The 70,908-nt window shown below is 35.3% G+C and overlaps 6 protein-coding genes and 1 long non-coding RNA gene across 13 annotated transcripts; 3 read left to right on the top strand and 4 right to left on the bottom strand.

Moving 5' to 3' along the window:
* The first annotated feature begins 19 nt into the window (after positions 1-19).
* Positions 20-352, top strand: LOC148853853 (uncharacterized). Its single transcript, XR_016112491.1, has 2 exons — positions 20-97; positions 323-352. It is a non-coding gene; the product is annotated as an uncharacterized LOC148853853 (long non-coding RNA).
* A 2,217-nt stretch (positions 353-2,569) lies between these two features.
* On the bottom strand, positions 2,570-6,186 carry LOC148853854 (large ribosomal subunit protein uL29). Its single transcript, XM_088984501.1, has 4 exons — positions 6,131-6,186; positions 5,637-5,772; positions 5,332-5,488; positions 2,570-2,878 (listed from the first exon to the last, which is right to left on the bottom strand). The coding sequence occupies exons 1-4, from the start codon at positions 6,132-6,134 to the stop codon at positions 2,804-2,806; spliced, it is 372 nt and encodes a 123-aa protein (XP_088840627.1). The 5' UTR covers positions 6,135-6,186; the 3' UTR covers positions 2,570-2,803.
* A 3,109-nt stretch (positions 6,187-9,295) lies between these two features.
* LOC148853855 (U3 small nucleolar ribonucleoprotein) lies at positions 9,296-17,506 on the bottom strand. 2 transcript variants are annotated; one of them, XM_088984664.1, is made up of 13 exons: positions 16,746-17,506; positions 16,438-16,499; positions 15,490-15,613; positions 15,137-15,247; positions 14,873-15,010; positions 14,100-14,168; positions 13,944-13,985; positions 13,716-13,784; positions 10,510-10,581; positions 10,363-10,416; positions 10,086-10,227; positions 9,815-9,877; positions 9,296-9,717 (listed from the first exon to the last, which is right to left on the bottom strand). In XM_088984664.1, the coding sequence occupies exons 1-13, from the start codon at positions 17,436-17,438 to the stop codon at positions 9,701-9,703; spliced, it is 1,656 nt and encodes a 551-aa protein (XP_088840790.1). In that variant the 5' UTR covers positions 17,439-17,506; the 3' UTR covers positions 9,296-9,700. The 2 variants fall into 2 exon arrangements, with proteins under 2 accessions (XP_088840790.1, XP_088840791.1); XM_088984665.1 differs by having other exon boundaries at positions 15,137-15,244; positions 16,746-17,491.
* An 8,731-nt stretch (positions 17,507-26,237) lies between these two features.
* On the top strand, positions 26,238-35,472 carry LOC148853856 (Phox (PX) domain-containing protein). Of its 2 annotated transcripts, none has more exons than XM_088982295.1 (6): positions 26,238-26,497; positions 26,830-28,683; positions 32,324-33,295; positions 33,890-34,115; positions 34,303-34,445; positions 34,889-35,472. In XM_088982295.1, exons 2-6 carry the CDS (start codon positions 26,830-26,832, stop codon positions 35,198-35,200), a joined length of 3,507 nt encoding a protein of 1,168 aa, XP_088838421.1. In that variant the 5' UTR covers positions 26,238-26,497; the 3' UTR covers positions 35,201-35,472. The 2 variants fall into 2 exon arrangements, with proteins under 2 accessions (XP_088838421.1, XP_088838420.1); XM_088982294.1 differs by having other exon boundaries at positions 26,242-26,497; positions 34,886-35,472.
* Positions 35,473-38,459: 2,987 nt separating this feature from the next.
* Positions 38,460-46,509, bottom strand: LOC148853857 (uncharacterized). 4 transcript variants are annotated; one of them, XM_088981988.1, is made up of 9 exons: positions 46,323-46,509; positions 42,743-43,097; positions 41,972-42,005; positions 41,360-41,587; positions 40,735-40,824; positions 39,667-39,732; positions 39,474-39,565; positions 39,343-39,390; positions 38,460-38,982 (listed from the first exon to the last, which is right to left on the bottom strand). In XM_088981988.1, exons 1-9 carry the CDS (start codon positions 46,327-46,329, stop codon positions 38,865-38,867), a joined length of 1,038 nt encoding a protein of 345 aa, XP_088838114.1. In that variant the 5' UTR covers positions 46,330-46,509; the 3' UTR covers positions 38,460-38,864. The 4 variants fall into 4 exon arrangements, with proteins under 4 accessions (XP_088838114.1, XP_088838117.1, XP_088838115.1 ...); XM_088981991.1 differs by lacking the exon at positions 46,323-46,509 and adding an exon at positions 45,348-46,167; XM_088981989.1 differs by lacking the exon at positions 46,323-46,509 and adding an exon at positions 44,255-45,049.
* Positions 46,510-47,373: 864 nt separating this feature from the next.
* On the bottom strand, positions 47,374-56,961 carry LOC148853858 (uncharacterized). 2 transcript variants are annotated; one of them, XM_088985265.1, is made up of 6 exons: positions 56,481-56,961; positions 54,372-54,485; positions 53,884-53,964; positions 48,634-48,806; positions 48,397-48,493; positions 47,374-47,992 (listed from the first exon to the last, which is right to left on the bottom strand). In XM_088985265.1, the coding sequence occupies exons 1-6, from the start codon at positions 56,709-56,711 to the stop codon at positions 47,882-47,884; spliced, it is 807 nt and encodes a 268-aa protein (XP_088841391.1). In that variant the 5' UTR covers positions 56,712-56,961; the 3' UTR covers positions 47,374-47,881. The 2 variants fall into 2 exon arrangements, with proteins under 2 accessions (XP_088841391.1, XP_088841392.1); XM_088985266.1 differs by having other exon boundaries at positions 48,639-48,806; positions 56,481-56,936.
* Positions 56,962-61,633: 4,672 nt separating this feature from the next.
* LOC148853859 (ubiquitin-ribosomal protein eS31 fusion protein) lies at positions 61,634-62,456 on the top strand. The gene has a single exon (XM_088941457.1). It carries the CDS (start codon positions 61,788-61,790, stop codon positions 62,256-62,258), a length of 471 nt encoding a protein of 156 aa, XP_088797583.1. The 5' UTR covers positions 61,634-61,787; the 3' UTR covers positions 62,259-62,456.
* The last annotated feature ends 8,452 nt before the right edge of the window (positions 62,457-70,908 follow it).

Consider the following 70,908-nt stretch of genomic DNA (forward strand, 5'->3'; position numbering starts at 1 on the left):
ATTTAAGTTTAAGTTGAAGCGAAGGGGAAGTGAAGAAAAGATTGCGGGGTTGAAGATGGACCAAATGAGAGAGAGAGTCAGTGGACTGGATGCAGAGGTAGGTACTAGGTAGTGTATGTGGTTTCTTTATTCATTATTCCTTGCTTGCTTGTGATGGTTAAGAAGTAGGGATTTTTGCTTTTGGTTTTGGAGCTTTATTCACATGCTATGTTCAGGAATCTGGTTCGTTCCCGTTATTTTTTTAGGTTTGCTTCTTTTATTATACATTACATTGTGTATGTATTTATTTATTTTTTTTCTATTATTCTCTTTTTCTTTTCAGGTTTGGTGCTTTAGTTGCTTTTGACATTGATTGAACTCAATTTTAGTATAATTGGAATTGATTGCTTTACATTCAAGCAATCAACCGTCGAGTTGGAGGCTTTCAAGTTTCAACGGAGTCTCCCTGTCAAAGCAGAAATATGAAATGCATAATGCAACTATCACCACCACTGTTCTTAGAATTATAGAGCTGCAAACGGATTGGGTTCTATCGATCCATCTGATAAGAGTCTGGAAATTATTAAGATCGAGGGAAGCATTCAAATCTAGCTCTTATCAAATCGAATTATTGGATCTGACCCGATTTATTAGCGGCACTATTCTCGTTTGGCCCAGCTTCCCTGCACCAGCTGCAAGCAATGTGACTTGGTGTATTCAATTCCTATTAATTAAATCGCGCACTCATCTGTGTACTAATGAAATTTGGAACACCTATTGGATATCCTATATCGAATTCCTTGATCACAATTCACTCGTATTAATTCTTGTGGGTCTGGCCCACAGTACACTTTTTTAGTGCGCATTTGGGGTTGGGGGCTTTCAGGCAATAGCTTCTGGTCTGCAATTTATGTTTGGTTCAAAATCATGAAAAGCCCAACTACAGATAGATGAAGATTCTTTTAGCATCTTCAAGACAGATAGGAGAAAACAATTCAATCAGGCCTTTAATCCTCCCAAACGGGCCTTTAGTTCATTTTACATGCAAAATGTTCAGATGTTGAAATATTTGTTTAGTGCTTCCAATGTGTTTATACTTAACTTGTAGCCATTAAGCTTTAGATTTACTGTTAATGATAATAATACATTTTTTGGGGATTCCCCTACGGCCATGCCCATGAGCAAAACATGTACTGATTCCTCCAATGTGTTTCGAACATTTTTTGGGATTCCATTTTTTATGGGGAACAATGCTTACACGTTAGATGTGAAATCAAATCCCACAACCAGCACTTAAGGGAGAAAGGGGTCAGAGGAAAATTATACTTAATACCCAAAAACAAACACCTACGTGATACAGATTATTCCAAGACCCCTCTGACACACCCCTATAGTGGGTGTATTGGTGGTCTGACTGGTTCAGGGGGTGGCAGAACCATAAACCAGCTCCCTGAACCGGTTTCAAAAAATATTAAAAAAAAAAAACAGCATTAATTCACTCAATATGCCCCTGAGCATATCAATATTTTGAACCTTTCTCACGACTGACCTAGTATTACAAATACAATGGCAAACAGTTCCCACTGTTTTTTGGATGCAGAGGATTCCAACATGTTAATTTATGTCGACCTCGCCATGCATTACATTGTATGTTTTTGGTATAATTTCCAATTTAATAAACATTTATATTTTATTTATCTTCAAAACCAAGAAAAATACTTTATAAACAGTTTATTGACACCTAAACAACTTTAAGGACCCCATCAGTGGAATATTAAATAAACACAACCTTTAGGGGAAGTAGTATTAAAATGAAGGTTCATCCAACAGATGCCGCACACATAAATCAGCACAATGGGATAAATGCTGATTTAGCAATGACATAACACCCTTTATCAAATAAGGCTGCGTTTGGTTTGAAGGAAAAAGTAGGAAAAGGAAAAGAAATGAAGGGAAACCTTTACAAACCTTGTATGAGTTTCCCTTCCTTTCCTTTCCCCACTTTTTCCTTAAAACCAAACATAAGATAAAGGGAAATCATACAAAACACCGCCATTATAAAACCTGAAAAAGACCCTCAGCTTTACCCAGATACAGCTATAAAACCTCTATTTCTTTTGATGAATTATAAAACCTCATTTTAATTAAACCAATCTCCAACCAAGACGGTTTACCTACGGGCTACAGAAAATAACAGTGATAAGATTAGCTGAGGCTATAGCTGTTATGGAATCCACACCAGTCACAAGGGCCCACAACCATTCGACCTCAGTGTGGTCCCATGTATATTATCAATATCAGTTAAAGCGTTCAGCCAATGATAATTCATTGTGGAGAATGACCACGCAAAATTGAGGCTCAGTTCGAGAGTGTACAATTCATAAAATTAGACCCTGAATGGAAACTGCACATGCAGGTGGAGGTTGATGGCTCCAATCCATTAGCTGCGCCTAACAGCTATTGACGTGTTAATACACAATAATTGCTTTGTACCCAGTTAGGCATCCATTCCTTGGAGTGCACCCTTGGATGAGAAAAGTTGGAAAAAAAAAAGTAGTTCATACAAAAAAAACGAAAAATAAGGTTCAACTTGATAAAAAGAAATGATCTTAACTGAAATAACTTCATAAAATGTAAAATTTTCTACCCATGAACATAAAGCCCTGGGTTCCTTGTTTTAACTCCAATACTCATCTAGCTACAAAATATGAAATAGAAACTAACAAGACATCATGGACGGTTACATTAGGGCCAAAACCAAAATGCAAACAAAAATGCAATTACCCAAACAGCACTATTACCTACCATCGCTTCAATGTCCATATTAGACCTTGATGGCATACTTCCTCATTGGAAAATACATCTCCCTCTTTTTCTCCCTCTCGGTCTTCAATGAAGCCTGCAAAAGCAGTTCACTATCAGCATCAGAACCTAATGCAAACTATAGTTACAAAACAATTGTAATGCATTCTATGTGCACCTAAAGTATAACAAAATCGTGTCCTCTATGTCCTTGAATAGCGTGTAATTATCAACCTTTTTTTTCTGAAAACAATGTAATTACCAACCATTTTATTATCCACATCAATACGGAACATAAATGTGCTCAAAGCTCTTTAACTCGTTATAATGCATTGGTATCGGTTTTCCATTATTAATTTGCTACTTTACATCTTTCCCATCTTTCACCTCATCTCACACTTCCTATCATTGTTGCACCAATACACACGATAACTGAAAGTGTTTTCCTTCTCATTAGCTAGTATTCATCAAGAAAGGTAAAAACACCATGAAATGCTATCCACCATAAAAGATGTTTCTATGTGCATGGATAAATATGTGTACATGAAATGCTATCCACCATAAAAGATGTATCTTTGTAAAAGCACGAATAAATGTGTGTACATGTGTACATGTATATGCTTAGGTTAATTGCATGCATATTATAATTATCCCCTAGAGTTTACACAATCTTGGAAATATGGACATGAATAAGCAACAAAAACACATATTGTTAGATACACGAGTATGGACATGAATAATCTTGTAAATATGAAGATGAATAAGCAACAAAAACACAAATTGTTAGATACACATAGAATAGGTTTATTATATTGGTCTAGAAGGTTTGAGTTAGGCTGGGGATTGGTCAATCCTTGGGCTACCAAGAGCATTAACCCAGGTCTAACTAAATTGAGAATAAAACCCAAGTTTCAAGGCTCATGTCCATTCCAGAACCAAAAATCCAAGCACAACCTGTGCAATAGGTTGGGTTGGGTTAGGCTATGCCGATCTCAAATTAAGCCCACCCAAGTCCCAACCTGCTTTGAACTTTGACACTTTGAAAAATAGCCATGCTAATGCCTGAAGAAACTTCCTGTATTCAGATCAACTTTTCCAAAATCAGGAAAAAATGTAAGTACTCCACAGCTTGAATGTTTCCATCTTTTTCTTCTGATCAACATGTTAATTCTAGATGAAGTTTCCCTCCCTTCCAAGCTTCTGTGGTTCTGCCATCACGCATCCAATTGACTACTCCATAGACATCCAACGAATCCAGATTTCGTCCCTGTAAAATTGGTATTCACACAATCCTCGCAAAACTTGCAGACGTGCATTCGGAACATCTTCTCATGAATGAAAACATACAAGTATGGAGGTGTTCCCAATGCCAAATGCTGTGAGGACAGTTTGAGGAACAATTTTGTGAGGACAAAATCCAATCTCAGATCCAACACCTTTCTATACGCAACAGCAATAACCATAACCACTAAAACTGTACCAAAGTCAACTTTAAAACAACAAAAATCCTAAAACCAGCACCACAGGTAAGCACCTATCTCCCAATGCAAAAACCATCATCTAGTACAAAACATAGTTGAAATTTCAGTTTTGCAGTTTGGCTAGGGGTTGGAAAAGAAAACAAGTTTGTCGATGTGATAAAGTACACCATTGTTAAAATGTAAAATCTTCTAATATATAAGCAATGAGATCTCTTTACTAATGTAAAGAGAAATAAACAAGACGAAAAAGGAAAATTAAATTAGGGAATATATATAACTGATCATTTTAAATTCGTTTTGAAGTGTACAAATTGCAATGGCATCCAAGTTTTAAATATTGGTTATCTGATTTTCTTGAGAAGAGCATCCTAAAAAAGGAAGTGACATCCATATAAGATTCTATTAAAAAGGTGAATCTTGAGAAAGGGAAAGCATCCCATAAAAGGAAAGCATTTTACACTACACCCTAAAAAAGGATTGCCTTGTTAGAAATATATGCTTACAAACACAAGACATAGTTGCCCCCATGGAGAACGCTTGATGTATGATAAATAACAAACAACAGCTAAAAGAAGCATTACATTTTTTTTGTGTGATTTCCAACATTATTCCATTAGTTTTGCGATCTTATTAAATACTTCATCTTACCCTATGCACCTTCGTGTAAGTGGCTAAGTGTTGTCAATTATTTCAAATAATTAACCACCCTAATCAGTCATGGTTCAGGTCTCAAAACCATCTAGGATATTAGCAAGTTTACAGCTACTTGGACATTTAGCCTCATCTGCTTGCAAAATACACCACAGTAAAAACCTTGACATTGTAAACTTGCAACCCCAATCACACAATCCCTCCCGATAAAATGCCTTAAGTCTACCCAGTGCAGTTAACCTGCCATCATGCAATTATGTGCAAATTATCTACAAACATGTCTAATCTTCTGGGGCCTATACATACAGTTCCATTAGTTTAGAGAAGAATGCAGACATCGTCCAATACATACAGTTCCCGTGCTGTCAACAGAGACCTTAGGAGAAGATAAACACAAGAGTGTGAAGCAACCAAGTACCTGATGCTTTGTGAGACGGCGCCTGATTGCCCGAGTCTTCTTTGGTCGGAGATCCAATGGCACAAACTTCTTCTTCTTGTATGCGTCCCTTAATGCGGCTTTCTGCTTCTGGGAAATAACGGTAAGCACACGAGCAATGGACAACCTAACAACCTTACTGCAGCATCATGGAAACATATACAATATTAAAAAATAAACATTTTGAAAGATGGAATGTATCACCTAAGAAGTTCTACGACAAAAATGCAAAAGGAAAGGATGATTCAAATGGGAAAAAAAAAAAAACTGAGGGAGAAAACACTCACATTTTAGAAAGCTTGTTAGGTGCACCTCCAGTGACCTTAGCCACTCGGAGCAATGCAAGCTCAGCCTTGAGCTCATTGAGCTGGTTTAGAAGCTCAGTTTTCGACTTGGTTCGGAGTTCGTGAACCTTAATCCTCGCTGAAAAAAGAGAAATTATAAACAATATTGAGTATGAAAATAAACAACGACAAATAATCAGTAAGGGTAACATACTTTTTCAGCTTATTTAAACGATAAAGCATGAAGATTGCACAAGGAATCACATAAGAACAATTCAAATACAAAATCCGAAGCAAAAAACGAAACCACCGGAACAAAAAGATACAATATCCTTAATAAAAGTACGAAATAAAAAAAAAAAAAAACTCAGAAATCGCAAGTAATCTGAGTTAAACGCTAAAATCATAGAATGAAGAACCCTAGAAACAAAGTTGTGGTAAGAGTACAAGGTGAAGAACCCTAGAAAACATAGTTATTGCAGCGAATTGGAAGTTACCCATTTGATGCAATCTGTAATGAAGAAGAAAGCCTCCCCCGCTCTGCTCTTTCGGCAAAATGAAACAGCTCGATTTCAGAGATCTATTTATAGTCTGGAAGATTGTTAGGGTTCATAGTTCTAAATGACGAAATTACCCACTATATAAGATATCATATGCTTCTTAACGTCTGCGAATAGGACTTATTGGGCATTTTGAAAGAAAATCAGATGATACTCCGGTAATTTTGAAACTGGTAATGAAATTTTTAGGGTTATTATCTAAAACCTCCTTTACTTTTCCCCTTTTCTCTTCTAATTTACCCCGACTTCTCAAAACCTCGAGAGATGTTACCATCCGTCATCGGTCAGGGGTGCAAATGGATCCGATCCTATTTGGTCAAATGCGGATTAATTCTTTCGGATTTTCGAGTTTGAATTCTCTTTTTTTATTCGAGAAAATCCAATCTGATATATTATATATTTATAAATATAAAAATATAATATATATATATATTATTTATTTATTTATAAATATATTTTTTATATCATAATTTTATAACTTTATTATATTATTTATTTTTTTATAAAAATGTATATATATGATGAAAGTAATTAAAAATATTTATATTTTTTGTTTTTACTTTATTTAAATTAGTAAATTTATTTTTCTTATAATAATTTATTAATTTTTTAAGAAAACAAGTCGGGTCGGAATATGAAGATCCGATTTATCCATAGGATTCGAATTCAAATCGAGTCTTATCAGATCTGATAAACATTGTCAGATTATATTTAAATATACCCTATTTTGAATCCAATCCAATCCATTTGCATCCCTATCATTTGTGATCCATGAAATAACGAAGATAATTAATTTTAATGACTAAACTAACTCAGCTTCTCTGGTAAATAATTGTTTAAAAAAATAAAATAGGTGAAATTTTTTCTTTTTATCATCCTCCAAACCAAAAAGGTTCGAAGCTTATTTCAATAAACAGATGACCCCCAAATCTTGAGGGTTAATATATAATAAATTTCATTATAGTATAAAAAAGTTAAATCATTCATGCTCTCATTACACTTGGTCCTCTTCACCTCCTTTAGTTGTGGAATGTTTTAGGTTTTCTTCTTTTTTTGTTAAATACTATCTATTGTTTTAGCTGGATCTTTTGGTTGTGTATATGTTTTTTGTTTTCAAAATTAAAACCAAAAACATGTTCTCGATTTTGGTTTCAAAAACATGTTTTTATCTAATTATTCAACATCATGTTCTACAAATCATATAATTTCTATATTAGAATATTTGTGTTTATTTTTAAAAACCAATATTTTGTTAATTCCAAAAACATGTATTATTTTTCAAAACAAAACCAACTTGTTTTTTTTTCCACTTTGAAAACATTGTTTTTTTTCTAAAACATCCATGTCGTGGAACACCCCCTTAATCTTTCTTTGTTGATCGATATTGTCTTCTTGCCAATTGGTATCAAACAAACGAGAAAAGGGAGGAGAAAGGCTTGATGACAATGTAAGACCTACGCTAGCTATTGAAAATGAACCTCTAGTCAAGGTTTAAATTATACATATAAAAGAAAATAAAGGTTTAAAGTATCAATACATATCATATTAGTATGGAGGGTCGGGCATTTTAATAATTTCAAATTTGAATACCTATCCTAACATACCCATATGTTAAATATTAAAATATATATATGTATCACTGAATGAAGGTTTTGTTTAATACTGTGGTCATTTATTTTAATAAATGTTTTATACTTTTTTATCTTGAAAAACAAAAAAAAAAGTGGGTGATAAACATTTATTTAGTGTTGTTTGACAGGTGGGCACCATTATAGGCTGGGTAGTATTAGGTTGGGTATCGGGGGAAACATAAAAATGTATTTCTCCCAATAGTTGACTCTAAAAAAAAATTATTTAATTAATGGTTTTAACAATTGATGGTATTTTCCCCAATGCGTATGTGATAATGATCTAACCAAGGTTCAAAGTATCAACTCGTATAGGCCAATACATATCGTGTCGGTGGCTTCCCGATATGCCCCTACAAGGATTGTATTGGGTCAACCAAGGTAGTCAGGCCTTAAGTCGGCCCCTCTGAACCAATTTCGAAAAAAGTAAGTAAAACATAAAAATAAATAAACACCGACACAAGCCGATACGCTGGTAGGGCATATCGGTTGTGTGAACCTTGAATCCAACACTGTTTTTCAAATAAACAACCAAATAATCAAACACCATCTAAAACTCACCATACATAACTTTTGCATATTGCTAGGATTAATACTTTAAACATTGCTCTTAATTGATATATAACTTTGGGATGTTGTGTTGCCATTTTTGGCTGAATTTGGAAGAAGAACAAATACAAATAAAATCTTTTATTTTATATTATTTTATATGTATTTATACTGTACATATTTACATTTGTACTGCTTCCAAACTGAGCCTAATTCTGTTAACAAAATAAAGGCGGATAACAATTTACAAACAACGAGCAAAAGTGAAAACTGTGCTAATAAGGTAATATTATCGGTGGCAATTCCACTTTTGCACTAGCCTTTCCACCAATTCCCAACAAAATGTCAATCCAATTCGCAAGCATGGTTTTAAGTAACCATACTATCCACTTATAAAAAAAAAAGTAATCATCCAATTTTTACACATGATTATGCCCAAAAAACGTAATCATACTATGAAGCATCCAATTTTTACACATGACCATGCCCAAAACTCCACGGTCCAATCTGACATGATGGTGTGGATTCAGATTCGATTTAATCCAATCAGATTATATTTTAATATTTATTAATTTTAATATATATATATATATATATATAATTTATATTATTATATTTAAAATTATAAAAAATATATTTCATATATTATATTATATATATATATATATATATATATATAATAAATTCAATATGCTACATTACATTAATTTATTATATATAAAAATTGAAAATTAACTTTGCCTTATGCCACCATAGAGGTCGTAATTAATTTTTTTCTTGACATAATACAACACCTGTTCAACAACCATCTAATAACTCTTCTCTAAATGGTGGGATCCAATAGCAGGACTTGAAACCGCATCTATTCTTAAACTACCCAATTTACGTACCAACAAAACCACCAATCAGTTAGTCAAGAGTCCAATTAAAAGAATAAAGTAGTAATCCCCTCTCTTTTATCATTTCCTCATAAAGATATATGCGAAAAAAAATAGAAAATGAATTTGGTAATTGAATTCATAACTACGGGATTGCCTCCGGACCTTTAAAGGGGAGAAAAAGGAAAAAAAAAAAAACACGGAATACCTAGAAATTACAACGAACCCCAAAAAAGAAAAAAGACATCGTAGACAACTAGCTTCAAAATTTTCTTGCTAATTTCAAGATTACATCCGCAAACCAGACAATTCTTCAGGCTTCAAGCTGCCTTAAAGATCCCCTTCTCTCCTTGGGGTCCTCTAGTCCCCCTCATCCTTTTCCCACTCTGCTATTTCAAGTAGGCCAATGGGATGTGGAGAATATCTCTGTTAACTGAAATCCCACCAGGAATTCATGATGCTTCCTCATCTGCAGTTTAATGAAGTTTTAAGCCAAAGATATTGCATACAGGAAAATTTATGAGAATTAGAAATGACGAGATGAATGGCAAATAATTCAAAGTTACCATGGGAATGCTTCAATACTGTGTCATTGCGTGCCTTCTTTGCCAGCTTTTTAGCTGTCTTAGCTGCAGCCATGTTGAAAATAGCTAATGATGAGATGCAAACAGGTAACCCCAAATGTTCAAGGGATTTGATCACAAACCAACCATTCAAATATTCCATATTACCACCAGGTTGCAATTAATAGAACAGATTGCCCATGTGACACGTTGCCACGAGTATGGTACAATATAGACGAATGATTGAATGAAGCTACAAGTTATAAGAACTTACCCTTAAATTTTCTTTTTTTATTAGCTCTCCTCCTCTTTCTCTCCGCTTGTGTAAGTTCTGTTTCTTCCTTAATATCACCATTGCCAGCAAACACCTCCTCGGGGGCCAGCATAGCTGCATCTGACACTGCAACAGGTGCAATCTGCTCGGAGAAGACAAAAATAATACATTGGATTATGATTAAAAATAGGGCCAAAATTAATTAATTCCTGATTTGTAACATATTGGGCAAAAATATCCTGAATTTTCCAAATAAAGAGGAGAAATGCCTTTTTACCTCTTCCATTGCCAGGGCAGGGACATTTGCTTGTACAGACATGTCCTCAATGACCTGTCCAAAGTCAGCAAGGTAGATAAATATCAAGAAAACTCTTCAAAAAAAACAGGAGCTAATGTTACCAAAAATACTTAAATTAGAACATACAGGCTTTGGTGTGAAGTGGAAATGAGACAGGGCATCCAACTTCAAGCAGAGTTTCTTGAATAGAAGACTTGCCTGATCAAAGAGGAACATCATTAGGTATAGAAATTCAATCCCCTCAGGAAAGGGAGATCCAAAAAATACAAATGTAGAATATATGTACATAAACGTTCAAAATGAACATCAGAAAGAATGCAAGTTAAGCCATCCACTAAGGAACCGTTAAATAACAGTTCAGGTGGCCGAAGTTAAAAGCTTATTGTTTTCATTATAAAAAAAAACAAAAAAAAAAAACAGAAAAGCTTATTGCTTTGTCTTTTAGTGAACAAGTTTTTTAGGAGGTTGTGCTCCTGAATGGCTGAAACTGGATAAATTACTACAACGTTCAACATTTCATTCTTTAATTATTTTGTTTTCTAAAATGCACAAGCCATTCAGTTCAGCAACTTCAGCTCTTATCAAACAGTCCCCAAGACATTTTATACTAGGAAATAGGAATCAACCTCAAGATGGTACAAGACCCCAAAAGCAGTTCGATCTCACTAGAGCATGAAAGAAAGCCTCCAGGACCCTCTTTCCCTGTGATTTTGAGTACTATAACAAGACAATAAGAAATATTGCTGCTTAAATTTGAAGGAAGCCATTGGGCATGACTCCCCCAAATCATGTTAAGCAGGCTTCTGTTTAGGCACTATGCAAAAGGTGGCTTGTTATTGATCAACAAAGCACCCGTGTCTGACTAGAGCCAAAATAAAAGGGTTAACTTTGCAAGCAATAAGGTTTGAGCCTAGGATCTCTTATTAGACAAGGAAACACAAATCCATTAAACCCAGTGCAAGTTGTTAACGGCTCTCTTCCTTAAGAATGATTAATTTATATCATTAACAAAAAAACATTTCTTCCCAAGGCAGACATGAACATAAAAGTGGCTCCACTCTTTCAGCTGGACCTTTGCGAATATGGAAACAATCTTTGTACAGTGGCAAGGTCCAAATCTAGGCTGAATTCAAATGAGTTTTGACAGCTCAGTTAGAAGTGACACTCACAGATGATCAATTGGGGTTGCCTTCTGCAAGGCTATGGCCTAGGGTTGGCTTTATCGCCATTAGCATATAATCACTGAATCAAATAGAAGCATGGGTCATAAGTTGGCCTCAAATGGGCCTTATTACCTTAACCCAGTTTCTATAGGGTAGAAGTCCAAGGAAATTCTAAGAAACATGATTGATACACAAACACTTGCAGAGATCCAAGAATCTTTCAGAGATTATTTTAGAGATTTTGCTACAGATCCACATGATGTCAGTCTTGGCTTGATACCTTAATAATGTGGTCTTCCCCACCAAAATAGGTTTAAAAAAGACTAAAAATATCATTTTTACTTTCATAAGCTATTAAGTTTCAGTCATGATATACATGTAAAAGGTGAGTCATATAATGCATGGCTGATCTTAGAATGAAAATAGGTTCTAGTGTAAAATATGAAGTGAATACATGCATGAATTACCTAGTAATAAGGCAAGTCTTATATGAACTTTTTTGCAGCAGCATAAAGGGAGACCTCCTGTTTGTAAACTTACACATATATAAATAAGCTATAAAGTGTTGGTCATAGAAATTTGTATCACCTAAAAATCTGAGGCTCCTTGATGCTCATAAAACCAGAATGACTGGAAACTCCTTAAAAGAGGGAGGGGATTAGAAAGATAATATACGAGTCTTGTCAACCCCCACCCCCATCCACCCGCCCAAAAATAATAATAATAAATAATAGTAATAGCAAAATAATACTGTCCTCCTCTTATTTCATTGTAACATCATGAAAAAGGAAAAGATGGATATAAAAATAAAAAAAGGACAGCCCAATGCACAAGGCTCCCACCAATGTGGGGTTGGGGGAGGGAAAGATGTACACAGCCTTACCCCCACACATAGAGAGAGGCTTAAACAAAAAGAGGGATTAAAAAAAAAAAAAAAAAAAAAAACTCTTCTTTCATTGTGGCATCATAAAAGAAGCCTTTCAGTTCAACCCTACTTAGAAAGTTTTCTTCCAAATAGCACATTTATTTTATAAATGAATTAGATTTTATTATCAAAGGATAAAAACTGATATGATCATCCCAAGGGGGGCACAAGATGCAGCCACACCCTTGTACAAATAAAGCTGAAAACTGAAAATTACACACAGCCCAAAAAAGAGAATCCCTAGCAGCCCCTTGTCTAGCTAACAAATCTGCCATTGCATTAGCTGACTTGTTCACCCATTGTATCCTAATTTTCATATGCAATGCCTACCACTTGATTTTCTTTAGCAGACCCCTGCACTTGCAAGTAATAGAACCCGGATCCTGCAACCACCTCACAACCACCTGAGAATCACCCCTCTATGACTAAGTTGTTCATCCCAAGTTGATTTGTGATCTGAATGCCTTGTACAGCAGCAAGCTAATGGAATCTCTTATACCCACAGGCCCTGAAAACAAAGATAAGACAGACCCATCCTCATTTCTCAAGGTTCCACCTACTCCTGACAAGCCAGGATTACCCTGACTGCTCTCATCAAAATCCAGTTTTATAAACCCTTCCAAAGGAGGAAACCAAGCTGTAATGGACCTGCTTCTTCCTGTACAACTATTTGCCACTTCCAACCAGTTCCTCCAGAGGTCATCAAAGGTAAAAAAACTGAAAGGAGTTCAGGGTTTTTAACCAATGTATTACCCTTGTTAGGATGCACTCCTTCAGTTCCAAAAATTTCTTTCAAATAGCACACGTTAATGGATGAAATAGCTTATCTCAGCATGAATGCATAAATTAATAATTTTATACTCAACCACTAAATAGAAATTACGAAAGACATGCTATAGAAGGAAATATATAACACCATCAAGGACTCACCATCATTTGCTTGGGGCCATTAAGGAAAATGAATTTTTCAATGGTCTCTCTTAAGAAATATCATACCATTACTTAGCTCATATTAGAGGTTATTGTAATTTGTAAACCCTCAGCTATGAACTTGTTGCCCTCCTTCACCAGAGATTGGCTAAGATAGTTTCCTTAGCTAGAGTTAAAGAAGGTGTATTTTGGGTGATCTCACATTTTGGGGAAGGCTCATGATTACAAGATTATTAATTGCAAAAAGGAGACGGAACAGAAGGAGAACAAAAGAACTAAAGCAAACATGGAAGCTAAATAATAAGCATTCATACCTCTTTCTTCTGTTCATCTGAGGTAGACAATGGGGCAGAAGCTAGCTCAGTCTTTTGTACATACTCCTCCTGCAAGAAGAAATAAACCAATTTTTCTCTCATGATTACCAAAAGGAGAAACGAAAACAAAAGGCTATCACAATGTGACACCATGCAATTAATAGATCAAAACTACACAGAAAAAGGCAACAATAGAAACAAATAACGATCTAATTAAAATGTACTGACCTCATAAATTTCAGCTAGACCCTTCTTGCTCTTATTGTCATCCTGTAGATGGATATTTATGAGTTAACAAAAGATAAAACTGCCAATTGTCTTCATAGCTAAGAACTTTAGAAATCCATACTCCAAGAACCACTATCTCACAGAAAAAGAACATACCAGCTCTTTATGTTCTTTTGGTGCTTTTGATGACAAACTAGGTGCTCTTTGAACATCATCAAAATGCCCCTGAAATATTACAATATTTTCAAAGACCAAGAAGAAGAAGAAAAGGAACCAGCTAGTGTAATCAGCAACCTGAACCATATTCACAAGCATGACAGTAAAAACCACATATTTAAATAAAGAGGATGGTGCAAGAAATGAGTGAAAATAGCACCTATTTTTGTTGATAAGTGGTAAAAATTTATAAAGGCAAAGAGGTAAGAACCAAGAATACAAGGAAGCAGCAAAGGAGAAAGAAGACAACCAAATCAACCAGAATAAAAAGATAACAAAGAGAAATCCTGGCATATCTAAAGTCATGATGATCAAGTGAAAAGGACCACTTAATCAAAATGGCATAACAAAGAGTACCAGGGGAATCAACTAACAAATTAACCAGTGAGATTAGAAACCTTGTAGTTTGATAATGTGCATGACTTGTTAGAATATTGAGAAATTACTCATCTAGTTTGTTGTTTGCATAATCATCCAAATGGACCTGATTTACAGAGTATAAATTTCAAGTTTAAATTAGATGATGACTCCTAATACGATGGTGCAATAATCTGACTGGAGGACTTCAAACAGCAAACTGATATATTATAGAAGATATACTTCACCTCCATCAAGATATTTGAGGGGATGGTTGCATGTCTTGGAGGTGGAGAAAATATTATTTATCCACAGGTATGCACTTAACTTGATATCTATTGGGAGATACAACTTACCTCAAGAATCCTTTTTTTAATTAAATCTTCAAGGGATGCAGTGACCTCCTCTGTGATCACTGGCACAGGTCTTACATTATGCTCAAAATCTAGATCAACTTCTAAAGCACTGTTCTTTGGTCTTTTAGCAGCAGTTACCTGTTACAAATACCAGATGAAATGAGGACAAGTCCAGCTAAATGATTTAAAGCCAAAATCATATCACATGCAACCCCAAATGATTTCATAAGCTAGCTCCAAGATAACAGCAAGAACAAAGATTACCTCTCCCTGCATAGTCCATGTCTTGGGCTCCAAGTTCGCTTTCTCCATTTGCTGTATTTTGGAGTGAAGCTTCTCAAGCTCCTTTTCATGGGTAGAAAGATTTTCTTTCTTCTGTCAAATAAACAACATGGATATGGTTAGTGGTTTGAATATACCAACAATGAAACAATGGCAATGGCAAAGCCATAATGATAATGACAATATCATAGTAGTAATAGCAATTAGCAACAAGTTTGGTGAAAGAAACTAATTGAATTGGATTCCATGTTAGGGAGAAAACAAGATTTTCCTGCCACTGCACCCGGGCACATGGATTTTACTAAAGCAAGTATCATGATTGAAAATAAGCATACCTGATTCTCAAGAAACATTTCATTCTCTTGCCTATCATCCGAATCAGAATCTTCTAATCCATCAAGAGGTTCAGACCTTCTTTTTGGACCTTTTTTCTTTTTATGTGCGAAGAAGTCCTCATATCTGAAAATAAAAGATGCTTTAGACCAAGTAAATCCTATGAAGGTAAATGTAAAAAACGCATCAAGAAAACATAGATAGAACTTGGAAGCAATGTACCAAGTCCAGATAATGGGAACTGATCTAATGAATAAAAGGGCACCTGAGGTGGAATATTTTGCATCAAGTATACTTAGAGATCAAAATAAACTTTATAACAAATCTCCCATCTGCACATTATTTTGTTCCCTCCTGCTTAGTTGTCCAGAATGACAAGATTTTGCAAAATAAGATCTTTTATTATACAGAACAAGAAAAAGACACCATCCAGTTTGTCTATTCACCTGTTTTTCCTACCTTGTGACAATCACTATTGTTCTATTAATATCCAAATGATGAAAGAACCTGTTTCAAAACTCGAATGTAATCTTTCTACATGGCACAGGTTCCAAGTATTCCGGTTCCTATTGCTGTCTGGCACGTCAACTTCCAAGTTCCAAAGTTCAAAATTCATGGTGTGGGGAGTGCTAAATTCTGGTTCCTATGTCCTTTCTTGTAATACCATGTTTAGGAGTGCTAAATGCTGATATTTTCATCACTTCAGCTTGAAACATCATTAGGATTTTACGTCAAATGTTCTGCTAAGTGTCAAGCATGGGCAAGACCCCTTAGTTTTAAGGTACCCTGTAACAATGCTACAAGATTGGACATATTCTGTTTTATCAAGTCAATAATAGAGCAATCTAAAGAATGACAGTAGCAACAAAAACAAGCTTCAACACCCTACATATCGTCAGAATAGAGAAATAGATTAAGTGGCGACAGTAGAATAAGGGTAGTATAAGTACCTGGCATCTTCCATTTTATCTGTGCCTTCATCTTCAAAACCATCAACACCAAGACCCCCAAGCTGCAACAACAGAACGCCATGAGAAAATACTGAGAGAAGCAACTCAACACGGATCCAGTAAAAAATAACATGGAAATGTTTTTTCACAAAAATGTCTCTATTCTTAATTCCCCGCCAAAATGTCACCGCAATTCACCTAGACAACTACTATATAGTTAAATGTATTACTAAAATAGACATAACTCAGAAAATTTCATACCCCCTAGCACTATCGAATAACAAGATAAGCTAGATAAACCTTCTGACCTCATCATCGTCTTCTTCGTCTTCCTCTTCATCACTGCCCTTTTCCTCTTCATCGCCATCATCAGCCTCACGATCATTATGCTGTTTCTTCTTGGAAACTCCATACTCCCTCTCCTCGTCCTTTTCCATAAACTCCTCCAACTCCTTAATCTTCAGAAACTGATCCTCAATGCCGCCGCCACCATTACCGGCATCACCACCTTCCTCTTCCTCTTCTTCCTCTTCTTCCTCTTCATCTTCCTCATCCAAACTACCCAGCTCTTCATCTCCAATGTCTTCAAAATCCTCCGAACCATCGTTTCCTCCATTTTCTTCCTCGAAGCCCTCGGCTTCCTTATCAGAAACTTCCTCAGTTTTCTCCTTCGCAGCTTTCTTCACGAGCTCTTCACCAAGAAGCTTAAAAATTTCTTCGGGATTCTTCTCGAATCGCTTCAGCTCTCTTTTAATATTCGATACCAGAGGCTGTGTTAGAAGGTCGATCTGCTGCCATATCTGCTCGGCATCGAACCCTTCGACGAGGAGGCTATCGAAGGGCGATTTGGGGCAGAAAGGCTGCAGAGAAGAAAAGAGATACTGAGAAGCTATTCGAGCAGCTTGGGATAGTTCAGAAGACGGGGAGAGCCATTGAGGAGGCTCTGTCGATTTCAGTCGGTGCAAAGCCTCCAAGCCTCCTCCATCGATAGGGCGCGCCATCTTCCAATTCCCTCACTCTCTGCGTGAGTGCCTTCATTCTCTTATTCACTAGTAGCGGCGACCCGTGCGATATACGGATTTGTTAAAAGAGTATATAATTATTTTAAATTTTTTATTTTTAAATAATTAATAATTATTTAAATTTTATATGTTATTTTTAATATTTTTTACAATACAAAAAATAACAATAATTTATTTTAATAAGGTTTTTTCATCAAACTAATGAAATTAATCAATCTGATCAATTTGACGTGAATTGATTGACTTTGGATCAATTTCACTTTGGCTATTTGTACATCAACCAAAATCAAACGATCCAATCAAATTACATACATACATACATACATAATCTTTTTAATATGGAAAAATGGGAAAATTCTCATATTTCTTATTCTAAAATATTTTATATCATAAATCTGATTTTAAAATCTATTTTTTAATAATGTCACTATAATTTTTTAATTCAAATTTATTTTCTTAAGTTTAAATCTTTTTAACCAACTAAACAAACCAAACATCAACCCAAACCAATATAACCCGAGTTTGTCAGTATTCACTAATGGTTAGTCGGTTTCGGGGTGACCAACTTCCTAACTTGACCAGGTCGATTTGGTTGGCCAAACAGCTTGCAACTGAACCGAACCAACCTATGAACACTTATAATTTCAACTAAATTAATAGTACAATCTCTAATAAAACAACAATTTAATCTCCAGTAATTATTGAAATTTTGTAGTGAAAATACACAATTGTTGAAAATATATTGATAATGAAAACACATTAAATAACCAATAAAATACAACAATTACAAATATACAATAAATACTAAAAAAATATTAAATTAGTCAATATATCGTGTAATCTCAAATAATATTTTTACGTCTAATAAATATTGATCACTAAATTATAACAAAAATATAATAAGTACAATAAATTAAATTTAAAAAGTTAAATAATGATAGTTTAATCTCCAATAATTATTGAAAACTTTATATTAAATAACAAAACAAAAAAAAAGATTTATACATAATTATTAAAGATATATTTATCACAAAAAATATAAATAATTGTGGAAAATACAATAAATATTAATTTTAGTTTATAAATATATAATAAATATAGATTAAGATTTTAAAATAATTCTTAATAAATATTAATTTTTTGAAAGTTATTTTCTAGAACTATTAATTGATATAAGTGAAATTAGTTATTTACAATATTATTTAGTTATTTAAATAATACCATTATTTAAATTTTAACATATTAATTAATTATTGAATTTAATAATCCATTAAATTATAATTTGTGATATTATTACATAATTTCATTAATATTTTTTAAAATATTAATTTATTATTAATTTCAATATTATGTTATAATTATTTTTCTATTTCTAAGAAAAATTTTAGATTGATTACAAAATTTTGTTACTTTAAATATTTTGTTATATAATTATTTAGCTATTTTTAATATTTTTTATTTAAGATATTTAGTTATTGAAATATTTAAATAATACTTTGTTTTTTAATGTTAAATTTTTATTATTTGAATAACATTTAAATTGAATAATCGGGAAAAACCTTATTTATATCTTAGCACATAATTACGTATTGAATTTTGTAATTGTATATATATATATATATATATATATTTCATTATAATATTTAAATGAGTCATAAATTTTGTTATTCAAACTTTCTTTAGATAAATATAGGTAAAAGTGGGGGGTAGGATAAATATGAATTAGAGATAATTTAAGAGAAAGTGGAGGATAGTGGGTAAGGTAGTTTAGGATAAATTTTAGGAGAGGAGGCTAGCGGGGCCCGTGCAGAGCGCAGGATGGGGCAGGTTTAAGGTGAGGCACCCATTCCCTATCGGGGATGGGGAATTCCCAATTTTTTCGCACCCCAAGGCAACCACCTAAAAATAATATAATTTGTAGATATTTTGCAAATAGAATTATGAGAATTTTTGGGTATTTTAAGAATTGGATTATAACAAATTTGAGGTATTTTATAAATAGAACTGTGGGATCCTAGGATTATAAGAATATGAGAAAAATTTAGATATATTTTAAAATTCAATGTTAAATCTATTGATATTTTACTAATTTACCTGCCTTGTTCCTGATTTGGAGCAAAAATATTTTCCTCGTCCCCACCATCTCTCTTCCTCACCCTATTTAAAATTCGAGAAAACTTGCCCGTTCGGGGTGGAGCAGGGTAAGGCCCTAGTTTTATATAGAAATTTTCCACCCCTACAATTTTAATAAATTTTATATAATTAACTAAAGTAAATTAAATAACAATAAATTACAATATTTTATCATAATTTTCAAAAATTATTGAAATTGTTGTTGATTAGCAAAATTGTATAGTATATTAGTTATTTACAATAACAATAAATTAATGTAAATTATTTACTATTAATCAAAGTGATGTAATTATAGTAAATTAACGTAATTATGGTAAATTATATTAATTTTAATTAAAAGTAAATCATTTGTTGTTAATTAATGTAAAGCCAAGTATGATTGAAGTCAACCAAGTGGTTTAGATTCTAAACCGATGTGGATAGACTTAATTATTTTCCTAAATTATTTCATCATTATATGTTAAAATAATATAATGGATTGTTATTTAAATAAATATGAAACAATTTCTGATAGGTTAATGTCCTAATTTAAGTTTTCTAGAAATTTTAATAATTATTTAGTTGAATAGTAATAATGGACTATTATTTAAATAGTTTTTAAATAATTTGTTCTTAGATTAATTTCCTATTTTTGATTATTAATTATTTTAAAAATTATGGATCATTAGTTACAGATTTTCTTTATCTATTAACTATAATTATTGGTTTTATAGAAATTAGTAAATTACACCAATTAGTAATATCTTTTGTGAATAAATAGTTGTAAATATTTAATGAAAATTTATTAAATTACAATGATTAATGTAAATTATGTTAAACATTGAAATTTTGAATATTTATTAATTAACCAATGATTAGTTTTCACTAATGGTTGGTTAGTTTCGAATGACCAACTCCCTAACTCGACTAGATAAATTTGGCTAGCCAAACAATCTCCAATCGAATAGAATTGAGTAGTGAACAATCCCAATTTCAGCTAAATTAATAGTATAACGTCTAACAAATAACAATAGTTTAATCCCTAATAATTATTGAAATTTTATAGCGGAAATACACAATTGCTAAAAATATATGTATAACAAAAATACAATAAATAACTAATAAAAAGCTTTAATACCTCTAATTGATTTAATCTAGTTCCACCTTGCCCACCCCGAATAAGGAAAGTTTTCTCGAATATTGAATAAGGATGGGGAAGAGACAGGGTTGGGATGGGGGAAATATTTTTGCTCTAAATTAGGGGTGGGGTTTGCACATAATTCCCCAAACTTGATGATAAATTAATAAAATATTACTAGATTTAATATTGTCTTTTAACATATCTCTAATTTTTTTTCTCATATTCTTATAATCCTAGAATCCCATAATTCCATTTATAAAATACCCCAAAATTGTCATAATCCAATTCCTAAAATACCCTAAATTAATTTCCTAATCCTATTTGTAAAATATTCACAAATTAGATTATTTTTAGGCGGTTGCCTAAGGGTGGGGAAAATATGGGGAATTGGTGCCTCGCCTCCAACCCGCCCTGCCATCGAGGAGGGGACGGGGATGGGGTAGAGTGTTTTGACCACAGGGGCGAGGGATAAGGAGAGGTGCCACATCATGCATCTAATGGGGCCCGCTAGTTATAATTACTTTATTTTGTGCTTTTGATATTTTTTAACACAATCATGTTATTTAATCTATTTTTTTGTTTATGAATTAATATATAAGATATGATTTAGTTGTTTATAATACCATTTAATTATTTAAAATGTTAAAACAATAATTATTTATGAAATTTAATAATTCATGAAATTCTATTTTATATTGTTATTACATAATTTCGTTTTTAATTTTGTAAAATATAAAATTATTATTAATTCAAAAGTTATGAAATCTATTATAATTATTGTTCTACTCTTAAGATTTTTTTATTTATTACATAATTTTGTTATTTTAACTATTTAAAATTTGAAAATCTAGTTATGTTAAATATTTCATTATTTAAATATTTAAATAATATGTAAAATATTTAACCTTTTTTGTTATTCAAGTTTTATTTCTTTAATGTTATTATGTAATTTTAATTATTTTGTTACATAATTATTTATATGTTTTTAATATATTGTTATTTATGTTTTAAAATATTATGTAGCTATTAAATTGAATAATCCATAAAATTATAATTTATATTGTTATTTTCTAATTTCATTATGAATTTCATAAAAATATAAAATTATTAATAATATGCATATTATTAAACCTATTATAATTATTTTTTGTATTTTCAATAAATATTTGAAAATTATTACATAATTTCATTATAATATTTAAATAAATTTTAAATGTTTTGATTTAAACTTTGTTTAGATAGATATAGATGAAAAGTGAGATAGAGGATAAATAGGAATTAGGGAGAGATAGAGATAATTTAGTAGAATGCGGGGGCTAGTTAGTTTCCTAATAAAAAGGAGAAGAAGAAAAATGAGATAAGCCATGTTAGGTGGCAACTCTTAGTACTTCTAGAGGGAATCCTGCATCCCCTATAGAATTGTTCCGTTTGGGTAATAGAGCAAGGAGAGGAGTGCTGACATGGCAAGTTCTACTTTAGTATATATATATATATATATTATTTAAATTGTTGGAATGTGTATGTGTGAGAGAGAGATTTATGTAAATTTTTATGGAGAATGAGAGCATCTCATTGGTTGTTTCAAAATGACATGAAATAAAAAATATATATATATAAAAGGGAATGTATGTTAGATTACTTGAATTGTTTAAAAGGTGTGTGCATTGCACATTAGGACCTATACTTCAATACACTGTTGTAAGAACCACAATAACAAACAATTTGACCTTCTTCACTCTCTTTATAAACTTTTTTTTTTTTGGTAAATGAGTAGTAGATTTCTATTAAAGAAAATAAACATGGGAATACAAAATAAACAGTCTGATTCGACCACACAGTTGGAGAACACCGCCAAACTCACCAAGTCCAGGCCCTGCCTTAACGCAATGGCTTCAGCCTTAAGGGCTAAGGCCACAAAAACAGGTCCAAAACAAGCTGCCAAACAAAAACCTTCGTGATTTCTGAATAATTATTTAGTTTGAAACCTCCATCAACATTAACTTTAACTTGACCTTGGAGGAAACAAAAAAGGGGTTTGGGTCGGAAGGATCTAAGATCCAATTATAGCTTATGAGGAGCTCATCCAAGTCCCTGTTAGTGTTTTCAAAAAGAATTTTGATTCTAGCTTTCCAAATTAACCAATGTAAATAAGCAGCGTTTTGTGTTTCAGCTGAATTACCACACAGTCGATAGACATCAGAGAACTCTCCTTAATTATATACTATGACCACTGATTGATCATTGATCAATGACTGATCCAGGGATGAATTAACGTTGTACTTTAGTGGGCTTGACTCACTATTTCTTGTGAGAAGCCAAAACAAAAAGAAGGGATATTAATCTATTAGAAGTACCCCTAAGTTCCATGAAATTGATTTATTCATCTATATTATTTAGAAATTGTTTTAAATTACCTTCAAGTTTTTTTAATAATTGATTAAATCATCTCCAGTCGTAAATATTTGTTAACGAAGAGATGAAAAGAGCAAGAAAAAACTATTTTACCATCATTCTTTTTTTTTTTAATCCTTAAAACGCAACATTTAAATAACACCCTGTTGGTCTTCTTGTCACAACAAACATTCTCCATTGGCAAAGCTTTCCAACAGATAGAAATATCCAATGAAACTATTTGCAACCCAAAAATTAGATGGGGTGATGTCTCTCTTGTGTGTTGCTACTTGCTACAAATATCTTTGAACAAGTGAGCGGGAGGAATCATCTCCCACCCAAAAACTAGATTGAGGATGCCATCTTAACTCTATCTAGCTCCATGTCCTTGTGTATGGATCGAAGGCTATATTATTGTTTGCAATGTGAATGTTGAGTTTTCAATGGGTTGAAGGCTATATCATTGTTTGCAATGTCAATATTGAGTTTTATTTTGAAATTTTAAAGAATAATGGAGGGAAAAAACATCAAAACATTATAATATTGGAATATTGGGTTTTTTAAAAATATTTTGTACGTTGTATGGTGTCACATGTGAATAGATTGTGGTAGAACATTAATGGAAGGGGAGGATTTAGTCAATTATCATAAAACTTTTGATATCTTAATACATATCTAATTAAACAGTAGTGGCTTTCCTAAAACTTAAGGGTATTTCGAGAAATTTGCACTTATTTTAAAATTTCCATGACCTATTCTTAAAATTACTTAAACCACCCCTAAAGTTTCAAAAAACTTTTTTTTTAATGTTCAATAAATTAATTAAAGATCCCTAAAACATGACATATTACATTTTCTTAATGGACCCCATGATACTTTTAACATGACATATTACATGTTATATGTGACATCACATGATACTTTTAATTTTTCAAAAATCTAATTTTGCCCTCACCTACCATCCATAGAATGGATTTGAGGGTCCACTAATAAACAAGTTACTTTACTTCCATCAAGATGATGATTGAGTTTTGCATCATTGCATGTTGAGGAAATAGCACATGGATTACAACTCATACAAAGAAACATGTAGACAATTTTTTGGTTGTATATGGCCACTTCTAATTTCACATTATGTGTTGGTCAAAACAAATTGTTGAGGAATTTTATTATCACATTACATATGACCACTTCCACTAGGGGTTGACATTCATGGTAGAAATATCAAATTTGAAGTTTCATGAAGAAGCAGCAATAGTATCCACAACTTAAAACATTGGAAATAACTCAAAGCATCTGTGGTCATAAAATTTGTATCCACAACTTAAAACATTGGAAATAGAAGTGGCAGTGATATCAAATGTTTTTGAAAATTGCTACATCTTCAGCCTAATGCTTGGGCATTGTCCTTTTGTTTTATTTTCAACAATATCACATTTCTTAAAAGTAAAAATTTCCAGATATCACTCCGTTCTTTTAGTATATGTTTGGCATTGATGCTGCTGATATAGCAATGTTTTCTTGTTGAACAGGTGTGTCACCGTTTTCTAGAACAATGGCAACGATGCCAAACAGATGCTTAATATCTCTTATTTTTCATACTTTAGACATCATAGTTGCAATATTTTTATTATTTGTCTTCAAAACACACTTTGTACATTTTATTAAGGGAGAATGATGTATCAGCCCAGGGGCAGAATTTGTAGGCACTGTTGGGGTAGGTGCCAGCTCGGAATTGATGCCAATTCACCGGCGGGCATTGATGCATAGAATGAGGGTTGTTACCATTTTGAATGTTTATAACTCTGCAATGAAAATCATAAATCTGAATTGGGCTGTCCATACTTTTCTGTTTTATTAATTATTTATTAGTAACACATAAATGTCCACAATATCCATCATTACCATTTAGAGAACAAGGCCTAAATGTTTCAATTGACCTTTGGACTCTGTTTGGTTACAATGCAAATTTATTTGCACTGATGCAAAATCATGGTAGTATAAATGATCTTGATGTAAAGTATGGTTTATTTTTGTTTCAAAATTTATCACATTTAGTTTGATTGTAGCACAAATGAAGTAAAATAAGACTTGAAGCACAATAAAATAAGATTCAAAACAAAATTAAACCAGAATTTGCATTTTTTTCATTTGCATTCCCATACATTTGTATTAGTACAAATAAAATGCACTGCAATCAAACACAACCTTTGGGTTTTCAAGGATTCAACTTTTATTTTTTTTTGTTTTCCAAAAATTGCCCCCAAAAGGTTCATCCTCTTACGTATGCTATAAATTGAGAACCCTACGACGGTGACAACAACAATAATAATAATAATGAAATATTGATAATGAAGTAATATTTATAAATTATTATTATTGTTTATCAATGTATTATCTATTTACATATTTATTTACTTTATTATTTAGCAATGGTTATTTCTATTATTTGTTTAATGTCCAATTGTTCAATAATTCATTATTTCAATTAATTATAAAAGATATCTAATAAGTATTATTTTAAATAATAATAATATTAATAATTAATATTCAATTTGTAGTTAATTATTTAATTAATAATTATGTACTTATATATTTTAAATATTTGTTAAAATTTTAACTCTTTAAAAGTATTTAATTATTTATAACTTTTTTTTATCAATTATGTTGTTTATTAATTAGTTTATATTCATTTAATTAATTGTTAATGTTAATTAGTATAACAAATATTTTCATATTCAGGGTTAAAATGATCAATTGTTATTTTTCAGAATTTGACATTCAGATTTAATCTTACCAAGGAAAGTTAGTGTGAATGAACATGCCCTTATCATAGGCATTCAAATGTCAAGACGCCGATGCAGATGAACAGGCCCTTAAGTTATGTTTGGTTTGAAGGAAAATGTATGAAAAGAAAAAAAACGGTAAAAAAATCTTTACAAACATTGTATAGATTTTCCTATCATTCCTTTCTTTTCCTACCTTTTTCCTTCAAATTAATTCAAGATTCGTAAAGGACATAAAGATTTCTAGATTTTTCCCTTCTTTTTTTTCATTAAAACCAAATACTGCCTTAAGTAATTATCAGATAATTCAGGGCGGTTTAAATAATTAACCCACAGAAGCAGAAGAATGAATGGACTCTCTTTCCTTATAGTGATTCACTGATTAAGGTTTGGTGAGTCGCTTATGTATATCGTTTGATCCACCATCAATTCAATTCTTTTAAACGCCCTGATCGTGATTGGATTATTGATTATTCGTTCTCATGGCGGATTTTAGACTTTTATTACATTCGGGACGACGAGAACGTGGAGTTGCATAAATCAGAGCAAATTCATCCGACGAACTGTGCAAAGTTGCAGACCTTTAGAAAATAGAAACGATTACGAAAGTCAGTTTCTCTCTCTATTTACTTATTTATCTTCGTTATCCTTTCCCTCTTTCTACTTGTCTCTCATTATCTCTAAAATTCGGTCTCTGGTTCTTTGCTCATGAACTTCATGATCTTTGTATGGTTATCTATTGCGAAGAAACAATATTGGAATAAACCCCATCTTAGAAGGAATTTCGTCAGCGGTTTTCGTGGTTTGGTTATTAAGTGGTGAATGATCAATCGAGAAAACGATTTTAGTTGAATCAAGTGCTACTTGTGTTTTTAATCGCTTAAATTTTCTATGAATTTTATTTTATTTGGACTAAAGACCGGATATTTTTGAGTGTCAGATGATTAATGGAGAGGGAACTCGGGAGAAATCATCGGATGCCGCCTCTCCAGATCTGTTTGATGAGCTTCCGCCCTGGATGGATCAGAATTTAGAAGCTGATTCGCCAGCTTCATCAGAGTATTCTTCTTGTGGAGAGTCGGAATTTGAGAGATATTGCAGTGCGAATTCAGTTATGGGGACAACGAGTTTGTGTAGTTCCCTTGGAACTTGTAATGAGTTTCTTGATTCTGATTCGGGCTCCACGAGAAGTTTGGGGCACGGGGAGGATCGTCTTTTGGAGAGTTTTGGTTTCGGAGGAAGGTTTGGGAGGAATTCTAGGGACAGGGGGTGTGCCTCTTTGGGAGATTTTGATTGTTTACCAGATGGATCCATTGAAATTTGCAAAGGAAAAATGGGTATCGAGAATGGGGTTTCCGTAGAAGGGAAGGTGTTATCGAGGAACAAAAATCAATCAAAGTCTTTGCTTACTTATCAGGAAGGTGCCACGGAAGTAGGAGATTTTTGTTCAGAAGTTAAGAATGAAAATTTAGCAATGCTGAAGGTGGGCAGTGCATCGAAATCACTCAGGAACCTAGGTGTTGATGCTTCATCGAACATGGGTACCTCTAATGGGAATAATAGTGAAGGTTTGGTTTTGTCAAATGGTCCCAGTGAAGTGGGATCCTTGCAAAGCTTTGCTGAAAATAATACCTCCAAACAGATTATTAGTGTGGAAAATAATGAGTACTTAAATAAGTTCAGAATTGTAAATGAATCACATTCTTTGCTGGGATCAAGTGAGGAAATCCCATCTTATCCTTCCCCTTGTGAAGATAATTCTACTGAGCAAATCCACACTGACATGGATCATTTCCACAGCTTAACTTCAGCATTTGATGTTCCAATTGGTGAAAGGGAAATTGACAGACTACCAGAAGAAGAGGACACCTCATCCCGATATGAACCTTCAGAAGATGATAGTTCAATGTTGGACTCTGGAACGGATGACGAACAGAGTGCCAGTTGTAGAAGAAACTTACAATTTAGGCTGGAAACCAAAGCTGAGAATGAAAATCCATTGCTTATGAACTCAGCTGTGGCTTTTGGTTCAGATGATTGGGATGACTTTACACAAGAAATGAACCTTATGAATGAGATCAATTTAGTGCCTTTATTGCCGGATAGGCCTCAGGAAGTGCAACAACTGCATCAAGAAACTGAAGGAAATCTTTTAAATTCCACTCTTCTTGGTGACATTGGCTCTCCAATTTTTGGTAGATCACAGATAGAAGAAAATGTCAGACATATAGCTATGGCTAGTCATCAAGTCGAAGATATGCATGAGTCAACAGGGTATGCAAAATGCAAGAGTTCAACTCCAGCCAGGAATGTCTTAACTTCTGAGAAGGATCTTCCATTGCAAAAGGCTCCAATAGAAACAGGTTCAACTCTCATGGATGATGGTGCAGAAAGGAATCTTCAATGTATAAATAGTGGCGAAGTCAGCAGCCATGATGAGGTTGGAATTTCAGAAAGTGTGTCAGTTGGGAAATCAAAAATTCAACTCCAACTGGCACCTCTTTCTGATGCTTCTGTTAGCAAACTTTGTTCCACTGAAAATGAAGCACCTCAAGGTAAAGAGTCAGGATTTTTGGAAGACCAGCTGGACCTTCTTTTTGATGTTTCATATAACCAACTTTGTTCCTCTTCAACTGAGGCACCTCAGGAGAAAGATGCGGGAATTTCGGAAGACCATGAACCAAATGCTCACTCCCCTATGGTTGATATTAATCAGGAAACCTGCCTAAATAGAATACTTACAGATTCTTCTATTTCAAAAGATCAGGTTGAAGACCATCTGACATCTGTTGAGGTCAGTTAATTTGCTTCTTATATATTCAAAGAAAAATCTCCATACTTATGTTTTCATATACCAAATAATTTGTGGTTTGGTTCTCTAGCTTCTATCTTTTGGTTCCTTGACAATTAGCATTACCAATTTTTTATAATTTTGAGCCTTTATTCCCTTCCACCCTGCAGTTGCACTGTAAATCAAGACTAGGAAGTATGTTTTTGTAAATACACTAAAATAAATATCTAAATCTACTGTCCTTTTACTGGTGTCCAACAAAATGTGTACCCGGAACGGAAGTGGATATTTCACGGACACTTATAGATTATTGTTTATAGCATCAACACGTTTAGAATATGCAATATGGTTTTTTTTATCAAATCATCATACTATAAAATATTTGTATGTGTTAGTTTAAGTAAATTTGGCAAGATGTAAGCATTGAAAAATGACATTTAGCGTTAAAAGGTAGATAACAAAGGCATGATATAATCATATGATTCAGATAGTTGGCCATGATATAAGCATAAAATGGGATAGCTGTACCTGTGTCCATGTTTGGGATCTTAAGAAATGGAGAATTGTCATCCTATTTCCCGTATCAGTGCCCACTGTAGGGTCCTTATATGGGAATCAATACATTTGTGCCGGAGGGTTCAATAGCTCTCTAACAGATTATATGCAGAAAATAAATCCATATAGATTTGAGATCTAAGAAAATAATAGAAACAGAAGCATGATTTCAAAGATTGAAATTACCAACCAAAAAAAAATCGAAGGATATAAATAGATAGGAGACTAAGAACAGAGAATTTAAGACAATAAGATACAAAAGATAGAAAACTAAGATCTTTACTGTTGTCATTTGATCATTCATCCTAAACTAAAGTAAGCCTTAACTAAACTTTTTGTAAATGAAATGTACAGGGGTAAGATACTTTTTGACAAATACATTTGTACTTTTTCTATTAAAAAATATTCATCTTGCTCTTCTGTATTGTTTTATACATGTTAACATTGGCGGTCTGATAGCCCTTATTTGCCTCTTTTTTTTTTTTTTTTTTAACAATTGTTTATTTGACTCATTTTTGCACCTAAAACAATTTAAAGAACTCTTACTTATTGGAACAGAAAACCAGGTGGACCCCACTAAGATAGTTCCGAGACTAATGACAGAAACTCCTTTCAATTAGTCAAACATATTATTTACAAGTAAAACCTGGAATTTAACTCGAAATAAAATAGGTCTTATTCATAAATAATAATATGTGTATATGCCATTGTGCTGATTATATTTAATTGTTACCTATTTTTCAATAATATTTGTATATCCTGATAGCTTCTAAATTGACATGCAATGCTAGATTTTGGTCTCACCAGTGTACCCTTAGTGTTGCTTAGGAAATACATCTCTTAGGGAGCCTTGTTGCTTGGAAGAGAATGAAATCAGGACTCTTCAAACTTTTGGCTCCTTGCCAGGAAAAAGGGGTCAAAACTTCTGGTTTTTAGTCATGAAACATCATTTTGCTTTAGAGCATTAGAGTCCATATTAGTTGGGCAAGGGTGATAAATTGCATTTTCAAGAGGACAAATAATGTGTGAAAGTAGAATGCCTGACAATTCCAACGAAGGAGTACCCATAGCAAGCCAAGGCTCTGAAACAGAAGGGAAATCTACTAATAATGAGAAAAAAAGATAGATGCTGAAATACATCACATCAACACTATGCCTGTGACGATGATCTCCATCTCCTATACAAGATATTATGCCTTGGCTCTAGCCAGACTATTGACCATCAAGTTTGCTGATTCACAGCCTAGCAGAATGAAGGATGGAAGCTGAAGATTTTACCTATTGGGGTGAATGATTCTCTAAGAACCCATTTAACTATCACTTGTAGAGCAAATAATAATCTGAGGCTCAACATTAATGATAATAGGATATCATGAGGCCTTGGTGGAGTAAAAGAGGGTTAACCTTCACAAAATTGCCAATCACTAGAAACCAAAAGTGAGCTAAGTCTACCATGCCCCTCATTCTTCAGCTGGTTCGTCTTTAGTCAAATGATGTTTATAATTTATAACTTATTGTGTCCTTGTTAGTTCAGGGTTTGTTTTGACTCTAAATAGTTCTAATACTAAATGTGGCCCCAGTCATCAGACTTTTTCTCTTGTCTTTCATTTCTTTGGCTTTATCTCCTTATCATCCCTCAGTGGTGTTCCCAGTTAAAGCAACTTGGTAGGATCCAATATGGACTTGTCAGGCCTTTCCTCTTGTGTTTACCTTTTGCTTTATCTCCTTATTATCCCTTTAAAGTATTTACAGTGAAAGCAATTTGGTTGGGCCCAGCACCCCCACAGAAAATCAGGGCTTTTTATTGGGAGGTTTTTTACCAGTAACAAGAGAAATTTTTAATAAAATCAATGAAAGAATACTTTTAATACATTCTTGTGCCAAGCTATGATAGCCAAATACCTCTACAAAGGTGCAATATTATGTTGTTGGATACTTCAATATTTTAGCGTAAAGTCACTGTAAACTACGTATCAACACTGACCAACCATGTCTTTATTGTTTCTAGGTAACGTAGGTGCCAAGCACCCCAAACTGTTGGCCTAGCACATGCTAGCCACCCCTTTTAAGTACTTCTACATTGACCCTTCACCATTCTTGAGAGAGTACCCCCTCCCTCCCCCCAATACATTTGATTGTGATTTCACTTACCCCTTGTCTTGCTAAGCATTTGCTAGTCCATTAACTGATCTTGAAATCTAGTTCTACCTTGTTCTCAATTCCACAGTCAACTGCTTCACCTCCTTCATAATATCTCTATTTTCTAGAGCTGGTGCTGTTTTCCTTTAGCCTGCCCACGACCACACGGAAGTCATCTTTCACTAATGAATTTCTGTACTCAAGGGCCTCAGCCAGCCTTATACCTTCTAGGACTGCCGTTAGTTCAGCCCTAGTTGAGTCTCCATGTCCAATGAGTCCTGAATGTTTACTGCAAGACGTCTCACTGCTTGATTTGTTTATATTGCACTTGAGTGTTACAATTTCTACAGAAAACCAACTGGCGTTGCAAATATTTCTAATTCAAGAAGCAAGATTTTCTCCTGCTACTGTTAACAGATATCAATTTGTAGGTAGTGGCATATTGAGTTTAAAGTTGTTTTGCAGACAGCCAAACTCGTTATACTTGTTATCATTTGGAAAATTGATTAAATCAAACTCTCCTAGGGGAAGTTTTATTGGCTAGAAAATATGAATGGTGATTATGTTCTACATGAATATAGTTATAAACAGAATACCCATCATACTTGTAGGATTACTTGGTCTAAATATATATACTTCTATTAGACTTGACATGGGGACCTAACTATGATGATCAACCTTTTAACATTTTACTTAATCAGGTATTTCATTTAAATTTTAAAGTAATAAATTTGTGCCAGTATTTTTTGGAAACTAACTTTATTTCATTTTTTACCCTTTTTTTCTTTGTTCTTAGATATCCATGCAAGCTATTGTGTTCTTCATATTTTTAACTGTTTCTTGCATCGCGGAACCCCAAGTATCTTTGTTTTTCCTCAACTCAAACATATATTTGTTAAACCTCTATAGTACTTTAGCTGATAATGTTCTAATATGTCCTTTGACTCAGGTTGGGCATCTAGAGTCGAATGAATCCTATGATGAGGTTGTCCTTGAAATGGAGGAAATTTTACTAGACTCTGGTGAGTCTCCCGGGAGAAGGTTCACCAGTAGGTCGCCTCAGTCTTTTAGAGATGGCAGCTCAACTGCTTCCACATCTGGCACAAATTTTGCATACCCACTAATCCAGAACCCACTAAAAATTGATGCCATTGAAGTAATTGGTGCAAAACAAAAGAAGGGAGAAGTTTCACTTGGGGAAAGACTGGTAGGAGTGAAGGAATATACAGTGTATCAGCTGAGAGTGTGGAGCGGTAAGGATCAATGGGAAGTTGAACGCCGATACCGTGATTTTTATACTCTTTATCGCCAGTTAAAAACTTTGTTTACTGATCAGGGTTGGAGTCTTCCAGAGCCTTGGTCCTACGTTGAACGAGAGTCCAGAAAGATATTTGGGAATGCTTCTCCCAGTGTTATCAGTGAGAGGAGTACTCTTATCCAAGAATGTTTACGATCTGTTCTGCACTATGGGTTCTCATCCAGTACATTAGGTCCTTTGATCTGGTTTTTGTCCCCTCAAAAATCCCTTCCTAGTTCCCCATTAAATTCACCGGTGCTTCAAAAAACTTCATTCACTAGAGATACAAGTACAGAAAGATTCTCCACTTTAGGGAAGACTATATCACTTCTTGTGGAAAACATGCCTCGCAAGTCAATGAAACAGTTGCTGGAAGCACAGCATTATACTTGTGCAGGATGCCACAGGTACTTTGATGATGGGAAGAATCTATTGCGAGAATTTGTACAGACCCTTGGGTGGGGAAAGCCTCGACTATGTGAATACACTGGTCAATTGTTTTGTGCTTCTTGCCATACAAATGAAACTGCAGTCCTCCCAGCTAAAGTCTTGCATTTCTGGGATTTTACACAATATCCAGTTTCTCAATTCGCTAAATCATATCTGGAGTCTATATATGACCAGGTAATTTGGAGGTTGATATTATTTATCATGGTTGACTGCATTGTGAAGTTAAATTTTTACCTTCATGGAAAGAAACAACAGTGGCATGGACTGATGTTGTTATGTTAGCTTGAATATTTGAATGACAAACATATATACTCATTGAAGTGTGTTATTATGTGGGCTTATTTACTTATCCCCAACTGAAAGTCCTTTTTTTCTTGATGGGTTGATGTGCACCAGCATGCCATGTATATAGAGTGTAGGGGGCCCATGATTGATGGCCTTACTATGTGGATCATATTGTAATGAACCTAAAATAGGCTGATTGGATGATCCTAAGCATCCAGGTTGTTTAACATTTTCTTGGATCAACTTCATTTTATCTTTAGATCATCTTGTTATTGGTCTACATAACAAGGGAATATGTATCAATTAATGCACATCGTATCCCTCTGTTGCTGGGATGTGCCACATGAGTGCACTGAGGCAAAGATAAAAGAAGATCCTTAAATTTCCTGATGAATAATCAATATCATGCATAGCTTTCTAGTGAAATGTGAATATTTTGGGTCACTATAGTAACATACTCTTAAATAAATTTTCTTTTTGCAGCCAATGCTTTGCGTCAGTGCAGTCAATCCTTTTCTGTTTTCAAAGGTCCCTGCCCTGCTCCATATTATGGGTATCAGAAAGAAAATAGCAGCTATGCTTCCATATGTTCACTGCCCATTCCAGAGATCAATCCATAGAGGACTGGGTTCTCGAATATATCTTGTTGAAAGCAATGATTTTTTTGCACTCCGAGATCTTGTTGACCTTTCCAAAGGGGCATTTGCAGGTTAGCTTTGGATAAGAACCCTTTTTTCATTTACTTAATAGGAACCAAAAAAGAATTTCTTTTTATTGTTAGTTCCAATATGACTTGCATGTATATGAAAGTATGCATTACTTCATATGATTTGAAGTTTTTCTTTTTATTTTTTTTGTTCCCCGCTAATGTTCTTGTTGTATATCCACTCTTGTAGCACTCCCAGTCATTGTAGAGTGTGTCTCCAATAAGATCTTAGAGCACATTACAGAGCAATGCCTCATTTGTTGTGATGCGGGTGTTCCCTGTGGTGCTCAACAAGCTTGTCAAGACCCATCCTCCTTGATATTCCCCTTTCAGGTGGGTATTTTTTGAATTGGTGTGAAAGAATTCTATTATAATATTATTGTAGTTAGTGTTATTGTAAATCGGGTTCACATACAAAGTATTATGATCTATCTGGTTGTGATTCCCAGGCTACAATAAAACCTAGTTTTCAAGGAGAATGTCCTGCTAATTCTAGAGCTTTGTCGATAGAACTTCACTGGACAGATCTCCTATAAATATGGGTGATCATGTACCATCCATCCTAGTGCAACGTTTTTTGATGGATAGAAGTGCAACTTCATCTTGACAAGGCTTGTTAACTGAAGCATACAGATGCTACTGTATTAGTACTTAAGATCCTATCTCAAGACCTTCTCATTTGGAATTGTTTTGCTGGCCAAAATAGGTTTTTAAACTATCAGATTCTTCTTTTAATAACTGTAGCTAGTTTCTTTTGCTCTTACAATTATCAGCAGGAAGGTGAGATAGAAAGATGCAGCTCTTGTGAAACAGCTTTCCATAAAGTTTGCTTTAAAAAGCTTAAGAGATGCCGATGTGGTGCGTATCTTGAAATGGACAAAGGCGTTGAGCCCCTAGAAACAATGCAGCATGGGACCAGTGATGAACTGGATGGAGCTTTGGATTTATCAGCAAGGAAGTCTGGTCCCACATCCCCGATTGGCTTACTCTCTGGTCTGTTCTCAAAAGCTAAGCAAGAGAAGGCGTGGAGTCCTAAAAACAGTAACCCAGTCATTCTCATGGGTTCTTTACCAAGCACTTCTCTCTAATCGTTTGAAATTGCAATATACCTTTGTACCGTATTGCTTAATGTTTAGATACCGTAAGTCCAATGGAAACCAGGAGCCTATTTGTTGCACTTATGATGTAGTTAGTGGAATAAACAGATGGCCATTTTTTATATGTAGGGAAGAGAAAATGTGGAGTACAGATGCTTGTTATTTTTCTGTTCTCTCTCTCTCTCTCTTGGTGAGGGGGCGTATTTTTTTGTAACAAAATGTAATCCAAGTGAGAAACTATTGGAATGTGAGATTTTTCTTTATCTTTCTTCGCTTTTGTTGTTACTTTTCTTTCAACCACCTTGGTGGATTGCCCTGCATCGAAGCAGCACAAGAAAAAGGTTTGCACAGATACAACCCTTCATTCTTGAACTTGGGCTTCAGCGGGGTAGCTGAACTGAAAGGCGTCCCAGGAAACATCTTTCAATAAGCTGAAGATAGAAAAGTATCAATCAGTATTCTCATAATACATATTCTAGTATTTAACAAAACCCAAATAATATGTTTTTGGAGAGGAAAGCAGATGAGAACATCAGATAATTGATCAAAACTATTGCAGAAGCAACCATGCAATAAGGGATAGTTTTAAAACTCTAATGCTAGTGAGTTGCAGACTACTTGAAACAATTTATGGATATACGATCAATAGAGTTTGAAACAATTTTCGAACTCTAATTTTAAAATTCTAATTTTAAGGTGGGATTTGGTCGCGTTTGGCTGGGTGAGTCCACACCTCAATATAGCGTCGATAGGTCCCATCCACACCCCCAATTTCTCATCCATGGTAAAATCTCGTGATTGGGGATCGCCCACACTTGATTTTTGATCCCCTACTTACCTTATTGTTTGTTTCACGTTTTAATAATTTTGTTAATAAAATATTAATTATTTTACTTAATTTTTTATTTTTTAAAATTTGAATGTTTTATCAATAAAAGTATATTTTAAATATTTTAAAATTTTAATTATTTTACTATTGTTTTTATAAAAAAATTAATATTTATTGGTTAATATTAATTCATTGATGCATTTTTCAATATATTTATCATATAAAATGTAAAAATTAGATATTTATGATTAACTATGTAGATCAAGGTTTTCGAACCGCCATTGACCTAGACGATTAGACCGTTCAGCCTGAGAACCGTCTAGGCAAGCGGTTCCGTTTTACCCCAAACCTGATTTTTGGCTAAAAATCGTTAAAAAAGTCAACAACCCATTGACCTGAGCGGTCAAACTGTTGACTCGTTCAATAGTTTTTTACTGTTTTTTTTTAGTTATTTTTTATTTTTTTATCAAAACGTGCCATTTGTTTGAATCGAATAGCTAGACCGTTGACCCGAAAACTAATGGCCAGAATGGTTCTATTTCTGGGTTGTTTTTTAAAATGTTGGTGTAGATCATTCATAAATGTATATGAAATATATGGAATCAAAAAGTGTCCACACCATGCCTACAGAATGTCATTGTGAGTGTGGACTGGTCCAATCTACACAATTTGTCCACAATTCAAAACAATTGTGGATTGGTCCCTACTACAGGATGTGGTGTGAACCAGTCCACACCCATCAATTTCTCATCCACACTACAAAACACCTCCCACTAATTTCTCATCCACACTACAGAACACCCCTAAAGAGATTGATGTAGACAAAATAGAATTAAATGAACGTAATAACTACTTAATAGGCTGTGAAATTGAAAATAGTGCTGTGGTATTCTGTGGGTAGGGATATGGGAACAGTTTGTGAGCAGCAGAATCGGAGTGTAATATTAGATTTTTCACCAAATATAGCTAATAGGCTGTCCCTGTGAGGCCCACTAATAAAGACCAAATCCCATCCGATGTAGGATTCGGTTCCTATTGGGTTTTCTGGCTTAATTCAAGTCCATTTTGCAAAATTGAAATTGTAAACAAAATAATCAATTAAGTTAAGCATATAAAATAAATTTATATGTATATTTGATATTATATATATTTCTAATGACTTCTGAATTTACCAAAAGTATTGTTGTAAAAGCTTGAGTCAAAATACTGAGACGTTCAGCTTGGGTGCTTTTAACTGCTAGCCTAACGGTTTATGTACACGGCACGGATTAGGGCCCACAATTTAGGGGGCCCACTAACAAACATACGGATTATCTGTAAAAAGAATGATCATAATTATTAATTTTGATTTTTGACCATATGATTCGATAGAATATTTTTACGTTATAGTAGGTTCGAATGAAGGCAACAACTCTGCTAGTACTAAATCACTTTACAAAGTGAAATAGCTACTTAAGCTCTCCCCTGTCCCCTCTTCGAAGACAAGGTTGCTTTCTGCCTAAGAACAGAAAGGCCCAATGTGACCATTTTGCTTTACAAATTTATAGCTTCTTCTATCATTAAAATAAACTTTATACCTGGAAAGTGAACCTAAGCTAACATAGGGCATCAATACTGTTAGAATGCTGGTGGTACTTAAGTCCAGGTTACAGACATTCCCTGTGATCTTAGATATTGTCCATTTGAACCCAGGGAGGAGGCCTCCAAGAGTCTTAAGACAAAGTTCATCTGTTTAGAACTCGAGGGTTCCGATTGTTTCAGCTTTCATCCATTTGATAAAATCTGTGTAGCATTTCTTCTATAATGTTCCAGAGTTATTTTCTGGCCATCTGAAAATAAACTAATTGAATGAATATTTTGGTCCAAGAAAGATGATAGAACCCACAAACAGAACATGCTACGTTAATAAGAATATTTAGGTACCATCACACAGATATTTTTTAAATGTTGAAAGGGGAATATCCCTGCACATTAAAAAGAGAAAAATAGATAAGCTAAGGTATTATCCCTTCTAGGAATCCACCTCAACAATTCTCCAATGTGGGAGCCTATATGCCTTAGCCTCTCTAAAAGCTAAATGTTTCATTCTCTCCCACTGCTTATGGTCCAGGATTACCTAACACATACCCATCAAACTTGGTGGAAGCTTATTCATTGATGAGCAATATACCACTTGGAAATAAACCAAGTGCTAATAAAATATGGTGATAAGTATATATTCTCTTGAACCTCTGATCATCCCTCACTATCTCAAGTCATTTTTTGGCCTTATAATACGATTATACAAGGACTACTAAGTCACCCACAAAATTGAGCACTAACGTTGTCTTTGGTCTTTTATTGCGCAACCAAAACCTTCAAGTCCAAAGATAATACAATCATTAAAAGGATGTATGGATAGACTAGGAATTAGAACATCTATTTACTGCAAGAAGTTATGTGCTTAGCACAATGCTTATATTCCCAAAGGGAAGGAAAAGGTGGTGTAACAAATGTGATCTTCACTAAAATTCTTATCCTCCCAAAGGCAAGGAGGAAAACAAAAAGAAAAGAAACAAACAGGTATACCTTCATTGAGTATCCATTTGTATGTTTCTGAAAAAAAAATACATTTCTCATATGATCAATAGTGTTACAGTAAATGTTAATGAATTTTGTCGAGTTAATGACCCTCATATAATCTTTAACCTTCCAGCATTTTTCATTGACCTTCACCGAAGAGCACAGGCCTTGTTTGACAATCAATATTGTGTAGATGAAGCCCCACCTTTAATGCTGTGAGACCATGAGATGATAAAGGAATAGCATGAGACCCATAACAGCTATTTACATAATACACTGGTAGGACTGAGGGAACCATCTCAACATCAAGAAATGTTTCATTCTCATCATTAGAGCAAAAATGCCATAGCAAGGGATATGCATCAGAGCCACTGACAAGTACCTGCGAACAACATCAAAGAAAAGGATTTTTTGTAAGGTGAATTATGAAGTTTCATTCTACAGTATTACATAAAAGCAATCAAGTCATGAAAATCTTATACAAACAAACTACTAGAATATTAGTTCTTGTGCAATGTTTAGTTGTCTAAGCAATTGATTGTTTCCCTTGGACAAGCCATGGAACCAAATATTTCACTGGTCAGGTAATCTCAACCATTTGCATATTTTCTGGATCATTTTCCATGGTTATAATCAAGAATGACACAACAGATAAAAGAGCATTTCCTTTAGCCAATATACAACATAGATAAGTTTGTTCTCCCGTACTTCAAGAAAATTGTGATAACTTAAGATTACATACCATACTGGAGCATATGACGAGGATAAATCAAGAAATGGGTATGGCCACCTACGACAAAGATAATTATCATTACATATAATGGAGCTTGTAAGGTCTCAGATTTCAAAGGTTAAAACAGGAAACCAACTTACCAAATTGAGATACAAGCATGGACAAGCCATTGAAAAATGACATATATACCTGTCCACAAAACAAAATATCCAAACCGAAATAGAGGAAACCGCTGAAAAGTGAAAAACACGGGGATCAGAAAATAACTTGATAAACAATTACTAAATTAAATAAAAAAGGTAGCAAACAGATAATGAATGAATTGCAACTTACTAAGCAATTCAATGCTGTGTCCCCAAGCAGCAAAATAACATTGACAGAATGCATGCCAATCAGCAACTGTCACACGAGGAAAGAATTACTTTTCAAATACAAAGTAATTAAATACAAACAAATACAAAGAATAATTCACCAAATAACATGATAAAAGAAAAGAAAAATCTAGCAGATGCACCCTTACTAACATATACACTTGTGGGCATAATTATTAATCACTAAGAAAAGGAAAGAAGAAAAAGAAAAGGTATGGTTGTGACCTGTGAGACATGATCAAGGTGGCAATGGCACACTTGCTCAGTCATAAAATACATGTACAAGAACATGGAAAATATAGTTAAAATTTTTACTTTTAATCTTAAGATTTTTTCATGATACTCAAAAAGAAAATTCCAAATTCCATCTAAATTTTTTAAGTCAAATCTTCTTAAAGTGATTAGTTCTACAGGACACGAAAAAACAATCATTACAATTGTCTGGCCACCAATTTCATGACACGATAGCTTCCAGGTAAATAAGTCACTCATTCACTTAATTCTACACAGATGTGTTATTTTAAATATACAAGAGGAATACTCCACTAAAACTCATTTGTGAGCCAAAAAGGTGAGGTTTTAATGCCTCCAAGTACTTTGAGAAAGGTAAGTGAAATAATACAAATTCTGTATACAAGTGGATCATTTCTTAATGTCCTTTGATATTGATCAATAAGACTATTGATATGTCCCCTTGTCTCCATAATGGATTTCCAAAGCTGCCCACTCAGCACTTTCTATGGCATGTAAATTAGCTTTTTTGGGTTGGCTAACTATCACAAACTCATCTTAGACTAATAATTGAAGATTTATGAAAAAAACATAAATTTTAACATTTCACCGGAGCTACAATTTCAACCCAAAAAAACCTTCTTTCACAGTGGCGGCTTAAATGTATATGAAAAATGATGAGTTCTCTGCATCCATTTGGTACTAGAAGCATATGCACATGTAGGTAGAGCAAATACAATTTCAGGAAAGGAGATAACAAGCACATCAAATTGAACCATTAATTGTACTTGATACTTACAAAATTCAGACTGTAGTCTTTCATGGTTAGAAATGGAACGATGATGAGCCAAAAGACACAATCAGTGAGCATCACAGCACCTGCACTCATCTGTTTATCAAAATAAAAATGAGAGGAAAAATTTTAAATTTGCAAGTGAATGCATTTCTTGCAGAAGGCCTAATTGATATATCAGCATAATAGGCTTAACAGACACCAGTGTCATACAATATTGTTCAAATTATCCAGTTTGAATAGAGAATTTTCATGTTGTATCCCAACCCAGGATCATATTTAGGAATTAAAGGGGGTAGTACCATAATAAGATAATACAAAGGCCAACAAATTTAATCAGCATTCAACCTAGAAGACCTCCTAGATATGAACCATGGAAGTGCACCACAATTCCCACTTTGCAACTGATAGACATTCCTTTTGGTCTAATATATATGGTTACAAAAAAATTCCTTAAAAAATCTATCCATACATCCGTTAGTACATAGAACAGGTATAATAAAAACGGGATGGGGAACTTCATTTCATTTGTATATGAATGGGAATTACACTTTGCACACTTCATGTGTCCTACTCAATCCTATGTTTTCCTCAATCACTACCTTGACTGATTCTTGGGGAGAGGTCTTACCTGAAAAATAATTTGAAAGACATAAACCAAAAGTCCAGCAGGCCGGTGAACATGGTTTTCCTCTTGCACATCTGACCTTTTTGCCATGTTGATGGCATTTGTATTCTCCCCATGTGTGGGAGCCGCATTGGTGCCTTGCTCCATATCTAAACCAGAATGACCAATCTTATCACCACCATCTTTATTGTCGTATCGATAACACCCATAAGTGGAGAGAAATGAACCAAGCTACAAGTGGGAGTTGCAGCCATAAGCAACATATATATAAAAAGTAAAAAAGATAAATAGATACAAAATGCATGAATAAGTTTAGAACAGAAAGGGGGGAAAAGGTGTTTCATGTTCATAGAAGCAGATATATGTGTATGTGTGTGTGTGTGTGTGTGTGTGTGTGTGTGTGAGTTGCAGCCATAAGCAACATATATATAAAAAGTAAAAAAGATAAATAGATACAAAATGCATGAATAAGTTTAGAACAGAAAGGGGGGAAAAGGCGTTTCATGTTCATAGAAGCAGATATATGTGTATGTGTGTGTGTGTGTGTGCGTTTGAAACATAGAGAAAAGGAATGTGGGTTTATTAATATAGGTCCTTCAGAGTTAAAGGGCTTACCCCAAAATATATGGTAACCAATGTAAATGTCCACCTGCAAGCACCCAAAATCATAAACTAAAGTTAAAAGATAAGAAACTTAACCCTCCATACTTAATTAGAAACCTAGTTTTACATACAACTTTGTTTAGTAATGAATATATCAAATGGTCTATTGATCTTTGATTATACTTCATGTGGAAGGTCGTTCTGCAATCCCTCAAATAATAAAAATGATTCAAAGAAATTTATGAGGCACTCCAAGCAATGAGAGATAGAAGTCTTCATGTACATATAATTTACACGCAGATCTCTTAAGGTGTTGTCCATCACAATGTTTAGAAGCTGTTTCTTACACCTTTGAAATGGATGTTTTCTTTGGAAGATACTTGAAGATCAAACCCCTTTCTGAAGTTATATTTCATAATGAACTATCCTGCTTTTTTTTTTTTTTTGATCAGCAAAGACATTTAGCTTAATTAACCATTCTGTATTTACAAAACGAAACGAATTTTCTGTTCTTTTTTTTTCTCAGGGAAGGGGGGGGGGGGGGGGGGGTTTAACAAGTACAAAAGAACACACATGATCGACTCAGTCACAAGATTCATGGACCATTCTGCACCAAAAATTCAGCAGTATGAACAGGAAAACAGGACTTCCAGCAAAGAAAAACGAAAGCATACCACTGATGCTCCACATATTTGAAAACAGTGCGAAAATAAAATTTGATTAACACTTCTATGGTAGTATCAAGTATAAAGCTAGCAAAAAAAGGCAAAAGAGTTAGCTTACTGGGTATAGTAGTAAAATATGCCACCCCCATCAACAATGACATTGGCGATGAGCAATGCCAAAAGCACAACAAACGCAGTAACGCGATAAGCCAGCAGCCAAGCGGGATGCAAGTCTTTCAAACACGACCTCCAAGCTTCATCCTCATATAAAGACCCTGGTTTTCGTCGTCGGGTTTGTCTTCTGTCATTTTCTGAATCGCCAGAACCTTCATATTTCCATATTAACACTGATGCTAATACCATGGAGGTCAATAGCCAAATAGCACAGAGCAAGACCCTCCAGTTCAACCAATAACTAGGGGTGGTTGTGTCAGAAGTCATGACTGGCTGCCAAGAATGTTTGTTTGAGTCCCCTGTTAAGAAATCCATGGAGTTACCTCTAATACTTTTATGTTATGTAAATGTTTAATTTTTCTAAAACAGGATTAGTTTAACGGAAACCCAGACAAATAAAAAAATATATTTACAGAAAAAAGGAAAGAAGACGTTACGAAGAAATTGTTCCGGAAAAAAATAAAAAAATGAAACAATTTACACACCGAAGATAAACTTCCCAGACCAGAACATGGTCACATCTTGATTGTTTCCATTAAAAGAAAAGAAACCTTTACGAAATGTACGAATTTGATGGAAACCAGAAAAGCAAGTACCAGTTAATCAAACAAGCATCCCTGTCCCAAAAGAAAATACTCTGCAATTCCAAGCCTATCAACCCAAAACGACGATAACTTGATATGAGTCAAAACTCTGAAAGTGAATATTCGTGACAAATCAGTGTAGGTTAAAGTATAAAAAAAGAATTTAAGAATGGACATTGGAGGGGTAGAACACAACTGAATCGCTCACAAGCTCTAAAATCTATTAAGAAGAAAAAGAAGAAGGAATGAGCAAATCGAAGAAAAACCAATGAAGAGGAATGAAAACAGAAACCCGAAACTCAAGAGACCAACACCAGCGACTAGAAATGCAACTAGACACCATTAACGTGATAATCAATCAAAAGAATCCTAACTGTAACTGGGTTTCTCATTAGTAAAATCATAGTTGAAGGAGAAAAGCTAGTGTTGCAAAGTGGGAACTCAAGCACCAGGAACGAAGACGAACTTAACCCCATTAATGGACAGAAATTGAGCAAGATTCTTAGCTTTAGATGGGTTTTGCAGGGAGAGATGAAATCAATATTAAATGAGATGTCAGGGAGCTGAATTCTAGAGAAAGGAAAGTTGGATACTTACATTGAGAAAAGGAAGGAGAATGGGGGTGGTGTGTGAATGAGATGCTTTGCTTCTTTTCTTTGGAGGCAAAACACAAAAAAGGGAGAAGAGCAGATAAAAGGGTAGCTTGCTTTAGACATAAGCTTCTCTTTTATCTCTTCCCTTCTCCAGAGACCACCCCAATTGCGGGCTCAGATTGCGTTACTTTTATTATATCAACATATATCCAAACAGATGTACAATACATGTATTCAAAGAAAGCTAAAAAATAAAATGTAAAGATATCAGTCAGCCACCTTTTATGGGAAGTGTTTTCTTTCTTTGGTCTCTTTTCTTCTCTGATCACTCAATGTTGGAGGCCGAGTGAGAATAGAGAGAGGAACCCAGAAACAGAGGAACGAAGATAGCAGGAGCAGGAGTCGTTCCATTCAGATTTAAAATGTTGCATCTTCCTGCTATCACGCTTCCTTGTGCCTCTCTAGAAAGGACCAATATCAACGTGAAAGAGATGGCAGAAACTGCCCATCTCTCTTTTAAATTCCGACAACAACAACAAATAATAAATAATAAAACAGGAATTAATTAAATAATCATTTAATCATGGGTCGATGATTCTTGTATAGATAGACCACAGATAACATATTGCGTGTCTATACTATACATACGCGTCTCTGAACTATGGTGGCCCACTGATCAGACGTCTCTTTGTCTCTTTGGCTCTCTGATCACTCAATCATTGACTGTATCTCTTCAACTTAAAAACGAAGAAAAAAGGAGAAGAGCCGGTTGAATTTGCCAAGCGAAAAATAGTGAAAATAATTGGTGCATTACTGCATTGAGTCGACGGGTTTGGGATCAGCGGGCCACCATGGCTTGATCATGCATGGAGGAGGAAGCAAAGTACTCAAGCTCTACACGCCAACGTTTACATTACGAAACAGGCTGGTAGTAGTTTTCTCCGTTACTAGTCGTGGTGGGCCGTTGCTAGATTCCATTAAAATCATTTTTTCTATTAACATTCTATTTCTTGCTGGGTTTCTGTGTTTGGTTGTCGAGGGGGAAGACAGCTCAAAAATTTCGTCGTACCCACCGAGAGAGAGAGAGAGAGGGGTGTCAAATGTCGGTGAAGAGAAGAAGGCGTGATGGGAAAGTTGAGTTGATTGATTGGTTATTTCGGTTTTGTTTGTTAGGACTAGGAGTCTGGATTTGGGAATGCAAAAGAGGGCTGCCCAACTGAATTAAAAAAAAAATCCAAAAACATGTTAAAGACAAATTGGATTTGTTTCCTTAACATTTGGGTTCTTGGTCTGGTTTTTGGGCTTTTTTTCTTCAATCAATCCAAAAATGACGCCGAAACGCAACTGGTTTGTAAACTGAAATTACCATTACCATTTGTCTCTTAGTCATGCTTTCCTTGTCAATTGGAAAACTTTCGTGATGTGTCATGCTTGTAGCATTACTGTCACCCAGTAGCTTTCTCATTCTCACGAGTCTCTTGCCGAAATTTCCTCTTTTGACACTTTTGGGGAAGCTTGCTAAGTTGCTGTTGCTGCTGTTAATGCAACCCTCCTTTAAGATTTTGGGGAAATCGACGGTGGGCTAGATTAGAAATTAGAATGAATTGGTTGAGAGCTGAGCGAGCTTTAAATGTAGTCTGTACTGTAATTTCTTTGGGCAAGTAGGATCTGTTTAGACTTTAGAGATAATCAAGAGAGATGGACTGTTGTATGCACACATGTGAGATGTGATGGGATATTCAATATTGGGATGGGAATTGGGAGTATGACCCAATTAATTAAACTTAAAACCCATAAAGCTGAGAGATTTAATAAAGCATAAACTTCATTACTTTTTTGGGGGTGGATCAGAAAAGACTCATTACTTATGTACCTTTATGCCCTATGGTCCACAAACAACATCAAGTGCTATGAAACAAAGACAGAGGCATAATGCTTGAATTGATGGGCCTGAAAAACTTTCTGGATCATGTTGGGTCATGCTTGGACCCCATCTCTCCTTTGGTTTACAGTATCAGTACCTTTCACCAAGCAGAAGCTTTTTTGACCGTCTGGTTATTGCACTAGTTTGGGAGATTTCCTTTTAGTTAAAGCTACAATGCAACTCACAAGACTCGAACACTCGCCCCCCCCCCCTTCCAAATCCCCAATCCCTGTTTATCAAAATTAAAAGGCAGAGAAAAAAAAAAAAACAGTGGGTTTCACCCATTTACAGGGTCCAGAAAACCAGTTGGGCACTAAAAATCAAATGCTTCTAATCAAGCTGGTGAGTGGTGAAAAAAAGAACACTGATGATCAGTCCATGAACATGTTTCTACAATGAGAGAGAGAGAGAGAGAGAGATTACCTTTCATTGCTAATTGAGTCTTTGAGAGGTAGATGAAATATAATAACTCCTTAATGAATGAGAAGGGAGAGTGGGGTCTGGGATATGTACAAGAGTGAAATGAGAAGTTGTATAAGTTGAAGCAGCAAAGCCGTAGCACCTTACGCCAAGTAAAGACAGTTGGGTACAGCACCCAAGTAGTTTCCGGAAGGAGATCTTAGCTCTACGTCCACATGGGACAGAAAACTGCCCGACACCGACACGCCAAGCGTCTGCTTTAGTGCCTTATGCTTATGGAGAAAGGATTTTTCTTTCTTTCTTTCTTTCTTTCTTTATTACGTTACATATTGAAACTTGGGGGAAGGGTCATCAATCCATCATCACGTTGGAGACTCAAAACTCAAAAGTGACGAATTTTTTAGACAACCACTGATGAGTCGTTGCATGAGGCTCTCACGGTTTATTTAGGTTTGACCATTGCTGCATTTTATCATTCCTTCTTGTTATAACCGATATCGGAAGATTGGCTCCAGCCTATCCGGGGGTGGGGCAGAGCAGGTCTCAACAATTGGGTCATCGGCCTATACCCCCAATTTCATCAATTAGTATTTGGGTTTTAGTGGACACAAGACATCACTCTTGATATAGCATAAGATAGTCGAGGGTCCGTTTGATTCATGGGAATAGGATCTGGAATTAGAATTTTATCAGTTTTGATTGGATAGAATCAAAATCTGATTCCTATTGCTGATGAAATGATATTCTCCATTCCGAACCAAACAGGTGGAGGGAATAAGCCATTTCGGTTCCCATTCGGATTCCAACTATGAACTAGAGCTATGTTCTATTTGAAGGAAAAGGTAGGAAAAGGAAAGGAATGACAGGGAAACCTATACAAGATTTGTAAAGATTTCCTTACCTTTTCCTTCAAACCAAACATAGCCTAAACAAACCCCAAGATCAAGATCTTCAGAATAACATTCAAAAAAGCAACTTTAGGTTCTGATTTTGCGCATATATCCATTTTTTGATAAACCAGACACATCCATAGTGATTAGGGAACACTACGAAAGAAAAAAAAAAGTTTGTTTATAAATTATAATAATAAAAGTCAAAATAGGGATGTGCCCAAACAGTTTTCTCATATCCACTCCTAATTAATGTATACAATTTTCCCACAAGTCTAAGGGATCTAATATAGGTCTCACAAGTCACAAAACCCGCTCCCCCACCAAACAAACACTTTGGATAATCCATGCCCAATATCTGAAAGCCAGTGTAATCCATTGGAACTATATTGTGAGAACTGAGAAGGTTTTCAGTAGTATACATCTAGGACTTCTGATACTACAGCAAACTCTACAAGTTTATGACTTGGGGGTCGTCCCATGAACTAGTGCAACAACTCTCCATAAACAAATATACAAGCAAGGGAAGGGATAGGTGTAAGCATCCCACTGTAACTGGCAAAATATACAATGAGTTTTTTGCTTTCTCTTTGGCACAAAAACATAATGCTTGTTAGGGGTGCCTTCTTTCTATATCCCTCAAGTCCAAATTGGATCTTTTTGTTCATGTGGTTAGACGATATCCGTATCATCTCCAATGATGGACAGGGCAAAAGGAGCAACAGTAACAATGATTGATGTTGTATTTATTCGATCAATGTACTTCATTTCAAATTCACCTTCCTGCATTGAAATAGATGTATTAACATTTTGGTCAACAACAACAATAATAGTAGTACTATCGATAATGAGGACAACAACATTAATCATCATCTAAGCCTTGTCCTAATTATATGGGTCTGCTACACACTTTCATCATCCTCATAATTTTGGTCAGTTTTTAAATGTCAAATTCAGGATTCTATAGGATAACTTCAGCAAAACCTGACCCTATAATCTGAAACTACACTTCTAATTCCAAGAAGCAGACCTAATCAATGATAATAAGAATAGAGCTATCTGCATGAGTACATTTGCTCTAGGTGTAGAAAGTACTTGATTCCCTAAACAGAAGCTCCTATAGAATAAACTACTAGAGACTGAAAAAAGTCCCATGGATACGCTACCAAGGAGATTTTCGATCTTACCATTCTCCCTGTAGGGGTGCTTAGTGGACATGCAGAGGAATACTCAAAACCAGTCTTTGGAAGAATGGCAGGTTGTTCTCCTATGACACCAATTCCCCTGCCAGAAGAAAAACAGGAAATTTTCAAATTAAAATCATTTTCATCATATGCCCATAATAGAGTTATGCACCAAGAAGAGAATAATGAAGACAAAAGAAAATATTTCACATTGATAAATATGAGAGAGAGAGAGATCACCAGACATTCTCGGTTTTCCCATTGGCATCAGTAATGATCCAATGCCTTCTAATAAGTTGAACAGGACGGTCTGAATTATTAGTAATTCTTATCCTGTATGCAAAAAAATACTGATCTTTTGAAGGCTGACTCCGCCCCTCAATATAGACACTCCTGACTTGAACTCTGATCCCCTTAAATACCAGAAAAGAAAACCTTTTTAATATAATCGAACCATTAAGTTTAATAAAAAGATGCAGAGTAAAAAGATTGCAATTATAAACTCATGAATCCAAGTATTTAGAAAAAAGCAAAGCAAGAAGGAAAACTAGTACAAAAAACTTATTGAAAAATGAAGAATGATGATATCATGTGAATTTCAGTGGTTGGAAATATTAATATTAACATTTGCCTGTGAGTGAGAATTAAAGAGATATATAGCTTTTACTGTTTTTTTTATATGTAATAACTTCTTTTATTAGAATAAGGATAAGAGCTAGTACAAACAACCCTTGGAAAGACGTGAATTGCGACCTCTCCTATCAAATGAAAAAAAAAAAAACAGAATTCAAGCTACAGTTGTGCCAAAACAACAGTTCCCTAGCTGCCCCTTGCATGGCTAGACAATCAGCCAAAGCATTTGCTGATTTCCCCACCCATTGTATTCGCATGCACATATTCCTTTTTTTTTTTTTGATTAATAACAAAACTTTCATTAATCAAACAGGATAATTAATTACACAGAGGAGGAGATAAACTCTCTTAACTCCCCAGCAGAGGCAAGAACCCTCAAAGAGAGAAAAGCCAGAATTACAACTGAGCCCAAAATATAGATACCCTGACCACCCCTTGCCTGGCTAACCCATCAGCAAACAAGTTAGCAGATCTCTTCACCCAACTGAACTTTATTTCCATGTCTTTAACCAGCCATCTGAATTTTCTCCTTTCATTGTTGTAATTCCATAAACCACCATGTCTTCTTGCAGCCACCCTACCACCACCTCTGAATCCCCTCATTGCAAGCCTTCTAATGTTCATATCCTTTGCTCTTTGGGCACCGGCTGCAAAGATCTCAGCCCTGAAAGAGTCACCAACCCCAATTGGGCCTGAGAACAGAGCTGAAACAGTCCCATTCTCATCCCTAAATACATCCCCAATGCCTGACTGCCCAGGATTCCCTCTACTACTACAATCAAAGTTCAGCTTTATAAATCCAGTGGGGGGAGGGGTCCAAGACAGACTTAGACCCGTTTTGACATGGGCACAGCTAGCAATCTCTCTCCATTTCCTCAGCAGATCATCCATAGTAAAACATGTGAATAGGTCTGAGGATTTCATCCACTGAACGACCCAAATGTGAATCAGCTCTATCAAATTTTCAAGTTTCAACACTTCTCTCTCTCTCTCTCTTTCAGAGAAAAATCTAGAGTTCCTTTCTTCCCAAACTGACCAGCACACCACAGCCCTTAAGCATCTCCACATAATCCTACCTCTCTTCAAATGCCACCTGAAAAATGAAGAATAAAAGAGGTTCTGCACATCCATAGGGGGGTTCCACCCAAGCCCAAAGAGGGAAAAGGTCCATGAAATCAAAAGGTGAAAACCAGTCTCCCCATCAGCTTTAGAGAGAATACACCTATGAGGGGATAAACATGTCTTGGGTCTCTTCCTTTGATGCAGACCAACAGGGAAAGATAAGCCTACGGAGTTGCCTGGCTTAGTCAAGACTTTAAAGAAGGAGGCACAAGAGAAGGAACCTGAGGGGGTGGGGTCCAAATTCTGGTAAACCGGCAAGAAATCAAAAGGTGAAAACCAGTCTCCCCATCAGCTTTAGAGAGAATACACCTATGAGGGGATAAACATGTATTGGGTCTCTTTCTTTGATGCAGACCAACAGGGAAAGATAAGCCTATGGAGTTGCCTGGCTTAGTCAAGACTTTAAAGAAGGAGGCACAAGAGAAGGAACCTGAGGGGGTGGGGTCCAAATTCTGGTGTCTTCCTTTGTTGGGTCCAAGATAACATTTTCAAGAATACCCAGGAGAGAAAAAGTGTTGTTCAAGTCAGTATCTCTAACAGCCCTTCTCAATCCTAGATTCCATCCAAACCCAAAATTTGAGGATGAAGGGACAATGAAGGAAGATAATGGGCTCATTTTTTAGGTCAGAGAGAGCATACAAAGATGGAAATTGGTCCTTCAATGGGGAATTCCCCACCCAAGTCTGTTCCCAAAATTTTATGAGGTTGCCTGAGTTTAAATCATACCTGATCAAAGGAAAAAAGACAGGCAACAGGTCGTGGATGGCTTTCCAAGGTGAAGCACTTGTAGTCCTTGCCAGAATTTCAGCATCCCATCCATTGTCCTCCAGCCAATGAATGCTCACCACTATTTTAGCCCATAGCTCCTCTAAAGAGAACCTCCATAACCATTTCCACTGTAAAGCCATATTCCTTTTTCTAATGTTCCCAACCCTAAACCTCCTAACCTTGTGCTTCTAACAGCCACCTCCCACCCCACTCATGGTCCCTCTTCTCATCTCCCAGCTCCCACAGAAAGTCTCTCATCATCTTTTCCAAACTATTAGGCACCTTTGCTAGAATCTTGAACACTGATAAGAAGAAGATGGGTAAATTGGCTAGGGTAGCCCTAATTAGTGTGATCCTCCTACCAAGAGAAAGATAGTTCTTTTTCTAGGAAGCAAGTCTGTTCTCAAATCTTTCCACCACCGTATTCCAGAAACTACCTTTCTTAGGGTTGTCTCCTAAAGTTAAGCCTAGATAACTCAAGGGCCAATTTAATACTGCACATCCCAATAGCTCCACACATTCCCTGATCTCCCCATCCTCCATGTTCACTCCCACTACACAACTCTTCTCAAAATTCACTTTAAGGTTGGACTTTTGTTCAAAGAGTTGTATTACCATTTTCAAGTTCCTGATCCATCTCAAATTTCCACCTTCACAAAAAAGTATTGTGTCATTTGCAAATTGTAAGTGGGTAAGTGGGATCTCCTCCCTTCCTAACCTCCACCCCCTGAATATGCTCTATGAATAATCGTCCCAAAGCATCAGCAATCAAGGTAAACAAGAAGGGAGAGAGTGGATCTCCTTGTCTTATTCCCCTTATAGCTAGGATGAAGTCTACCACTGTCCCATTTACCAACATAGAGTAATGACGGTTCTTGACACAACCCATGATCCATTTACACCATCTTTCCCCAAACCCAAAATTACCCAATACTTCCTTCAAAAAGGACCAGTCCACCAAATTATAAACTTTTTCTAGGTCCAATTTGCATACCACTCCCTTCTTTTTGACCTTTTTGAAATTTTACACTCTCGTTGGTAATTAATATTTGGTCAGCTATCTGTCTACCCTTCACAAAAGCTCCCTAGTTAGGTGCAATAATATCAAGCATAACTTGCCTTAACCTTAGAGACAATACCTTTGCAATTATCTTATATAGAATATTTACCAAACTTATTGGTCTGGAATCTTTTGGATGAGAGGCATCTTTCTTCTTTGGGATTAGAGCAATAAAGGTGGAGTTCAGCCCAGGATTAATTACTCCCCTCCTATGAAATTCATCAAAGACTAGCATTAAATCCCTCTCCAAGATTTCCCAACAGTCTTGGTAAAAGGCCATTGTGAAACCATTCGAGCCTGGAGCTTTTGTTTTGTCCATAGAAAACACAACTTCCTTTATTTCCTCCACTTCAAACCTCCTTTCCAACCTCTGTTTATTTTAGTGGCCTTCTGAAAATGGATTTAAAGCACATATTCCTTGTTAGAAACTTGAACTTCTTAACCTCATTTCTGAAGCACCACACTACTGATTCTGGGTTTTGGAACCAGCTTATGACCACCTTGGAGTCCCCTTACTAGCAGTTTTCTAAAATTTAATTCTCAAAAGAAATTCTAAAATTTATTTTGGAATAGTTTTTGGTAAAGGTGCACATTGTTAATTATATCAGGTTGCATCAAGCATGACTGGATCTTTTTTGAAGCACAAGATCCATCTTTGAATGCAACTCATGCAACATAGGCAATTTTTCCAAAGTTGAGTTGTTTAGACAAGTGCAACTGCCCATGAATCCCTTGTTTGGTGACATGGTTAAGGGTCCAAGAATGGTGCTATATGTTCACCCCTCCAACCTCTATTCATGGGATAAACTTTAGCTTAAAAACTCTTGCCAAATGTCCAAAATAGGCCCTTTTCTGGGACTGGGAACTTCTAAATCACTTAAAAAAAGAAATTTTGGATAGTTAATGAAAACTCTAATACAAGTCGGTTATATGGTTAACATGGACTGGGATGAGTAAATATGTGGCCAATCCGTAGGGTCTGCAGTCTACTATTAGATTGACAGTTTGGACTTTGGATCCAGAACATTCATGTACCAGAAATAAAATAGGTATATACATTATATACATATATACATCATCATCATCATGCGTCATACCTTAACCCAATTATAGGGGGTAGGCTATTATCACACGTATATATAATAAATACAATTACATATCATATATTTGTATAAAATCCTTAAATATGCAGTTGGTCTCAGCTGGACATCTGTGTCTATTACATAGGAATCTTTCTTGGAAAGAGAAAAACACATGTTCATTAACCTACAGCTAGGAAATATAAGAACTCAATGCTTCTGTTTATTGAAACTTGAAAGTCAAATGGTCCATATTGATCCCACTAGTTTTCTAATTCAACATGTTACCCCCACTATGTGTATAATACGCAAGCTGAGATTTTCTTAATGGTTTCCCTAAGGCTATGTTTGGTTTGAAGGAAAAGGTAGGGAAAGGAAGGGAAAGGCAAGGAAACCTATACAATATTTGTAAATGTTTCCTTACATTTCCCTTCCTTTCCCTACTTTTGCCTTCAAACCAAACACATCCTAAAAGCTTGATGTATGTGCATAGTCAAGGGGAAAGAAAGAACAGGTTCGGCCTAGACCTAGAGAGTAGAGAAGTTGGGCCAGAAAGAAAAGAATGTATAGTACCATTAGCAGCAGCAAACCCAGATGAAAAAGACCACAATAGATCAAGAAGTGATACATAACTTTTCTAAATTAGATACAATTTCCAAGTATATGGTGTTTTGCTGGTTCAACGAACTGTCAGATCTAATACAAACTTTAAAGAACAGATTGTCCAAAACATTTTCCTCTTCAAACAAACCAAATTTAAACAGAGTCTAAACAGAAACATGGATAACCAATCAAACCATTGCTACAGGAAGCAGATGGTTATCGTACCAGAGTAGTTGCATCACTTGAACATTTAAGAAGTGTATGTGGAGCCAATAATTGTAATTCATCTCGATACCTAGCTGCATCCTGGAGAAAATACACCCAATAAGGCAGAGAAGTAGAAAAATTAGCACACAGGACAATTTTGGTCATATTGCTAAGAATAATGTCTTCAGATTTCAAAGTAGATAATACTAATTTCAAAACTTTCTGTTTTATTCTCAAGGAAGAGATTCTTTTCCATAACGAATATGTTGGATCTCAAAATTGCTCAATGGGTAAACTTCAAGAATTAGGGATAAGAGTTGGCTTATGATACATTTTTCTGATGGTTGAAGGATTGCTTATATGAAAATCTGCATTTCATTATGTTCTCCATAAATGTGAAATAGTGATGGATTCTTGATATTCCACTGCATGACTGATTTTTCCTGTTAAAGGGAAAATCTAGAACTAGTAAAAGAAGACAAGTCATTGTGAATCAAAACTAGTACCTCAAACCTCTCGTTAGCAACTGCCTCCTTCATCAATCTCCTAAGGCGCAATACAGGCTCCTCTTCTTCAAATGACCTCAATGAATCCCTAATTCTTGCAGCTTCTTTGTAATCCTACAATAACAACAAACACACAAATTAATGGCTTGATAAAACAAAGAGTAATAAAGGACCCGTATGAAGAATCAGATCTGACTTGAAAATGAACCATTTTATATGTATTGTGTATACTAATAAAACTTCAAACCATTCAATCCAAGAATAATATAAACTTATCTAATCCTGGCCCACCATACACACGAATATGCAGAAATCAAGTAAACACAAACTGGTCTCTACATCAAAAGGGAAGCCTAAGTAGATGGGTCACTTAGAAGAAGAAATAAAAGTGTGTGTGTGTGTGTGAGAGAGAGAGAGAAAGAGAGTTCTGATTATAACTATAACTTTTTTCAAAAGTCCAAAAGCTCACTAAATTATTGATCATTTGATCTTATCAATAGCCCAAGACCATAAATCTTTTTGTTATGGCCTCCTCTAAATATCACCTAGACAGGACTAATGGGACCATAGGAACCTCATGGACCTTACATCTGAAAACCCAGTTTGCCCAAAGAAACTCCAAATTTCAAACCTGTTTTTTCTTATTCCTCATCTGTATCAGAAAGTTACCTTTTTGCAATGTGGTATTCCATATCATTTGTGGGCATCAAGACACCGAAGAATGAGAACTTCATACTTCATACACAAGAAGTTCATACTTTTCCTGAAGCGAGGAAGCTTCAATGAGTCTCTCTCTTTCTTTACAATTCTCTGACAAACTACAATACCCGAGTTACTCTCTGCAACAGTGTCCACCCTTCAAAAGATTTTATTAATTCAGCATCAATAGTGCTCCAATTAACATTCCCCATTGCATGAAATAGTGATAGTGATTCCAATGGTGGGTGGTAGATATGCAAATGATCTAGCTGATCATTTGAGGAGTGTGGTGAGTAGAAGATGTACTAAGGCCCTGCCCTACCAGATTAGTTTCTTGTTTTTCGCATCCTTGGGATGTTTGGAGGCTGTTTTTATCCAGATCATGGGTTTCTCTTTGCCTTCTTGTTTTCATGCTCGTGTCTTGGCAAGAAAATGCATCTATTCCAGAGGTTTCACATTAGAAAAGAGAAACCAGCGACCTTCAGAACCCATTGAATCTTAGCAGGACTCAAGGTCAATAAGAAGCAGGAAATTAAGGTACAAACCATATCAAATGCAAAGTTGTTGTGATTTCACATTGTTTAGATCATCTCTTCCTTATTCCTATTTTCAGGGGAAAAAACTCTTCTTTCTTCTCCTCCTTTTTTTGTAGATGTAATATAGAAACACAGCCAAAATGCAACAACCCATAAAGAAGGAACTTAACAACTGTCATTTAAAAAAAAAAAAAAACAACTGTTTACACTTGGGATCGAATCCCGCCTACACCAGGGTTTGGGGGGTGGGGAATTATGGCCTTTGGGGGATGGACTACCGGCCTACCTCCCGGTTGTGTAGCCCTATGGGGCAAAAAACATATTGGCATCAAAATGACAATTTAAGGGGGAAAAGGGATAAAATAATGGCAAAGTTTCGGGGGGAAGGGGGATAAACCGTCAAAGTGAAACAGAACAGAACAACAAAATCGAGGGAAGAAAATGCAGCTATTTTGTGTCCTCGAATTCCTCAGTTGGAAAGAAATAGAAATTTTGAGTTTTGGCACAAGTATCAGCAGGCATGTATGAGGATGGCATGCACTGTAAAGAACAAGATGATAAGTAATTTAGATAACGAGGTCGCAGAACGCACTGAAAGGGGAGAATTGCATCTATAAGAATTAGTTTGAAACAGAGTTTCGTGAACCATTACTAAAGCGCAAAGGAAAGGAATAAAATTGGTGAAAACTACCCAACGTCCAGACTAGCAAGAGCTAATCCAGATCAAAATATATGCAAAGAATCCATGGACCAAGCACTAGAATCGTCAAATATCAATACATAAAGAAAAAGGATGCAACCTTTTCATGGAATTTAAACATTTATTCCAACAAAAAAAAAAAAAGAAAGAAAGCATGGGTGTGGAAATACCCACCTCGGATTTCGCCGCGACTTCCATCTGCTGCTTCAAAAACGCATACGTTTGACTACGGGAAACAAAAGAACTAGTGGTCTCACTTGCTTTTCCGCTTCCACTGTTCTCGGAGGATGAAGCAATGATCTTACATGTTCTTGGAATATCTCTACAATTCCGTTGGCCACCCGACCAAGGTCTCCTCGTTCCTGTGTAAAATCCTGTGAAAAGTTTCAAGTTCAGGGAATGCATTTCCCTCTTGTTTCTTCTTCTGCTGCAATCTCCTCCTCCTCCTTCTTCCTTGCCGTCGTTTACTAAGATTGCTCGGCTCTCCTCTACTCGATCAAATACATCGATCGAATCTCCGAAGCAAAAAAATCCAAAGAAGAGATGTCATTAAAATGGTGGGTGAGAAGCTCAATAAACGGCTCCTACTTTGCAGGTTTTTTCGCGGTGTGCCATTATTTATTTGTTTTCGGAATCTATCTCTATCCAAAAAACCAATAAAAAAAGGGAAAAGAAAAGAAAATCTATATCGAGGATTTGCATTTTCGTTCACCCAAAAAGTCTGAAATACCCTTATTGGTCGTCAACAGTCAGCCATAATGATTATACATATTTTAACTGTAACTATAAGATATAATCGTAAGTGAACACTGAACACCACATTTTAACTGTAATTTGTGTTACCTAAATTTGCCGCTTTTTTTTTTCTGTTTTGTATCGGCGACATGAGCCATCCACAGCAGACACCAGATCTTTATTAGGGGTTATGGTGAAATGATATGACACGTGTTTGTTGGAGATACAGGTGAACTGATTTTTTCTAAACCGATGACGTATTCATGTTTTATTGGGCGGTCGACAATAATACACATGATTTTGCTGTGGTCTGGTGAGAGTGGTGACAACACATTTGAGCTCTGCCAGACTGCCACTGCTTAGTGGTTTGGAGTCCGGAAGCGCACCTCACACCAACCGCATGTTTATTATTCACGGGACTGATGGGAGCTATTCTCATTTCTCAATACAAAATGGGATGTGATTATGAGATTTCTGTGAGGTGCGCTTAATTAGAGCACATCCCAATTCAGTGGTTAGTGCGTGCGTTGTCAATACTGCATAGTAGATAGGAAACAACAGGGTAGACTTGTAATGTGGGTTGTGTCCTGCCACTCTCCACCCACAAATTGTTTTCATGTATCTCCAACTACAAAAATACCATCGCTATTTATTGGGAACATGATCATCTTCCCCTGAATGATAATGGAGATATTCTCAATCCACAACTTTAATGTACCGTATGTAAGGATGTTGGAACAACTCATGAGCAACACATCTAAGCCCATGTTGTGTTGTCACGACACGGATTATAGGCGGCCCAAATACCATTTGTGTCACGTCAGATCGGCCTTCGGGCCTTGGCGGGCTGTGCTTGGGCAGCATAGTCCCCCTTCCAGGTCAAGCCCGACACGGCCTATGACTTGGTTCCCAACCCAGTCAAGTTGGGCTTAAGGAACTAGGTCATGGTAGGCTATGCCTACTTTATTTCTTTTACAATTTTACAATTTTCATCTTTTCCTAAACTAAGGAAACTTAGAAATAAATAAAAGACATAATCGGAACTTAACATGAATACTAATAGACAGTAAGGCTCAGCTTGGAAGGAGTATAAATACAAATTTGTATAGTATAAAATATTATATTTTATATTATTTTGTATGTATTTGTATTGTACATATTTGTATTTGTATTCCTTCCAAACTGAGCCTAAGGTGAACAAAAATTGTCATTTTAAATCTAATGTGTACCAAAAAAAAAGCATTGAAAAAAATAGGGAAATTTTCACTTTAATACCCTAAACTTTGGGGGTAGTACCCGGACTTTCAAACATGTTATTACAATGCCTAAACTTTCAATAAGTGTCAACTTGGTCTCTGACGTTAACCAACCGTTAGTTATCTGTTGAAAATGTCAAAACTACCCTTCAAAATAATACATTATTCATTGTCTTCTACGTTGAGACCGAATCTATTATCTTCAAAGAAAATGAGAGGAAAAAAAACATGAAATATGATAGAGGGAAACAACATCTGAAAGAAAAGAAATAACTAGACAATAATGTGTTTCAGATCTAAAGGTAAAAGACAATGACTTCATTAGTCTAGAATCTCAAACACCTCAATCGGGTTAGTCTCAAGGTATAAGACAATGAACAGTGCCTTCTTTTTAAGGGTAGTTTTGACATTTTCAATAGATAATTGATGATCGATTAACAGTAGGGGTCAATTTGACACTTTTTGAAAGTTTAGGTACTGCAATGACATGTTTGAAAGTTTGAGTACTAACTTGACACTACCCCCAAAGTTCATGGCACTAAAGTGGAATTTTCCCCCAAAAAAGAAATACAATATAGCTTATCATTCAAGCAGCTATCCTCCTCTTCCCTATTTTAAGTGAGATGCCATGTGTCTAAACAAATGGCTAGTGCTACCACTACTTTGGCAACTAAAATAATGTCTGCATTTTTTTTTTTTTTTGCAAATTGCTCTTTCTCCCCTTTTTCTAGGAAAATCTGCAATCTCAAACCTAGTATTACTGGATTGAGCTTCATCAACAAAAGGAAAAGGATTTTGGGAAAAACCACCAATGTAGAGAGTATGTAAGAGAATATGAGAGTTGTTGCGGTGTGAATAAGGGAGGATAGGGGTATTTATATGAATTGAGGGGTTGATTTGATCAAAATACCCTCCAACCTAAACTAGTTATAGTTGTTGAAAGGGATATTTTGGTCATTTTCAAAGGTTTTATGTTATTTGACTTAAATACCCCTAAAGGGCCTAAACTAGTTATATAGTTGTTAGGGCATGGGAGCATTTAAGTCAATTTTGACATCCCCAGTGATCCAAAATACATAACTAACCCCAAGTGGCAATTTATAGCTATTAGTAGGGGTGTCAATGGTATTCAAGAATCCAATTTCGAATTTGAGATTCGACATAATCGAATCAAATTTGGATAATTCGAATATTCAATAGGTCTAATTCAGATATATTATTAATATTGAATAGTTAATCGGATTTGAATTCGGATATGAGCTGATTCGATTCAATAATATCTGAATTCAACCGATTATTTAATTCTTATATATTATATATAAAATATTTAAATGTTTTATATAATATATGTGTATAATAATTAAATTCTATAAAAATAATTTATATATTTATATGCTTTATATAAAAAAATATTTATTAATTACCTAAAATAATTAATCGATTGAATTTGAATTAAATTGAATATTCGAATATTTAATCAAATTCGAATGTCGGATTTTTTAATTGTGTTTGAATATTAATTTTCAATATTAGTTGGATATTGAATTGAATCTGAATATCGAATTCAAATTCAGATATTGCCTAATTCAATTCAAATTCTATCCGTTTACACCTCTAGGTATTAGAGGGTATTTTGACCAGAATACCCAAAAAATCAAATATAGCTATTGGGCCCTTCCAACATATGCCACACACATCTCTCAAGAGCACTTGGAGGCATAAATTTGAAACACCCCCCTACTGGTAAATTATCATTCAAAGGGAGATGTTTCAATGGAAGGCTATAACTAGGGGTGCAAGTCGGGTTGGCCCGAGTTAATGGTTTACATTGTTTTGGGCTCGGGTTTTGAATTGGGCCTATTGAAAATTTGACAAAATCCCAACCTTAACCTGGAAAAGTTGCACCTAACTGCAAACGAGTTAAACTTCAGTCCCCTTGCAACCTAGGCCCGATGCCTGAGAGGCTTGGTAATTAGACCTATTCACGGGCTGGGCTTTGGGTCAAGTTCATTCAAAATTTGGCAAAAGTCCAATTCAAGCCCGACCCATAACACTTGTACCTGTAGCTCTTTTACGAGAGCTCTGAACTATTGAACTTGTTATTTCTTCTGTCCATTAATCCAACACAAAAGCAAAGGTGGTATCGAACAAATGAGTTCGGATTTGCACATCACAAAGTGCGCCTTGCACCAACCTCACAACCAATTTGGAGCCATAAATTTGAAACATCTCCCTACTCCATTGGCTGCAAAGAGTTTCAGTACTACAAGCCCATACACACAATGTCAAACATTACCTTGCAACCTTGGCATTGGAAATATTTTCCATGAAATAAAACACATAAATACCAAGATATTTTTAATGAAAGCTATAAAGGTTGTTTTAAGGTGTGACTGTGAGCTACTCTCTGTGAGAAGTGAAGGTTTGACGTATCTAATTGGACGCTTCATCGTTTTAATCTTTTTTTATCAAACCTGTACAGGAGTCACTTCATTTTCCCTAATATGATAGGTCCCCTGAAATAGGTCAAACCCCAAAACTAATACAAAAGTAACGCATCGACCATTTTCTAAGTTATAGATAACCGGCCTGACCCGATTATAGATAAAATCAATATTGTATATTTTTTAATATGAAAAAAAGGAAAACTCTCATTTTCTAAGTTAAAATATTTTTATATTGAAAATTTTAATTTTTAAAGTTTTCTTTTTTAATAATATCATTACATTTTTTTTCAAATTTAAATTTAAATATTTTGAATAAATCGATCAAACAAAAAATTGACCCAAACTAATACAATTCGAATTGATTGATTTACACCATTGGTCAATCGGTTTCTGACGACCAAACCTAATTAAATAAATTTGATTGACTAAGCAATTTAAAATCAAACCAAACCACTCCATGAACACTCCCATTGTGTACACGTTTAGGAGGAATTGGGATTTACCCCTCACATAGCGCATCTTACACCTAATTACGGGAGATGTTCCCGATACCTGATGGGATGTGCCTGTGAAGTATGTGTGATGAGCCCTGTGTGAGGAGCAGATCTAAGGCTACAATTGGGCTGGGCCTTCATTATAGAGGTGTAGGCTGAATTTGACCTAATTTTGGGTTGAGTTGAAGGCTTGAAGCATCGGATAGCATGATTTTGGCCCGACCCAAATTGAGCCCAAGCCCAAACCTGGTTGTATTTGGTTAAGCATGGGTTGGGCCAAAAGAAATGGATGCTCAACGTGATATCTCAATTATGTGCGACCCGACTTATACTCATCTGAGGGTTCCCTGTCATCAGACGGCTCTGCACTACAGATGGATATAGATGACGGGGTACGCAGACGGATGACCAAGCATACGCCCAAGATCAGGAACGCGAGCCCTAACCCTAGAAAAGGCTGATATAAAGGCCAATATTCCGCCAAATCAATCTTCCAATAGTTCGTTGGTTGCTTCTCCTTCGTCAGTCCGTCTTGCTCGATCTGCAGCCATGCAGATCTTCGTAAAAACCCTAACTGGGAAAACCATAACCCTAGAGGTTGAGTCCTCAGACACCATCGACAATGTGAAGGCGAAGATCCAGGACAAAGAGGGCATCCCTCCCGATCAGCAACGCCTTATCTTCGCGGGAAAGCAGCTTGAGGACGGCCGAACCCTGGCCGATTACAATATCCAGAAAGAATCGACGCTTCATCTGGTTCTTCGTCTCAGAGGAGGAGCGAAGAAGCGAAAGAAGAAGACCTATACCAAGCCCAAGAAGATCAAGCACAAGAAGAAGAAGGTCAAGCTTGCTCTCTTGCAGTTCTACAAGGTTGACGACTCCGGGAAGGTTCAGAGGCTGAGGAAGGAGTGTCCGAATCAGGAGTGCGGAGCTGGGACATTCATGGCCAACCATTTTGATCGCCATTACTGTGGAAAGTGTGGCTTGACCTACGTTTATCAGAAGGCCGGAGGGGATTAATTTTGTTCGTGGTAGGACTGTGGATCCTTTAGCCTATTTTATGAAATTATGCCTTTTTTTTTTACGTTGGAATTTTGGTTATTAGAGAAGAGTACATTCTAGAATTTTGCTTAGCATTGCTGTTTTGATAGATCTCTGACATCTGATGATGAATTTGAATGGTTTAATCGCAAAATTTTAGACATTTATATGGGCTTATATTTTGATCCTGATAAGTTGGGAGAAATCGTTATTTTCCTGTTTTTTGCTGATAAAATATTTGCACGGTTATCATTCTTCTATTTTTTTTGAATACTGGAATAGGTTGTGTGGATATTGATAAATATAAATTCTTAATGATAACATTGATCTAGCAAGAGTTTGCCCAAAATTCCAAGTGCTTGAGATGTGGATTTTTTGGACATTAATTTCAATTAAAACCGTTGCAATATGAAACCATTTTAAGATTCCAAGAATTAAGTTTGCCTCTGAAAACCAAAGAGTGAATCATATGCTAACAAGTCCGTCTTAATATGTCTTGGTCATTCATCAGAGGGTTCTGCTAGTAAAAAACACGGGCTGTAATCTCTGACTTGACAACAAGAGTTCACGTTACCAATGAAAAAATAGTCATCATCACAATCGAAGAAGTTTTATCGTTGAAATTCTTAGTCTTTGCCTCTTTGGAGTTAACAAGTGAAATCAATCATGTATAATTGTCTCTTGCTTGTTTTTCTTAATTTTGTGTTGTTGCTTCTGCTGAAGTTTAGATTTCTATTACTGGCACGGATGCTTCTCTAAGTGTGATACATACTACTTGATCACCGCCTGATAAAGAAGCAACTGTTTTTCTTTATGGAGCGAGATGTTAATATTCATGAATGTCTTCTAGCACATGTTTTCACTCCTAATACTGTGATAGTACCACGATAAGTTGGTAGTTGTTTTGCTTGTTTAGAATTAAAATATTCAACGTGTGAACTCTCAGATTCTTAAATAGTATTAAATTGGCTTCTCAGATTCTTAGTTTTGACAACCATGGATTGCTTCACAAAGTTTCTTATCATCGACCTGCAAGTGTCTAGGACGGGTGTCTCTGTGTGGTTCATGCTTTATTTTGCCTTGTTTTGATATTGTCTTTCTTGTTGGGATGGGAACTAACTAGTTCTGCTTACACAAGTACTTTCTGATTGTGTATGCAAAATTACGAGGGTGAGGCAGGTGGATGTCTGGAACTGCTACTGAACCACACATTATTTGAAAATTGAAATATAATTACCATCTTTGCTCATGAATGGTGCCAAAACCAGGCATGGAAAATGCTTTGATCAGGTGGTACTGTGTATGTAAAATTGTCTAGTGTCAATGAAATAATTCAAGGGTTGTAACCTGTTTGGGAAGTTGGACCCTTGCCAGGATACAGGACTGTGTGTAGGAAGTTGTATCTACCATCCCAAAATGCCAGTACAATATGTTTGGACCCAATGGACTTTTTCTTGTACTCTGAAGTGGGTATTGAAGTTGATCTTCATGTGGAGAAACATTCGGTTTCACAGAATGAGTTCGTTCCTGCGACAGTGTTGAGATTGATGAGAAACTTGACATGGTGGTCCATGTTTCATCCATAATTGAAGGAGCTAATGGTATGGCGACCAAATGCTGTTGTGGTTAAAATTTTTCCATGCACAGAAAGTCACAATGGTGTCTAGAGTAAATCGTGATAAACCGTGTGATAGCTATAGAGCTATTGCCAAGAATTAAGTTTGCCTCCCAATTTGCAGAAGGTTATGTTTTTGATGTTGCCATGGATTGTCTACAATGCCAATGTTGGTGTTAAACACAAATTTGATACCTGACAGATTTATTTCTAACGGCAAATTAGAAGTCTGAAGCTTAGTGGTTTCGCTTGCAATACATGAATCTGTTACTGGGAGATGATGGCACTTCTAAGTTCTAATTGTGAGTCATTTTCCAAATAGAGATAGGCCTCTTGGTTGAAATAAATTGATATTGGGGGTGGGGGGTATTTGATTCCCATTAGATTTATACTTTTTATACTTGTATCCAAGGTTCCAAGCATTAAAACATCCTGATACCTGAAGATGGGTATCTGTGTATATTGATATTAGTAGTGATAATCAAATTTTATTTTTTATTTTTTATTTTATTTTATAAGGATTATAAGGATGAGATTTATATCATCCAAAAGTTTTAAAACTTTTGAGAGCCTGATCATTTTTGGATTTTGAGAGGGGAAAGTTAACCAAGATGCCCATGTTTTATTTTCAGATTATTGTGGTTCATGGGTAAGTAACTTTCCCACCTGGGGGTAGGGGTGTCAATTGGATTGGTCCAATCCGGTCCAGTCCAATGTGAGTCCATTACAAATGAACCTGGTCTAATCTATTTTGGACCATTTTGAACTGGTCCAGAGACTGTCCAATCTGTTCAAATTCCTGTTAATTTAGATTGGTTTCAACTCAAACCTGGTCCATTGACACCTATGTTTTTGTCTTCTATCAATGGACCAGATATTGGTTCAATCCAATATAAGTTCATTATGGATGAATTAGGTCCAATCCAATGTCATATTGACCCATCCAGTCTCTCCAAATTCAATGTCTTATTGGCCCATCCAAATGGATTTTGATTTGGATGGAGTCCAACCTAAAACCTGTCCATTGACGCCCCAACCTGGTGGAAGTTGCCAACACACCAGATAAAATTGTTCTTTTTAATGATATCTTTTTATGGTTAATACGGTTATTGTCTTATTTACCCGAGAAATAAAAGATTGCATTTATCTGGATAAGCATTTCTTATGAAACAGTTGCACCAGTTAAGTGCATTTACTGGATAATTAATTCCCTAAAAACAAAACAGGGCCTAAAAGATGTATCGGTGTATCTGTCCGAATCTGGGTATGTATGCAAAACCCTCTTAATCCTTGCGCATATTAACTGACCATCAATGGAAAAGTTATGATTTGTTTTCAATCTATAAAATAGCTTGGATGAGTACAATTTAATAAAATCAGGCTAATCGTGGCGAAGAAGGTGCGTGTTTGGTGCAGCCCGTGTGAAATCATATTTTGGTGATGAGGATAATTGGATGGATATTTTTGTTATTGTACAAAACTACATCATATTTTAGTGATGAGGATAATTGGATGATATTTTTATTATTGTACAAAACTACAAATGAATGAAATATATTGGATGAAACCGAAAATTTTCCTTATGGAGGTAATGTTTCAAACATTATGTCAAATATGGTACTCAAAAAAAAAAAAGCACAATATAGAAACATATGAATGACAAAGGGGGTGGGGTGCGTTATTTTCAGGCAGGCCGGAGTCTGGACGACATAGTTGTAGGCACAGTGAGGTGGTGTTAGTTAACTGCTGACATACAAGTTGAAAACAAAATGCTGAAACGATTTTAAATTTAAAAATTTGCAATTCAGTATATTTCAGCAACTTGTGACCTAATTAATTGCTGAATCCTAATTTTTAGTATTGGCAATTAGGTAACTGCCTTACTTTCATTTCATTCGTCATACTAAATATGTAGCAAACAGGGTTGGGCTACGCAATGTATTTACCTTTCATTCCGTGTAACAATCATGTGTTCTGTTTATTCATTAATTAGTTAATTACTCTTATATTTAAGGTAAATTTAAATTTGAATTTTAATGCCCAATTACAATTCTCATTAATTCTATTAATTAATGATTTTCTTTCTCATTAATTTCATTTTGTTAGTATAAAAACTACAAATATTAGATTTTAATGCCCATAATTTCGTCACTAAGCCATTCCGATTTATTTGTTGTAATTATTTGCATTTTTAGTTTTAAGTCAATTTTCTCTTTTCTTAGTGGTGCTTATTAATAAATACTGAAATTAATTATTAAAATTTATATACTAATAAATATTAAGATAACTATATTGGTTATTTGAAAATTGATGTATATATATTCACATTTTAATTTTTTTTTGTTTTTGTTTTACATTTTAGTTATTTTATCATTTTTCAACGGTTACTAATTATATCTCAATATGTCACATTTTATATAAACATTAAATTATGGCTTTTTACATTTAAATGACTTATTTACAATCATATAAAATTTATAAGTATTGTTAATAATATATTTTTTATGATTTATTTGAATTTCTTATTATATTTATGTGAATCTTAATTTTTCGTCTATATCCATGTGTATCCAAAACGTGTCCCAATACGTCTCTTAAAATTGTCTTTTTTTTTTCTTTTTTTTAAGTTTAGAATAAAATGCTTCTCACATTTTGCTTTCAAAATCAATTTCAACAATTATAAGAACGACTCTTGGTGAACCTTCTGAAGTTCTGAGCCCTATTCTTTGAGAATGATTGAAGAAGGTGGGGCTGCTGTCTATGTCTGAACCCAACCCGACAATTTTTACACTTGCTCTCGAGTCTTTTTTATGTCCCAGCTCTTACATGAGGTCTACCTCTTTCGTTTTCAAATTATCATCATCATTACCGGTAAAATGTGGGATGTCTTGGGCTTGGGGACCTATGATGCATGGTTTTTATTTCAATAAAGGTTGGAAGATTAGGACCCACCACTCAATGGATCATAGCTAGAGAAGCATTATTTTTATTTCAATAAAGAGGTCCACCTTTTTCTGTTTTAATTTAATACATGCTTATCACTTGGAAGATTACGACTCACCACTCTATGGATCATAGCTAGAGATGAAGGGATGGGATATCCATCACATGGACACTTAAAGATTGTGGAATAAGGGGGCGAATTTCAAAAATTTTTCTTCCTTCAACTACGAATCAAATTCCTTATTTAGAAAATCATATTTTCAATGATCATTCTTGAATCATAAACTGAACCAGATCTAAACCAAAAGGAGTAGGGAGGAATTATACCTGATACGGAGAAACAGTATCTCCCAATGGAGGTGTTCACGCCCAAGGAAGGATCCAAAATCTGCTCCCACTCAAAATGACGCAGTGCAGGATGGAGCAGAATCAGCAGTGTTCTTCCAAAAGAACTTGACCCTTCGCAAGAATCAACTGGATGGCTTGTGAATACAATTTCAACCAGTCTTTTCTCCAAAAGATTGGCATCAAGATCGAATCTTGATTACTTCTGTAGAGAGGAGGAGATCGAACTGCTGGAGGTGGCGGTTACAGGAAGGAGGCAGCAAGAGAGTATTCGCAGGGAGCTGAATTCTCTTTTCTTGTGATTTCAGCTATGAAGACAGGGGTTGTGTATTGCATGTCTAAATGTTGTTGCCCCTCCTCCTTTTATAATCTTAAATGGATCAGCTCCTAATCCCATTAGGAGTTGCTAATCCAAATCATATTTGGATAAGAAGTCCCTTTAAGTGATAAGGGATAACCCTTATCTTATCTGCAGATTAGATCAGCCATCTCCTAATCTAATTAGGAGGCTTCTAGATCAAAATCTTATTTAGATCTTGGACTCTCTAAGTGGATAGAGTCTGGGCCCAATCTTATCAGCTGATCCATCTCAGAATTCGCCCCTTTAAGTGACTAATCAAATCAGCCCAGTTTGAAATGGGCTTAAGGCCCATTTCAGGTTATGTATTCACTTAGCCTTCCAAACTGCTGCCTAGTTGGGCTTCCTTGTATGGCGTGGGACTCAAACATTGATCTACACATCAGCCACATGGGTTTAGCCCAGCCTTTGTTACAAGGCCTGGCCGAATACACTGTTATGGACAGTGCACCCCCTGAAACCCATCTCATGGGCTCTATGGGCCCAACACTTACCCTAAGTGGTCCCTGGGCCAAACCACCTTGTAACACCCAGGGACTGTGGGCAGATGCAATATTAGCCCATCAGGTATTATCTTCAATGGTCTTATACTTAACCTCTCAGCCCATAATGATCATACATTGCCCGACAAGAGAGGGCCTCTCCCTCGGCTGCAAGGATTTGCAAAACAAATCTCAACGATTGAAATCGGCTACCGGCAGTCTTGGTTTCCATAAGTTAGAGTGCATCCCCGATCATTACCTTTGTCCGACAAAGGGGCTGATCCTGTCACTATGATCACCCACTCAGATGAATTCTCAGACTGTCCCAATATACCCAGGTTTTGACCCCCGCTAAGGATCTCATTGATTGATACATCAAAGACAACCCAATTTGACACCCAGTGCAGTATCATAATCGAGTCTAGGGGTCGGGTGTAACTTTTCAATTTTGCCCATCAATCTCCAAGGTTCAGGGCAATACTGAAAATTTGGTCAAGTTCATAGATTCAATTTATCCTACACTATATGTACCTAGGGTCTGACCCTGGCAGTTGAGACAGGCCACCCCAACCGACTTAGTGGCACCACAGTGTCAACCTTGTTAGGATAGGTCTCCCCAGACCGATCCACCGACTGTGAACATTCTAAACTAACACGAGTCTCATTAAGTGTCCAGTTTAAGGGTATTGCACAGAAACATACCAAGGGAACATGAATCAAATATGCACTTTTATTCATTTACAATAAACTTATAAAGTACATCATTCTGATTGAAGCTAAGGGCATACAAAACTGTCTAATAAGAGAAGCGTTGTTTTTATTTCAATAAAGCTTGGGCTTTCTTCCTCCAATGCCCCAAATAACCATTCGAATTTGTGACTTAAAAATTAGGGGTCATTGCTCTCTGTAACTGTAATAGTAGAAGTTTGGGTTGAAAAGTGTGAATCACAGGTTCTAAGATAAGAGCATCCACTTAGTGCCCCCCAAAAAAACACGTAGGATGGTCACCCAAGACCTCAGATGTAGGGGTGTCAATTAATCGGTTTTGGATTGGATATAATCTGATTCAAACCTTATCAAATCGGATTTGGATGGTCCATTATAATTATTGGGTTGGGTTAATACAAAATAAATTGATCCATATTCTTATTGGTTTGAATTAGACATAAACCAAATTTTCAATAATCCGATCATGATGCCAAACCCTTGCCCAATTTGAAATCGATCAAAACTGAAATTGACATAAAATCGCTTTTATAAACGTACTTTTATAAAAACACCTTTACTAAAGCACTTCTACAAACGTACTTTTGCAAAAATACCTTTATAAAAGTATTTTTATGAAAACACTTTTACAGAAACAGTTTTATAAAAGCACTTTTACAAAGATGCATTTACAAAAGCACTTTTATATGAAAGCACTTTTATGGAAGTATTTTTATAAAAACATTTTTATGGAAATACTTTTACAAAAGTACTTTTATAAAAATACTTTTACAAAAAACACTTTTATGATCTATTTTACAAAAGCACTTTTATGAAAGTACTATTATAAAAGTACTTTTATAAAAGTATTTTTATAAAAACACTCATACGAAAGTACTTTTACAAAAGTGTTTTTTCAATGCCAAAAGGGTGTTTTTTTGTAATTTTCAGATTTTATTCATTTTAATATATTTTTTGTAATTTTTTATATGTTCTGTTTTTTTATGTAATTTTTAATATTTCATTTGGTTTGGATTGGATCCAATCCAATCCATTTACATTTTAATAGATTGGATTAGATTTGGACTGGATTAGGTCTAATCCATTTATAAGTGAATTCACATTGGACTAAATCAGGTTGGACCAAATCCAGTCCAATTGACATCTCTACTCAAACGGTTGGGAGGGATATTGGGTAATGAAGCCAAATTTTCTGTAGACCCAATGAATGAATGCCATCTATTCTTTTCATAAGTGGCGGCGTTCCCACTCCCATGTATGCCTTAACACAGCCCACGGTGGTACGGTTACTTTAAATCTCTAATACCAATATTTATTTACTTTTATTGTTTATGTTTTAATTTATTTAGCCCATAATTCATGAACCCAAAAATTGCACGCTATTTCATTCCTTTCTATTTTCACTCTTCCTCTTTTCCTCACCCTCTCTTCCTTCCTATACCCTAATCTGCTGGTTTTCAACCTTAACACTTCATAAAAGGATCATTGTACTGATTCCACTGGCTTTTTGAAATTGTGTGAATGCTGAAAGCCCGCAGGCAAGTTGGGCCTCTATACCATAAAACAGCTATATGAAAAAAGGGGATATGCTTGAGTAGGAGGAAGAATGTATTTATGTGGTGGGGATAGAATTTGGAGGACACGTCCCACCAGGGGAGCCATGACCTGCTCCCCCCATGGGTTCTCGATCTCCTGCTCACATCCACCCACAACACACTACCCCTGTGAATTAGGAACATCTTCCCCTGTATAAGGATGAATGCTCTCCATGTGTGACTATGATGTTATATGGATAGACATGAGCAGAATTTGTGCAGGAGATCGGGACTCCCCCCTCCCCTATGGCCCAAAAATCCCTACTTTTGCTACCCTAATGGTTGGCTCCCCTAATGGCCATCTATATTTACTCCCTCCCCTCCCCCCAAATTCACTTTAGGTTTTACCCTAAAAAAATGATACAGATATTACAAATGAAGTTCATATGTTGTCTATTCATCCAATCAAGAATGACTTTGGTCCACATGGCATGGTTACATGATTTATGCACATACATAGACCAATTAAAGCTGTGTCTATAAGAGATTTTCTTATAATTTCTAAGCTTCAAAATGTAATCCAGAATCCGCACGAAATTCCAATTCAACAAAAGCGGTTGTCCCC

The sequence above is a fragment of the Nelumbo lutea genome, chromosome 4 (assembly GCF_056320005.1).
Source record: "Nelumbo lutea isolate HS-2025 chromosome 4, American lotus-T2T, whole genome shotgun sequence".
In the NCBI taxonomy this organism is placed as follows: Eukaryota; Viridiplantae; Streptophyta; class Magnoliopsida; order Proteales; family Nelumbonaceae; genus Nelumbo; species Nelumbo lutea.

What these genes read in the sequence shown, in the direction of transcription:
- LOC148853854 (XM_088984501.1), bottom strand. An exon ending in CCTAACAAGCTTTCTAAAAT is followed by an intron (nt 5,489 to 5,636) that starts GTGAGTGTTTTC and finishes ATGATGCTGCAG; the next exon opens with TAAGGTTGTTAGGTTGTCCA. An exon ending in GCCGTCTCACAAAGCATCAG is followed by an intron (nt 2,879 to 5,331) that starts GTACTTGGTTGC and finishes CTGCTTTTGCAG; the next exon opens with GCTTCATTGAAGACCGAGAG.
- LOC148853855 (XM_088984664.1), bottom strand. Translation starts at nt 17,438, where the DNA reads ATGGCGCGCCCTATCGATGGAGGAGGCTTGGAGGCTTTGCACCGACTG. An exon ending in CAGATGAACAGAAGAAAGAG is followed by an intron (nt 10,582 to 13,715) that starts GTATGAATGCTT and finishes CTCTTTGATCAG; the next exon opens with GCAAGTCTTCTATTCAAGAA. An exon ending in CTGCCCTGGCAATGGAAGAG is followed by an intron (nt 10,228 to 10,362) that starts GTAAAAAGGCAT and finishes TTCTCCGAGCAG; the next exon opens with ATTGCACCTGTTGCAGTGTC.
- LOC148853856 (XM_088982294.1), top strand. Translation starts at nt 26,830, where the DNA reads ATGATTAATGGAGAGGGAACTCGGGAGAAATCATCGGATGCCGCCTCT. An exon ending in ACCATCTGACATCTGTTGAG is followed by an intron (nt 28,684 to 32,323) that starts GTCAGTTAATTT and finishes CCTTTGACTCAG; the next exon opens with GTTGGGCATCTAGAGTCGAA. An exon ending in CCTTGATATTCCCCTTTCAG is followed by an intron (nt 34,446 to 34,885) that starts GTGGGTATTTTT and finishes TACAATTATCAG; the next exon opens with CAGGAAGGTGAGATAGAAAG.
- LOC148853857 (XM_088981988.1), bottom strand. An exon ending in AAGACTACAGTCTGAATTTT is followed by an intron (nt 39,733 to 40,734) that starts GTAAGTATCAAG and finishes CTCGTGTGACAG; the next exon opens with TTGCTGATTGGCATGCATTC. An exon ending in TCGTCATATGCTCCAGTATG is followed by an intron (nt 38,983 to 39,342) that starts GTATGTAATCTT and finishes TGTTGTTCGCAG; the next exon opens with GTACTTGTCAGTGGCTCTGA.
- LOC148853858 (XM_088985265.1), bottom strand. Translation starts at nt 56,711, where the DNA reads ATGCATTCCCTGAACTTGAAACTTTTCACAGGATTTTACACAGGAACG. An exon ending in AAGTCGCGGCGAAATCCGAG is followed by an intron (nt 54,486 to 56,480) that starts GTGGGTATTTCC and finishes TTGTTATTGTAG; the next exon opens with GATTACAAAGAAGCTGCAAG. An exon ending in TTGCTAACGAGAGGTTTGAG is followed by an intron (nt 53,965 to 54,371) that starts GTACTAGTTTTG and finishes TATTTTCTCCAG; the next exon opens with GATGCAGCTAGGTATCGAGA.
- LOC148853859 (XM_088941457.1), top strand. Translation starts at nt 61,788, where the DNA reads ATGCAGATCTTCGTAAAAACCCTAACTGGGAAAACCATAACCCTAGAG.